Source organism: Agelaius tricolor, unplaced genomic scaffold, assembly GCF_023055355.1.
Source record: "Agelaius tricolor isolate 1412-34295 unplaced genomic scaffold, bAgeTri1.0.p SCAF_2, whole genome shotgun sequence".
NCBI classification, from domain to species: domain Eukaryota; kingdom Metazoa; phylum Chordata; class Aves; order Passeriformes; family Icteridae; genus Agelaius; species Agelaius tricolor.
The window spans coordinates 83633476-83705564 of record NW_027269262.1 but is presented as its reverse complement, the minus strand read 5'-3'; positions in this window follow the sequence as shown (position 1 = coordinate 83705564).

Below are 72089 nucleotides of genomic sequence, written 5' to 3'. Positions count from 1 at the left end.
GAAGTGGTGATACCTTTGACAGAAGGGTAGACTGATGCCAAAATGGTGCTGCTGTGTATTTCTTTTTGATCAACCTTGGTAAAACATGTTTAATGCTAACAGATTTAAGGACCTGACTGAAGCCCAGTTTGTTGGCTAGGTTTGACTGCAGAGTGACAGTCTCAGTGTTTTATTCTTACCAATAGGTTGATATTGACATGGCTTGATAAAGAAGCAACTATAAGAAAAACATCACATGCAGTCTTTTATTCTTTGGTTCAGTCTTTTTCTATGTTGTGTCCTGTGAGTTTGTTTCTCTCATTTTTGTTCCCTTTTGCTGGTAGAAAAGAGAATGGTGATCCTCTGTTCTCAGCAATGTTTTTCTTGTTTGTGTTTCAAGTCTTATGAAGTCTTGAGACATGCCTGGAAACAGAGTACCAGCTGGGGTAAATCAGTAGCAGAAACACTCCAGAGACTTCCCTTTGAGACGTGTCATTGTTGGGTGTTCTCCCTTGATTTGGGTCAAAGTGATCACCAAATAAGAGGGTAAGAACACATTTTCCCTTAGTACTCATTGCCTCCCTTGGCAGTGTGTGGCTTTGGGCCAGCAGTGGCAAGGTGGATCTGAAGTGCTGTTCACACCAGTTCATGGCTATAAACATTTTTTGCATGTTTTTACCTTCTCTCTGCTTTGGGCAGACCCACTGGAGTTCTGAATGGATGGTAACAGATAAACAGCTTTAAAGTAATGCTATTGTATATGTTCTAAATCTTATTAATGTTTGACTAGACTTCTGTGGTGAGATGTGTTATGTGCAGTTACCAATTTATTTTTTTTCCTGAGGCAAATTAATAGTAGCTGGTTTTGCACTGAGATGCAAACATTTCAGTCAGACAACTGCTAAGTATACTTGAGATTGCTATTATATGTATGCATGTGGACACCCCATGTGGAAGAGCAAAAACCACTAATATTTTCTAAAGTTGACAGATACATTTTAATTCTCAAAGAATTAAATGTGAAACATTAAACATTTCCTGGATTGTTTAGCAGCATTCATCAAGATGAAAACATCACTAAAATGCTGGTCAAGGAGATGACTACCTGCATTTAATATGAAGACATAAACAAAGCCCAGGTGAAGGCAACATAGATTTAATCTTGCTTTCAAATTCAAGGTACTTAGAATCATAGAATGACATGGGTTGGAAGGGTCCTTAAAGATCATCTGGTTCCAATCCCCCTGCCATGGACAGGGACATCTTCCATGAGACCAGACTGATCAAAGACCCATCCAGCCCGGCCTTGGACACTTCCAGGGATGGGGCATCCACAGCTTCTCTGGGCAACCTGTGCCACTGCTTCTCCACATTCACAGTAAAGACTTTTTTCATAATATCTAAACTAAGTCTACTCTCTTTCAGTTGGAAACCCCCTTGTCCTGTCACATGCTCTTGTAACTCTTGGACAAGATATCTGGATTTGCCTAGAATGCAAAAGAAACTCTTTTGTACCACATATCAAATGTTTTTTCTAAGTCAGAGAAGATTTATAGCACACAACTGTACAAATAGGTAGCATAAAAGGCCAGAATCTCTGTGAAGAATCTCAGATAAATGTCAAATGTTAGAGAGTACCTTCAATAGTCTGACTCCATGTCATCATCTCAGCAGAGACCAGAGTAATTGAAATAGAGGGAGGAGGAGTTGCCCCATTACTGTATCAGCAGAGGTGGTACTTTTTGCCTGCAGAAGGATAAGAAAGAAGTGGGATTTGGCACCCTTTCAGCTGTGTCATGAGAAAACTCCCTCCTTTTCTTTTAACCTCTCCAGATCCTACTAGCACACCTACAACAGTGAAATCTTCAAAATACCTCTAAGAAATACAAAAGCTGTGTACCAGTAAGGTATTAAAATGTCATCCAACCTTAAAAGGCAGAAGACCCCCTGCTAAGAGGAGTTTTCACACCTACAGCTACACCAAGACAAGGAGAATGCTGCAGACGCCATGATGCACAATAAGAGTGCAGCCTGAAGTTTCATGTGGAAGGTATTTGTGTGACATGGTGATGGGCAACAGTGAGAAACATCTTGGAGACCTGAATAGGCAGTGACTTATAGAGACAGATTACAGCACAGGAGCTACAAAATGCAGCCCAAAATGGATTTATGATGTTTCAACTGAGTGCAGAATTACTGGTGTAACTCATCTGCATCTCCGGACAAACACGTGGAACTGTTGGTGTTGAAAGGGTCTCTGAACTAATAAGCACTTAAAACATTTTTCCAAAATGTTTCTGATATCTGTGAATGACCCTTTCTTGTTCCCTCATGTTATCCCACACCACCGTTAACCCCACGATGGTGCCCAAACATGAGGCATGTCTGGTGGCTCCAGGGGAGCGACTTGCCACCACATTTATCCCCAGACTTTTCCATCTCTCAGGCTTTTGTGATCCTGACAGTTGTTTGGGCTTAGTTTCCACCAGCCGGTTGCGATGAATCTGAGCCTGCCCTTCAGCTGAAAAACCCAGTGGCTGGGTGGGCCGGAGGAATGGCCCTTCTCTCCCCTCCCTGTTTAAGCCTCTTGTGAGTAACTCCCTGCAGCTGTCTGTAAACATCACTTTCTGAATGGAGTGAGAGATGTCTGGGGCAGGCTGGGCTCTCGCTGCTTTTCCAGTGAAAATAAATAGTGCTGTCAGCCAGTGCTGCACAGAGCGCTGCTCCTGCCCCAGGGCTTTTCTGCTTCCAGCATTTACTCTCTGAACCCAAGTGTCCTAGAAAATGATGAATTTACAAGTAAACACACACACCACACAAGACAGGAGAGAGCCAAACCCCATCACCCTTATCACCTCTGGTAAATCACACAATTAATGGCAATTATCAGTTAATGGCTTACTAAAAGTGCAAAGCAGAAGCCTGTGTGTATGTGGGGCAGAAGGTATGTCTTTGCAGCCAGTGTGAATTTTACCTCCTAGCAAACTGCTGTTAACCTGAAGCTGTGCCTAGGCACCCATCCTTCACATACCTTTGCCAGCTGAGGAAGCCACCTCCTCTGACTTCTCTGTCCTGCTGAGGACCGTGTTCTTCCTGGGGCATGGGGGTTGTTTATGTCTCCCAAGTTGCTTCACATTCCCTTGGCCAGGTTTGTCTGAAAAGTTGACAAGCTGCTAATGCACCACCTGCTACCTCTGGGCATGGGGAGATCCAGCCCCTTTTCCTGCCCTGGCCACTGGTGTTCTGTCTCTTCCCTGCCTCCAGTGGTCATTAAATCTCCAGGGCCTTGGTCCCAGAATTCAGCATGTTGTTTCTTCATCCAGTGTGGTCACATAGCCCGATGAATCTAAGGTATATAGATGCTAATCCCTTTTTTACACAGCTTATTTTGACAAAAAAGTCTGGCTTTAGCCTGTTGTCTGTCTCATTCAGAGGATCTGAGGAGGCAGCAGCCTCCCTCAAGGGCTAACAAGATGTCAGGAGTGGGGTGGGAATGGCAGTGTCCTCAGCTGGCACCTCCAGGGCTGGCCAGGCATGTCTAGCCACAGCCATGTTTTTCAGACCCAAATGTAGACTGTTAAAGCAAAGTCCACTTTTTTTTTTTTTAACCACTGTTTTTGCTTTCTTTTTGATCTTTCCAGCTCTGCTCCCTTCTAGTCATTTCAGTTTGCTTGCATTTTTGAAAACAGGATGAACTGGTTTAAGAATTGGAGATTTATTTTTACTTACTTTTTCTCTGTATGAATTCTGTAGAACTGAAACTTCATTCCTATAATTTTAATTTGTTTTTCAATATTCTGGACTGCTGAAAAATTTTCAGAATGGATCTGAGATCTTTATTTGCTATGACACAGGAACATAAACACTGGTCTAGGCACCCAGGGTCTATCAAGCCTGCACTCACTGTCTACAAGCAACCCAATCAATAAAGCAACAACCTGTGTGAAAGTAGGGGATTAAAGTGGGATGGCTTTGTTCAGAATTTACAGGGATTTCAAACTGGGGCAGAAAAATTCAGAAATCTTTCAATTGAATCCTTCCAGGATGCTGTAATTATCTCACCATTTTGAACATTGCTTAATTGTAATTTTGAGAGTGGAGTGTTTGATTTCCTCAGCTCAGTAATGTTATTATCAATATTATTTCCTTTTATTTTGGCCTGCATAACTACCAAAGATTTTTCAGATGTCCAGCTCACAACACCAAACTAAACAACCACAAAACTGTATTGTTTGTCATCATGTGTCACATGGACAGGGTGGGAAAAAGGTTGAAACTGTTGGATCCCAGCCAAAAATGATGCCCAAAAACCTGATACCAGTAACAGACAATGAAAAGACCCTGTAACCTCAAGGTGACTCTGCAGTGTGGGCACCTTCATTATTTGGTATCTATGCCTAAATTCTTGATTCAGCTGCTTGTTCTTGGAAATTATAGGAAATTTTTCCTTGGCTCTTGTATTTATCTAACTTTACTGCAGAGATCTCCAGGAGATTAAACACAGAAACTTTTGTAAATTCTGCTGTTATCATAATCAGAATGTAACAAATATGCTGCATGGGAAAAATAACCGATTTTTGCCAAAGATTTAGCAAAGTATACCTGTCCTTTCCCTTGTCTTTTTGCTGGATGTCAGGGCATATGAAGCTATGATTAGATAGATGACTTTAAGGCTTTGATAATTTCTTGTTTTCGAAAGAGAGCAAAGAATTATCTTTGAATAAAAGCAAGTCAGTGTCCAATGAGCATCTCCTTGTGGCTGTCTTTGTTCTCAGTGTGTGACAATCACTTTGAAGACTCATTTTACTACAAGGGCACTTGTGTGAAGAGTAGCCCACAGGACCCTGCAATGGTGATTAGTCTTTGTAAACTCCCGGATCCTTTGTGCCAGACCTTCAGCATGACAGTTCAAATGGGTTAGGAGTTCACTCTCACTTAATTAATCCCAGATTTTGTTCGTATGGCACACATCGTTGGTGGCAGGATTGCAAGCAGGACTGCATAGGTATGAAATCAGCAAACAATGGCTTCATTTTGCTTTGTGGTTCTCTGTGAAGTAGGCCTCAATCTAGCAAGAAAACCCTAACCAAATGAGCTAAAATAACCCCAAATATACAGATATTGTTTTCCAGAAACACTATCTAGATAAAAGCTTCAAATGTATATTTTAAGTGTTATTTCCAAGACTCAGAGTCACAGATTGTCAGAAAAAAAATCTAAAAGTGTTTGATTTTCCTTTAATATTACAGCCTTTCAGCACAGGATTTTAGGGAATCCACCTCCTTTACTGCAGCAGAAACCTAGAAAAAAAGGGTCACCTTATAGGCCTGCAGCAGTGAAATGTCATTAAGGTCCTGGAGGTGACTCCTTAAGTTATTATGTTTATGAGATGTGGTTGCTGAGACAATGCCCAGAGCTGGCAGAAGGAGCACTGAGAGATGAGTGTTTGAACACCATCCATGTGCAGAGGACACATTATCTTCCTGCAGCTTTTCCACTGGTGTTGTCCAGATCTTGGATAAATCAGTTTTTGGTCAAAGAGAGTTTACCAAGATTTAACCCAAGCCAGCAGTGGGAAGGCAGCTAGGCAAGCAATAATGAAAGATTCTGCAGGTTTAGTACAAAATGCATTTAGATTAAGGATATGGAAAGAAAACTCCTTAATTTAGGGATTAATTTAAGAATTCTCATTTATTTCTTGATGTTGTTAATGCCATACTGCACAGCAGTTTCAGGGTCTGTCTAATTCTGGTGGACAAAGAAGTGACTGAACTTGTACAAGCCTTTGCTGTCTGGCCTATATGTATTATTGCACCCAGAATAGCTGAAAATTAATGTATTAGGACATAGGCAAATTCTGCAAGCTCTGACTATTGGAGGCCATCTCTGTGTGAATGCAGACTTTAATAAAAGAAGTGTCTAAATTACATATCAGCATACCCTAAATATCTATAAAAATTTCAAAGGCACATGGTTGATGACCCTTTTTCTTCAACACAAAGGGTCTTTCTCTCTGTAGTACAATGCCTTACACTCTGGCCTAAGCTAAACTTTTGTCTAAGAGCCAGGAATGAGCCCCTCAAAGAAGGAAAGATCTTCATAGGGCTCACTGCATTTCCTCAATCTGCATTCTGGAAAGGAACAATACACGTGGAAGGGCAATTCTGCCAGGTCTGCTGAAGGCAGAGGCTGCTGTTCTCCTGAAGAATTAATGCAGCTATGGATCATAACATCAGTTGTGCCACTTAACATGCAACTATTGGGTGCTTAGATGCTAAGGCTACCTCTGTAATAAAAATTAAGTGCAGTCAGGACTCTTGTCTGGCACTGAGGACACCTGGTATGGAGCACTGCCAAAATCCATACTGCTAAATGCTATTAAATACTAAATCAGTATATTAAAATCTCTTGCTCTGCAAAACAGGGCAACTGCCTGTTGGGAATTTCTCCTGCCATGCACTAATCTCAGAATCATGCCTGGGAACAATTTGAGAAACTGCTGAAGCAGGCCAAAAATATGCAGAAACTTCTCTGATAATTTAAAACTGCAGAAAATTGACCTGCAGATCCTGGGAATATCCCTGAACCCTGCTAAATTTATAGTGTAAGTGTAGCCTGTAGAGATTAGGGCAGCCTAAGAACCTATTGAAAATAGGGTTTCAGGAAATATGGACCACTTGATACAGTGACTCAATTGACCCAATTGTCTGCAACCCTGCATTAAGTCTATGTCTAATTAAGTGTGTTGCCCTAGAAAACATTTTATATCATGAAGAGTTAATTTCTTATTATTCCACTGTTAATTTTAAAGTATGAATTCATCAGACTTAAGGAGAAGAAATGCAGGTCCAGGGATTGGCAGGTAACACAGAATATATCAAATCATTGGGACCAGGGATTAACTTCACAGAAGCTAGATGCAATTAAAAGGGTTAGGATCAATGAGCTGAGACTTTCTTTCATTTAGGTGTCTGACCTATGTTTGAAAGTTTAGTTTTTCCTTTAAAGTCTTTTAATAAACTTCTTTATAGCAGCCTCAGTTTGTCTGTATAAGTTTTTTAACTGCTCTTTGAGGATGAAGACACACAATAATTAGTATTCTGACAGGCTCATATTTTTATTTAAACTATGCATTATTGAGCATAGCAGGCAGTGTGTGTGCAATGGCATGAAATCATTTGTTCCATCAGGATACCCTTTGCATGACAATATGCACCTTGTTCTCTTTACTATGAGATGTAAAAATTCTTTATGAGCTTACTATATTTAAAGGCAAAAGGAAAAAAGCACTATATCAGGCTAATACTGAATTTCATCTGGCCATGTATTGCAGATTAAAAAACCGAATTGAGTTAAACCCCACAAAGTTAAATCTTTACATGTTCAAAGAAAAATTGAATTTTTCTTCTGAGGCTATTACATCTTTTGCTATGTAATAATATCACTAATAAAGATTGCATGTGAGCAAGAGAAGCCCTGGGTAGGTTCAAGCAATAGACAGTTTTGTGGTTTCTGCTGTTAACAATCTGTCAAAGTCAGGCTTCCAAAACTGTGTAAAGGAAGAAATGGAAAGGGACAGAAAGAGAGAAAGGAAGGAAGAAGAGAAAGAAGGAAGGAAGGCTGGTTGACTTAATGCAGGGGCACAAATTAAAAGCAGGGGAAAAAAGAGTGAAAAGAGAGCAGGGCTCAGGGAGGAGAGATGAAAGTAAAAGAAAAGACAAACATACACAGCTAAGGCCAGAGTGCAAGTCCTTTCAAGTCCTCATTAACCCCACAGTAAAGAGTTTCCTTGTGAACATTTAGCCTTTTCATTGAGCTCTTCTTTTTCATTGTCAAATGTCAGCTGTGAAACGTGTTTGGACGCAGCAGTAACCCTTTAAAAACCTCTTTCACAGAGTGCAAGCCAAATCCACCACTATGTTTTAGCTCCATGAGCAGACACAATGATGTGAATTGTATATTAACCCAATGTGTGGGTATGAAAATCACACCCAGGTCTGTGTGAGCACTGGGAGGCTAAAATTTCCCTGGCTACAACCAGGGCACCAAAGTCACCAGGGCAGCATAATTGTGAGGAAGGGATGAATGCTCACTCATGGCTGATTCCTTCCTTCCCCCCAAGAGACCATGACTGCCTTATTCATCTTTGAGGGCCTCAGGAGCAGCTGCCACAGAGGGATGATGGCATGGGATGGCTCCTTTTTTGCAAAGCACAAGGTCAACATCCAGTCTCTCTCAGTGAGAGCTTAAACATGCACTTAACTCTTCAGTTCAGGAGTAAACCCATTAACTTCAGTGTGGCTTTTCACAGAGGTGAAGCTCAGCTGAGGACTGGGATTTTTTTAAAGCCTTGAAGTACAGATCCTTAACAGAGCCTGAAGTATTTTGAATCTAGAAAGTTCCTTCCCAGGGCAGATTTTCAACAACTCTGTAAATAGGTTTGATATAGGGTGTTATATTATTTAGAAGGGGCCAAACCAGAGTGATATGTACAAAAAACTCATAAGAGATTTTTGTTTACTAGAAGTTCTTTCCTTGCCAAACGTAGTTAGTTTGCTCTTTCTTCATTTATTGATGCCAAGGAGAAAAGGGGGGAAAAAGCCAATTATTTAAGAAGGTCAAATGTGTCCCAGCCTAAATTGTGAATTACTTAAATAACAGGACATGTCACAAAACTGACATCAGTGTTTCTCTTCAGTCCCACCCAATGATAATGAGAGGCCACTTGAAAAATTTCAGCTGAACAAAATAAACAAAGATTTTGTGCAGACCCTGTTAATAGCTTGATCCAACAAACCTGTATCCAGCCAAATAACTCTTTGTAAAACTAGAAATCTCTCTAATATTTCCTTATTCAACAAGTAGGGTATGTTTGGATTACTGCAATAATGAGCATGTACAGGATCAGGTAAAAGAAATTAGTCCATATTTCTCTTCTTTATATCAATTGACATCCCGTAGAAGACAGCTGTCATCTTTAAATCTTATTTTGGAGGGAATGAGATACCACTTATGTGGGAGGGGAGGAGAAAAGGCAAGAATGTAAGAGGGAGAAATTCTGCACAGTTTAGCTACTAAGAATAGTTACCAATTATTTTATTACCAAAGGGTACAGACTGAGAACAACAGGAAACAATGAAAACATTCCTGTGAGAAAGAATAGGAAAATATTATTTGTAATGAGAAAAACGTAGGCAGCACACTTGGAAGAATGTTTTTCAAGGAAACCCCTTTTTACTGAGATGAGAAGCAAATGGAACAAGGCTCTGAAGTGGAAGCTCATGTGCTCACTGAGGGGAGCTGATGTAATTGTTTAAGTGGATCTTGGCCTCCTCCAGAAAAGCACTTCTTTGTGGAGGATGACAGAAGGGTGTGTGGCAGCAAGGGAGGGGGTGACAGGGAGCTCTCCTACAGGTGACATCAGCAGCCTTGCTACTGCTGCCTTTGGAGTCCACACCAACACCTCCCAATACCTTTGTCTGCAAGAACAAGCTGCAGCCTCCTCTCAGCTGTGGGAAATGCTGGTTGTAATTATTCCATGGCTTAACCTAGGTATTTGTCACACTTTGTCACCAGTCTGGCCAGAAACACCTTCAAAATGGCTCGTGGTTGTCTAAGCCCTGAATCCGTAGGGCTGAACCAGGACAAAACCCAGACAAAGAGAGAGTGTCCAGGTGATAGATACAAGGTGGCTTTTGCCTTGGCAACAGCCCCTTGGGGCAAATCTCTTCTTCCAGGTGAGTCAGTTACTGCTCATGCCTGCCTGTACATCTCAGCCCAGGTACCAGGCAGCCCCTTGGAGGGCTCCTGTCCTCAGCTGCTCACACTCAGTAATATCCTTCCACTCTGTACATACAAGGTTTGGTATTGTACAAGTTTCCGGCACGTGAATTTGTCCTTACTACTTATTTTGTTTGGCCTTCCCAGATCTGAACCGTTAAAATAAACAACTTTGCTGTCCTTTAGGCATTCCCTGAGAAGTGTTGGAGTTACAGAGGTTTCCACTGCCATAAAGACAAAAGCAGAGGCTCATGCAATGAAAAGGTTAATTGATGTCAGTATGTTTTGGAGAGGGATGCTAGGAAGGAGGAGTACGCAGTTACAACAATAACCAAGACAAAGGATCCAAGCTCTTTCCCCATCTGGGCAGCAGTCCTCTTGCATGACTTAGGGGGAGCCACTTCTCTCTTCTTCTGATGTTGCTGCTATTTTGCAGTGTATCTCAGGGTGCCCACCTGATTGCAGCCATGAGCAGCAGGAAAGCATGTGAAATTATTGCTCAGTCTGGGTGAGAAGGAAGGAGAAGTGGTGGACACATAAGGCAGAGCAGAAGGACAGAGATATTACTGGGGACCAAATGAGCCAGCAGAGAACACAGATCATCAGCTGCTACCAAGTGTTCCAGCAGAGGTGAATTTTGAAGAGACAGCATTACAGACTTCGGGATGGGGGAGCCCTTCCTGTGCATGGGATGAGCAGGGGATACCACCCAAACTTTTTAACAGAAAATTACGGTAACAGGTAATAAAAAATAGAATAGCAGGCAAGGGAATTAACAGCAGCATGCTAATAATGTCATTGGCATATATACTTTCCAAGTTCCAGATGTAATGGGTGAAGCAGATACATCTTGAAGCATCCCCTCTGCTCCTCACTTCCCACCTAATCCAGGGCATCATCTCCTCTGATACAGGGACTGAATAGCTCTTGGAGTGTCTCCTTCTGTTATTCTAGTCAAAGCAATTTTGCAGAGTAAATGCCTATTATTTAAAACCTACTCTAAATAGGCTGTCTTCATTCAAACAGAATAGAGCATGAAAAAGGAGACAGTTAATTGGTATTTAGGAGAAAGTGTTACTTTTTGCTGATGAGGTAGTTGTGAGTATTTGGAGCTTGTAAACCTTTTCCTTATACACCTAGAGAGCATGGGTTTATGACTTAAGAAGGGGCAGGCAGGTAGGGATATAACATTTATAACCTACAGGAGGTAACCAGGTAAGACAGAAAACATTTAAGTAGTGGCACTAAAATTATTAAGGCTTTATTGTACTTCTCTAGCTAGAAAGCAGTAAATTATGACAAAGCATTATTATCTCATCCTAAGAGCTCACTCAACATATAAGGAAAAATAAATAGCTCACTTTGTACATTTAATTCAGCCATTTGCCTGTTTACATTGAAACTGGCTGCTTTAACTCCCCAAATGTTTAATATCAAGTAGGTTCAAAGAAAAGTATAACTCCTCAGCAATGAATTTCCTGACTTTGCTCTTTCTGTTTAGAAAAGATGATAAAATGGATTGCAATGTTTTACAGAATTTCAGTATTTATTACATATCAAAGCTATTGGCCTAGCATTTTAGAAAGATTTACAGGTTTTTGTCTTCAGATGTCACATAACAACTTTAAGACTAATCTCAACCAAAGATGCTAAATTGCCAAAGTAGTTTCACAACTGTCTGGAGTCTTAAACCTTTCACACCGGAATTTTGCTCTGCAGGATCCATGAAGTATGTGAATAAAGAAAAAAAGGAAATAAGTGAGCCAGCTAAATCATTTGTACAGTGATTAAGTGAAAAGTCTGCAGTGACCCTTAAGCTGATGAAATGAAACCCTGCAGGAAGCAGAAAAGCAATAAACAAAATGGCAGAGGTTGTTGAAGACTATGGACAAGGTGGTGTTACCAAATACCAAGCCCTGGGGCAGACTCTGCCCTGCAGGAGAGGCACTGTTTCCCTCATCCTCCTCTAATGCAGAAACACTATACCCTGCTAGGGTTTCCCAAACATTTACAAAGCATGTTTCCCTTTTGGTTCATCTTCTAGGGAGTGTATCTTTCCCAAATCCACTGCTGCTCCATTCTTTCAGGGTGAGAGAGCAAGAGCGGGGGTTAAATGCTTGTCCTCTCCTCCCTGTTCCTGCCAGGACTAAGTGCTGATAGCAATTAAAGTTGTGTAATTAGCAATTCCCTTGCTATGGCAAGCACTGACAGCCAATACTTCCAGCCTGATTCTCACTTTGCCTCTCTGGAGGAGCTGAGCTGCTGCTGCTTTCTGCTGTCTAAAATTTCATGACCCTTTCGAATGCTCTTGTGACCTTCAAGGGGTTCATGACCCTCACTGAGGAACATTGGGCCATTTCTATAAAACACTACTATTTTTTCATGGGTAAATATTCCTGTGCTCCACATGCACTCACAGCTTGCCATGGGCCCCTGCAGCTGTCAGACACAGGGGACAGACTTGCATGACCCTGGCAGCCCAGACAGCATCATGTGCCACCTCTGGAGCTGCTCATCGCTGGTGCTGTGCAACATCCTGCCTGTCCAAAGGGCAGAGGCAGCCCCAGGCTGAGAGGGGAATGAAGGAGAGTCATGTGCTGTGACCACAGAGCAAGACAGGCAAGTGCACAGAGAACATCATCTCATGTCAGCTGGAAAGCCACAGCCAGGCCCCCAGGCCCTGCTGACACCTGCACACAGTGGACCTGGGTGGCTCCAGGAGCAGCAGCAGGAGTTTTAATCATGATGCAACTGAAACCAGCACTCTGTTGTGTGGTGAATGGCTCCAGTGCTGGTGTGATCCACAGTGGAATGCTCTAGTGTGGTGTTTGGGGAGGTTTCCCAAACTGGAAGGACCTCAGGGGAGCTGAGAGAGCCCCCAAAAGCCTGCAACTCACATGACAGCAGATGTTGGGACCTGGGTGGGGTTGGAAGCCAAGGCAGCCAAATGCCCTCACACCTATAAAAGAACCACTTAGGCAGCCCTGGTGATCCACAGTGATGCCAGCAGGGAGACAATCTGCACAGAAGGTGTGCAGCAAAGGCACTGAAGACCTGACAGCTTGTCCTGGGAACAATAGTAATCCCCCACAGAAAGTCATAGACTTGTTAAACTCTGCACCCTCTGTGAAGCCCATGGGCCCCATCACAAGGTGACTCAGTTTGTGGATAAAGGAAAGGGATGCATGTTGCTTACCTGGACTTCAGTCACCAAAGCCTTTGACATCATTTCCCACAACATTTTCCTGAGAAACTGGCAGCCCTTTTCTTGGATGGATGCACTCTTGACCAGATAAAAAACTGGCTGGATGGCCAGGCCTGGAGAGTGAACAGAGTTAAATCCAGATGGCAGCCAGTCACAAGGGGTGCTCCCCATGGCTCAGCTCTGGGGCCAGCCCCATTTAATATTTCTGTCAGTGATCTGGATGAGGAGATTGAGGGCACCCTCACTAAGTTTGCAGATGATGCCAAGTTGGTTGGGAGTATTGATCTGCTGGAGGGTAGGAGAGCTCTGCAGAAGGATCTGGACAGGCTGGATCAGTGGCCCAAGGCCATTGGTGTGAGGTTCAACAAGGCCAAGTGCTGGGTCACAACAACCCCATGCAGCCCTGCAGGCTGGGAACAGTGGCTGGAGAGCTGCCCTTGGGAAAGGACCTGGGGGTGCTGGTCAGCAGTGACTGAACATGAGCCAGTGTGGGCCCAGGTGGCCAAGAAGGCCAATGGCATCCTGGCCTGGATCAGAAACAGTGTGGCCAGCAGGACCAGGGCAGGGACTGTCCCCTTGTACTTGGCACCCTGAGTGCTGTGTCCATTTCTGGGCCCTCACAGCATAAAGGACCCTGAGGTGGTGATCCAGAGAAGGGCCACAAAGCTGTGCTCAGGGTCTGGAGCACAAGTGTGATGAGAAGCAGCTGAGGCAGCTGGGGGTGCTTAGTCTGGGGAAAAGGAGGCTCAGGGGAGATTTTATCACTCTGCAATTCCCTCAGAGGCAGCTGTAAGTCAGGTGGGGATTGATTCTTCTCTCAGGTAAAAATCAATGGAACAAGAGGAAACAGCCTCAAGTTGCACCAAATTCTGAATACCAGTCCAAAAGCCATGCACATGAAGTTTACTTCTTCCAACATATAGACTCCTAAATTTCTTTATTTATAGAGCAATAGTGAGAAAGCAAGCCAGAGTCTCCTCCAGAGAGCAATTCAGCACAGAAAATGAATGGTAGCAGGAGCAAGCATTCACATGAAAATCTTTGGTTTGATTCATGGATTCCAGCGTAACTGGGGAACCCCTGTACTGCAGTATCAGGCTTTGGAATCAGTTTTGCACCACTCAAGCACGGAACAGTGTTGAGCTCTAGGAATATATTCACACAAGGCAGGCAAGCAGGGTTAGGCAGCCTTGGATTTGGTCCCAGCTTGACCTCCCTGCTTGATTTTAAGCAGCCTGTGAACAAACATTTACTACAGTAGCTGCTAACAAATGAGTCTCTGTAAGGTGTAAAGCTGGGATGCAAATTACAAACATATGTAAATTGAAATAGTTTAAGTTAATTTCTTGGTGCTGAATTCAGTGACTAAGTGCTTATTTCAGAATGCTCATTCCATGCCTTGAGCTAGTGCTTTGTCCATTTCTTCAGTGGCAGAAAGCAATTTAGCATAATCCTTCTACTGTAATGTCCAGTTTTTCCATAAAGATTACAGATGAAACCAAAAGACCTCATTCTAAAGAAGGCTTATTTCTTTGCAAAGCTGGCCACTGTGTGTTTAACAGCACCAGAATGGTCCATTGGAGAACAGAGGGAAATCTCACATTTGGGAGGATGCAATGAAGGAGTCCCAGACAACCTAAACAATCCTTGTTTGCCAAACAATGTGTGTGAGGCTTAAAAAATGATGAATTCGAAACACATTTCCCTGCTTCACAACAACTGGAAAATACCTTTCAATCAAATGAATAATAAAACTCATTGAAACCAGTGAGGCTGATTATCATCTAGCTTTAATCACTGTAATGCTACTGGCATGAATGTGACTGCACCCAGCAGCTGATATCATCTGAGGATCAGCTCCAGGGATCTGTGTAAGAGAGGCTGCAAGATAACGATGGGAGACCTTTCAGTTTTTGGCACACAGGCCTGGCTGTTAATCTCAAAGTCAGTTCCCTTACCTCCCTTATTGGAATACTATGGATTTACTTTTTTCTCACAGTGTTTTTGCGTCTATCTTTGACTTTCTTTGACTTCCAGCTGAAATATGGATGTTAAAGGAAGAACACAATTTATTTTTAAATGTGATTCAGAAATGTTGCTGCATTGTGGGGGATGAAAATTCAAGTAGTTTTTAATCTTACTCCAAATATTCAAACAAAAATTATGACACTCTATGTTTCTTTAGAAAAAATAAAATTCTGAGGTCTGTTTATCTAGAAGGATATTCAACATTATAGACTTGGCTTCATGAGATGTGGTCCATGCAAGTGGGACATTCAGCCTTTTATTGAACTACTCTTGCTAATTATATAAAAGAAGTTTTAATCAAAGATTTCTGGTTTTTTGTAAAAGACTTTAAGTTATTGGAAAGTCAGTCTCAGAAAGTAAGTTAGCAGAGAAGAGGTTGATGTTTACAGTCAAAATTTTAATAAAACATTTTAAAAGTACATGCAAACCATCAAAATAACTTTAAAACCTGAAAAAATTAATACCATTTTTTTGGGGCAGAGTTCAGTCTGTTTCACTGTCCTTTCAATTGTGGATGATGAAATTATTTAAACATCTTTCAATCCCCATTCCCAAAATCTGCAACTTCCTAGCATGAAGATGGAAGAAGTGGATTTACTGTAATGGGGTGAGTTTTTCCCTGGAAAAGCTGAGCTAATTCAGAACCAGTTCCTCTGGCCCTTTGAGCTTGTGCAAGTAGGAAAGGCTGTAATTTAAGTGTAGGGGAAATGGCTCTTTGAAGCATAAGATATATGTACTGCAGACAGGCCACCCAAATCTCTCGGGAGTTCACCACCTCTGTGGTTCCCAGCATACTAGCAAAGGGTTTTTCAGGACTTTTTTTTAAATCATTGCTGCTACCATGTTTGTGCACTTTCCCTGGAGAAGATGTTATGTGATTTAGGCCATTTTAAAAAAAGATCTTACTGGTTTGGCCCTCTCCAGCTGGCTCCAACATTTCACTAGGACTCAATAGAATGCATTTGCATCCAGATGTAAGATCTGACAAGACTGCAAGAATTTAAGTGTTGGGATCAAGTCAAGCTGTTGTGGGGTGAGCTTGGAAAAATGGCTGAGGTTATATTCTGCCTGTACTTTAACTTAGATCCCTAAAAATACAACTTCTGCTTTCACAGCACATTTACCCTAAAGGAAATGTTTAAGGATAGTGACTTACAAGCACAGTAGGATACAGCCCATCCTGCAGGAGCAGGTCTCACTCCCAGCTGTGGCAGCTTCCCCCCTCTCCCACTGCCACTGCAACCTGCAAGCCTGAACTCTACATCAAGCTGCTCCTAAAGGATGTGAGCATGGTGTGCTGGCCCAGCCCACTTGCAGATTCTATTTGACTTTCTAGTTCAGTGAACTACAGGCATTTATTTCTACCTGTGATTTGCCTGCTCTTGCCACAGAAGATGGCAACAGACAAGAGTGAGGCACTCAGGGAGGCTGCTGGAGACTCAACCACCTCCACTACTGGGGTTTCATCTGCAGTGTCTGCATGTCAACACCTGAAACCCAATCTGGGCTCAGCCAGCTCGAGGTAGTGCAGTCCATCCTAAATTTCTAGCTCTGCCTAGCTACTCCTAATGAATGCTGATGGGCAGATTGCAGGGTTTTGCAAGAGAGGAAGGTCCTGCAGCTGAGCCAGCAGCACAGCCAGTGTGTCACCACAGCTGGGCACATTGGCATAATTGTCCCTTGGGTATGTATTAGAGCTGCAGCTCCTGGGTGGGTGAAAGGAAACACCCTTCCTGTCCTTCTGCCTGGTGGCTGTGGGCAGAAAAAAAGAGAAATTGGCAGCAATGGCAAAAATATCTCCTAGCACCCCACTGAATTTACAAAGAACTTGTAATCAATCTTCAGGCACTTCCCCTAACCTAGGCAAAACCTGAGCTGAGTGCATTTTAATGTCCAGCTCTCAGCTGGATTCTCCATGACCTACCACTGTCAGAAAATGTTATTACCATTGCCATTGCTTGATAATTGCATCAACCTTTATTTTTCAAAGATTGGGCACTCAGAATTAGCATGGAGTTTACTCCTAGATTTACTGGCATCATTTTGAAGTCATGTACAGGAGGACCAGGAAAATGAGGCAGCAAAACACCCTCTTGCCTTAACCTGTTAGGACAGTCACAGTCCTGAGACTAAATTTTCTCCTCTTATTTCCTCTCTGATTATGTATTGAATATATGCAATAGAAAAAGAAACAAGAGAATGAAAGTGAAAGAAAGAAAGAAAGAAAGAAAGAAAGAAAGAAAGAAAGAAAGAAAGAAAGAAAGATAAAGAAAGATAAAGAAAGACACTGTCTTTTAGTTCAAAACAAGCAGCTACTTTAATGATAGTGCTTATAAAAACAATATTATGTTAAATTATTTAGTATGTTTTATTTAATAAAAAGGAAAAAGGAAGATGAAATAGGGCATTGAGGAAATTCCTCTGCTTATTTTTGTCTCTGTGGTGGTTCATTTTACCCACCAGTGTTTTTTTCTTCACTGCAAATCCCCCTTCCCTCTTGATTAAAAACAGACTCTCTAATAAAAGTGGTTTAAGATCATACTGATAACTTCAATTCAAGAACATGAATAAAGATCACCCTTGGAGGAAAGACCCCATCTGCTCATATATGATATTAGGAAGGGAGTGCATAATGCAGAGCAGTGATTGCTACCATGTGTAAAATTATTCAGGTCTTCCACGTGCGGCTTCTAACCTATATGGCCACTTAAAAAAAGAGGGATTCAAGTATCCTATAAAACAGGTCCTATGTTTTACATTTGACCTTTTCCTGAATATCAACCTTATTAAAAGCAAATAAAAAAACATCCTGAATGGAAGCTGTAGTTTGATCTGGAGCTTATGGAGGCTGACAGCCGCCCTGCTATTGCTTTGAGCAGGGCAGGAGCTGGCCTCTGCTCCATTCAGAAAGAAACCCATATCAAGCTGCCCTGTGATGATCACTCTACAACTGGTTTTTATTTCATTTTATTCTAATAACCTTACAGAAATACATTTTTCACCAAATTGAAAGCTTGTCTTCCCTGAAGCTATGGAAAGGATTAGATAGCATTACATCAGACATTTCAAACAGTAAATTCTGAACTTGGAAGAAGCACTTCAAAGCAGGGTTATGTGAAGCCTCAAGTGCTCAAGCGGAACAGCAAAGGTGAAACAATCATAATCTCCACCATGGAAAGCAGTGACTGAGTGAGTGTAAGCCATGGATCCCATTATTTTAATCTAAAATATGTATTATCATGAGGTTTGAAATCCATGTTTGATATGCTGTGCTAGTTGCTGTAATAATGGATAATACAGGGCCTGGACTCCAAGACAAAATTTAATCAAGATAAAAGCAGGTTACGAGCAGAGATTGGAAAGACTTTTGCACATCATTTTTTGCAATTTCTAATAAAAATGCAGCAGCTGGAATTGGTGAAGGTACTTTTTTTTTTTTTTTTTTTTTGCCAAAATGGTTAAATAAGAAAAACAACTCAACCAATATAGAAGCAAATGAACATATAAAGAGAAACCTTTTTCATGTAAAGCTTGCTCATCTGAATTTACAATGATACATTAAATTGGAATTACTCTTCTATCTATGTAAAGCCAGAGATAAGGGCTTGCACTGCCTTAATTATACTGGTCTAAGCTGGCTAAGAGCCTCTGCCTATTCACAGAAAACAGGTGCCACTTTACCAGCAATGGAAATGCCTCTTTTGTTCCCCAAACAAGGAATCAGTGAGTTGGTAGCAGTGGCCACATTTCACTGGTGGCCAAGTCATTATTAGGAGGCAGAAATATATGCACTGAAGGAAAAACTTGCTTTGGAGATGGTTTGAAGTGAGAGGAAGAGGCAGCTTATCAGGTTTTAACAAATATTGTTTCAGCAAAATGTCTTGTTAGGAAAAAAAAATATACATTTGGTGGGTTTTTTTTAGTTTTTAAATTTTTTCTTGTGTTTTTTTTTTTTGTGGGGTTTAGGGATTTTTGGGTTTTTTTTGTTCTTCATTGGTTTCGTTTGCTTTTTTACATTAAACACAAATATTTAATTTAATATTTAACTTACTGTGGAGATTGATTTTTGCCAGCTTTTTCAGTACTCTTTGTTCATCATAGAATTCAAACCACAGCTTGTAAGGACACCATCTTTCTGAAGAACAGGAGCTACTCAGTGATCAAGGAGCCCTCTTTTTGTTAAGCAGCAAAAGCACAACCAAGGCATACTGAAAAAGCTGATATGAACTGGACATTTTGGCATTAAGCTGAAAAGAATCAATGAAAGATTCTGCCTTGGACTGAAGCTTGTTTCTAGTCACAGAAAGTCCAGATAGAATCTTTCCTAGATGTTCTGCATCCACAGAAAATAGTTATGACAACTTCTCCTAAAAATACTTTTCTTTATATATCTGGAAATACATGTGTAGTATTTTAGGTTTTTCCCATTGCTATATGCTTAATAACAATCCTGGCTTATGTTCTTTGCTAAACTTGGACCAGAAATGCTACATTGTTTGCCCACAGTCATACCAGAATGTCTGAAAATTACATTTGGATTGTCTCCAAGTTATTGGGATGAATATACTGCTTTGCTACCAAAAAAAAAAAAAAAAAAAAAAAAAAAAAAAAAAAAAAAAAAAAAATCTTCCTTGGCTTTAAAGTTCCCATACTTACCTCTCCTACCCCATACTCCATAGCTGTGTTTCTGCAGCCCTGTGACCCTGGTCTCATAAGCACCTCTGGAAAGGTGTTGCAGGCAGGATATTGAGGGCTGTGAGGAATTAAAGCACTTGCCCCAGATGTGTGCATGGGAGTGACTGTTCTGCTCATGGTGGGAGGCAAAACCTTCATGTCCAGTGCAGCCACAGGCAGCAGCTTTGTCTCAGCAGCTGCTGGGTTGATGTTGCAGCCACTGTGAAAAAGTGATCAGCCCACACACTTAATTGAGTTCAGATGTATGAGGAGCAGATAATCTTACCTGGACTGACACCCTTACACTTCTCACACCTTATAGCTCCTACTTGCCTTCCATCACAGGATATCCACAATAATCCCAATCTTCTCCCGTACCCAGTACTTCAGTCTTACATTCCCTCCTCTTACAATACCCTTTTCCTCTTTCAGGCTTCTGTCTCCTGCAAAACCTGCCTCTCAAATCCAATATTCCCTGAATTTTATGTTGGCCACTCCCACCTCCAGCCTCAAGCCCATATCCCTCTCTGTTGCTTTTTGGCACCTCCTGAGATATCTCAGAAGCATCCAGCCCAACAACCTGGAGCCATCCAGCATCAAAAGCCTGGATGTGAGAGGCAGCAACACGGACAGACCTGCCCCCACAGGGACCCTCAGAACAAGTCAGAGCAAGGGAGCAAGCTTTAACTGGCTCCTGGTGACAGCCAACTATATTGTGTGCTGGAGGAAGCCTAGTGCCTAAGTGCAAAGCAGATTTATTGTGGACAATGCTGCCTCCTTGGATTTGGGCAATTAAATATTGTGTATCTCACACCTCTGTTTATGAAACAACTTGAGGAGCTTACTCAGCATGAAAATGAAGCAATCAGAAGGGCTATGGAAATGCTAAGTTATTGTTACAGCCACTGAGTAGGTGGACCAGAGTTATGTGCTTAAGGCGGTGTATTCACTGATTTATAACTTAGAAACAGGCAGCCTTTTTATTTTCAATTAAATATACATCTGTCCCTTATCTGGCTTCTTTCACAATTAACCTTACTCCTAGCTGTATTGTAAATGCCTTTGGAACAGAAGATGGAGAACACAGGTGGTTTCTAGGATGGGAGGATGAATAAAAGAGACAGATCATGTGAATTATCTCAGCTGAAGCAATAAATGTGAGTGACCTGGGAATGTCCTGTGTGTCTGGTTTTGGACCATAAAGTCTGCCCAGAAAGGATGCCATTTATCTGCATTAGTCCCTGAAGCAGGCTTAGCAGTCTTTTTGCAGGCCTGAAACTGCATCTATCTATCACTGCTACTGTAATCTTGAAAGCAGAAGGCTTAATGGCAAAAGCATCTTAAAGCTACAAACATGGGAGGAAATAAAACACCCCACTTGTACAGAGGGGGAATTCCCAATCAGTAGCTGTGTTGTTGCTACAAAACCATTTCAGTTGTGTTTCCACATTAAATATTCACAGTCCTACACCAGCTCTTTGGCTCACAGTAAGGTCACTTGGGCTGTCTGCAGCTCCCATACATGTAGGTCTGGGCTAAGAGCCCAACTTGTAATTGCTTTAGTACCAAGAGCTCAGCAAAAGCACTGCAGGAAAGGGCCTCTGTCCCTCTCAGCTGTGATTCTCAATGACACCTTTAAAATTCCCTTGCGAATAACTGATTAGATGGATTAACTCTGGCTCTTTGCTCCATATACCCAAAGGCAAATTTATTCCTTTGTAGGCAATAATGTCTTCTAAAATAAATAAACAAAACCACAGATGGTGGTTTACGTGTTCAATTAATATTTTGTTGTTAATTATTTGTAACAAACTCTCAGAACTATTTCTTATTACAATAGATAAAGTCTTACCATGGATCAAGAGCTGATGTTTGCTGTGGGACCAGCGTTTACCAAGGAGAGTATAACAAGTCCAAAAAACAATCACAAAATAGTCACAACATATATGACATAGATTTATAAAGGCTAAAGAGATGAAACTGAGAGGAGTGGATGGAGAAGGAAAATGTAGCCAGTCAAAAATTAATTAAAATCTGTAGGGAAAATGCCATAGATGTTATAAAGCAATTTAAAGCAAGTGAAATGGAAATTATAATTAAGACACTTGTAGAGACACTCCTAAACAAAGCTAAGAAAGAGAAAAGGCTATTATAGAGAAATCTATGCTTGGTAGGATTAGGGACAATAAGTATGTTTAATATGTTGGTAATAAAACAAATCCCTAAGACAACATAAGCCTATTACCACACAGAGATGGTAACTTTATCAATACTGCTGCAGACAAGCTGTGCTCAGTAAATATCTGTGCTGTACCTAGAAAGCATGAGATGAGGAAAAAGATGACAGATTTTCCAGGACATTTGTAGCTGAAGACACATTAGGCAGCATTTTCTAGAGATCAATATCTTAAAGCAGAAGCTGAAATAAGAATCACTCCAGGGTTCCATGAGAACTGACTAAAGTAGTCTCTGCCATGCAAATATTCATTTTTAACACACTTTGGAATACCAGGGAAATACCAGGGAAGACAGCTAATATTGTGTCTGCATGGAAAAAAGGGAGTGGTGTGACAAGAATAGGCTGGTGAGCCCGACATCAACACCAGGCAAAAATATTTATTGCTTTCTCTCCTCCTTTTTCACTCCTGACCTTGTTTCTTTTTGAACACCAGCCCAGTGACCTTGAAGCAACCATCTAGTTGCTTAGTTTTCCTATGCACCAGGAGTTGAGACTGATTCCCACTGAGTTCTCTGCAAGCCTGACTGGAATTCCAGTACCCTCCCTGCTAAATACAACCACACATGGTCCCCAAAAAGGCTTGGGAAGCAGCTGGCCTGTGACAACAGCACACAGGAGCTGGGAATCAGCCAAAGAGTGAGTACCAGCTGATGGATTTAAATAAGGACTGAGCTCCAGGGTTCAGGGAGAAGCAGAGGAGCATTTTGGAGGAGGGGCAGTTCAGAGTGACACAGGCTGCAGGGGCTCTTCCCTGGTTTCTCTCCTGAGAACTAAAGTGGGAATGCCTGACCCATGGAAAATGGTGGGTTTTCTTGTGCCTTTTTCTTTCTGGTTCATTTGTAGAATAGAAGTTTGGGCCAGGCTTCTCTGGTTTTAACAGTGTGTAGCCAGAAACAAGAATTGTCAATAGTCCCTAAACCTCATGTTTTCTGCTATTATTCTATTCCCAATTTTTCTGCCTTTCCTGCTTACTCTTTTTTTACTTAAAATATATATTTTTCCAGATATTCCTGATAATTCACTCAGCCAGACATTTTGCCAAAAACACCACTTGCAAAGTGCCATCCTATAGAAATAATAGGAACGGAACAGGGTTTGCACAGGTAATGGAGGGCATACCATAGAGTCTCAGAAACCTGCTGAGGGGTTTAAGTATATCATGTCTCTGTCACAGAGGAGAGACTTGTGGAAAGATTCACTGACCTCTGCTTGCACATATCCCAGGAACTTGGGCTTAGGTACTGTTTGTTGCACAGGCCAGCCTGAGGGAAGTGTTTGATGGTACAAAGGTCTGGGGTGTGCCATTTCTGGTTTTCACCCAAAAGTAACGAAAACCTGCAGGGACATTTAGGGAGCTGAGAACAAACACAAAAGGTAGTATAACATCTGGAATTCACAGTTTTTCTTCCTTTACTAATCTTATTTTGCAAGAATTTTGCATTAGACATGAGAATTGAGGGGCAAAAAACTGAGAGCACTGTTCCAAGACAAGTTAACTGGAAGAACAAGTTGAACCAGAGACTATCCTCAACAAAGAATACTTCAGTAAAAGAAAGAAAGTATAAAACTGGAGACAAGAAAGGATAATACCACATTGTATACAACACCATCTTATTTTCCTAGGCACAAAAATAGGATTACTTATTATTCCTATACTCATAAAAGTTGGATATTCTGCAGTCAGTAAAGCAAGGTATGACCACTACAATCACCAATTTCCAAGGTCTGAGATGGCTGTAGGATACTTCTGAAGCTTTTATTGTTATTATTTTAATAATCCTGGATACAGATTCCAGAGGATAAACAGGATGTTATTTTTCATGAAAGGGGCCAAGGAGAAGGAACAATAACTTCATTTGCTTCAAAAAGTGAAGGGAAACTCCCTGCCCTGATTACAGCTATATAAGGGTTAAGAGAGGAGCAAAGGCAAGTAGTATCAGCCAATGTCATTGCACATGTGTCCCACCATAGATCAAAAGATGCAAAAGGACAGAGAAAAGGACCTTCTACCACCTCCTCCCAGGAGCTATCAGTGGGACCATGTGCATCATCTAGTTGAGACAATGTGGGTGCCTGAGTGAGAGTTCTGACCGGTCTTTTCAAGGCAAAGGGATCCTGATCTGCTGGCCAATATAAAAGATGGAAACCAGTCCAGTATCACAAACACTTTTCACCCTTACATGGAAAAAGTCATCAATGCCTCTCTTATTGTTTCTCTTGGAGGATCAGTGATGATGCTGTGAACTTGAAAGTAGCATCACTTAAACAAGTAATTTGTCCAAGTAAAATTCATTAGAGAGGTAATGTCCTCATACTTTTAGTCATAAATAGCTGCTCAGCAGTGCAGAGGCATTTAAAAAAACTTTATGAAATAACACATTTCCTGGTTTATTGCCTGAGGACATGTTAGCTAGACAGGCTTCCTTGTCTAAATAAAATCAATTGATGTCAGCTAGACAAGCTTTCTCATCTTAGTGGATGCAATTGTTGTTAGCTAGACATACTCCTAACTTTAATAATAGGAGTTGCGGTTGTTGACTATTGTTTGTGGCAGGCTTGTCAACAAATGTCTGTTCAATTTATGAAAGAGAATTGTGTCAACAATGGGAATTTATTGTTTTCTACATTTCATGCCTTCTGGAGTCCTTGGTATATGACATGTTATGGGAAAGGACTTGTGCAAAATGCAAAGCTCTGAGTGAATGTGGGGTCACACATTTGCAACCACAAGCATTAAATGTCTTGAGCTGCAATACCCCTGGAGATGTTCAAGAGCTGGATGGGGCTCTGAACATCCCAGTCTAGTGGAAGGTGTCCCTCCCCATGGCAGGGGGTTTGGAACTAGATGACCTTTAAGGTCCCTTCTCACCCAAAGCATTCTGTGACTCTGTGAATTCAAAAGGCTCCTTGCAAGGCATTAGGTAGTGCTCTTCCTTGCTCACTTTTTTTTTAATTGAGTTATAATGTGGGTATTGAACGCAAACATTTTTCTTTGAGCATTCCAGGATCACTATAAAAGAGCTGAAAGTTGCAGCATTTCACTCAGAAAATACTATTAGAAAACTACATTTTTCCCTATGTTGTCTTGCTGAATTCACAAATAATTTCAGGAACCCTAAAACTGCATCTCTCAATTAAATTGCTGATGGCTGAAGGTATTTTTAGTAAATTCTTCATAGGCTGAGTCTTTCAGCTCACTACTCAGGCTGTGATCACACTTCTTTGTTTCTGCTGGAGCTCTCTGGCATTTTGTCCCCTGATTGCCCAAATGTGGCAAAGGAAGCATTGCATAAAGCATAAAGCAGAAAATAAGGAACAAGAATAAAAGTGTGTCTCCTAATCTTTTCCTGTTTGTCAGTAATCTATCCTGGACCTAAAAAGATGGAAGTGTTCTGGAGTTTTGTGGTCTAGATAAATAATCTGTGTCTAATTCCAGCTCTGTCTCAAAGGAAAAATCTATCTCTAACTTAAATTTTCATGAGGAAACATCTCTAAATGTGACACACCCTGTTTTCTTATGAGACAGCCTGTATAGAAATGTCCCTGCTGGGCTACTCAACTCTGCAAAAATCATTACTAATTCCAAAATGTAGGTCATTAACGTGACAGAATCTTCTACTGAATAGATGTTTCTCTGCAGAATTTCATTACTTCTCTTTTGGCTATGAAAAATAACTCCTTTTAAAATCGAGATATAATGATAGGTATTAAAGGAGAGGACCAGTTATGGTAATTTTGATAAGTAATAAAATATCATACCTTGTGTATATATATATTGATTAGCTTTCCTCTGTTGTGGTACATATAGATCATGTCCAATATGTCCTGTAAGACTCCTAACAAAGCAACAGATGAATGTTTTAAATCCTCTAATACATTGAACTTCACAGCCACTTGACAGGTAGGGAAATATTGTAGTGCCTAAGACCTATGTAGCTCTTCCTACCTGGCTGAAACAGCTGCATAAATCCAGCCACCTTAGGCTCCTCACCTGGCCAGTGAAACACAGGCATTGTTGGAGTCAAAGTCACCCTGCACCCTGAGTGAGTTCTTAATTTCCCAGTCAGGCCACCTCATCAGGTACTGAAGAAGGATAGTGATGGTCACCATTTAAAGGACAAGACCTTACAATTCACAGTAGGTGCAATGAATTTGGGCCTGACCTCATGAGCATGGAGAGGTTGAAAAGAAAGTCTCTGCCATGCTGTCCTTGCAAAGTCATTGTGATGCCAAGATGTGCTGACTGCACAGACATTCAGCCTACTTCCCACCCACAGGCTTACCACCTTGTCAAAAAATCCCTCTGAAGTCTGAGACTAACAGAGACAGGCCCTGAAAGCAGACCTAGCTTCCAGCAATCCATCACCATCCAAGTCAGAGTTGTTGGCTCCTCTGGAAGGGGTTAGTGTTTGTGTTTTGCATCCCCATGTTACAACTGGTAGCAAATGCTGACTAGAGCTGGTCTGTAGCACCAGGAAGGGAACAGTTCTTAGTGAAAACAATGGGTTTGTCATGGCAACCTATGACAGGAAAAAATCCAGGATTGTTTTTCAAGAAACATTTCTTGAGAAAATTTATTTTATTTTAAAATATGTTTGTGAGTGTTGAAGGGAGTTCTGGTTCTTTTCAAGGATTGTCTGATACAGTAGAAATTTACAGAAAGAGAGAGGCAAGGAAAAAAAGTCACACAGAAAGGGATAGATAGACACAGTTGTAAGTAGTAATGTGATAATATTCTTGTATATGGCACAATCATTTCTCACAGCAAGACTGTCTGACCAGATGTGGGTGGAAACAGAAGGAAGGAGGCAGAGAACATGTGGTGGGTGAGGGAATCCAGGTCTTTGAGGACAGTCTGTTAAGTGCTGGTACATGTATTTCTGCGGGAGTGGGAGGAGCTCCTATTATATTTCAAGCTGAGAAAAGAAACCTTATACCAAATTATCACTTGCAGTAAGTGCAAGTTCAGCCACTTCTGAGAAGGCAGTAAAACATTCCCAGGGAAAGATTCTTTGCACTCCTGCTTGATTTCAAGAGCTTTCTGAAATTTTGAAAATTATTAATAGTGTCAGGCATAACTAGGTGCCTGGGAAGAAAAAGAGTTTTCCAAGGAAAATATATGTAAAAATGATCCAACCTCCTTTTTGCGGTTTTGCCCAGACAAGGAGAAGACCCCATTTCTACAGGCAGGAGTGGAAGGAGGGTTTCCCTGCACAGCATCTGTTTCAGGCTGCATTTTCATGCCGGTATTGTTTTCTCTTCTGGCAGTAAACCACTCAGCTCAAATGATCATACACCCCTGTTCTGAGGGACTTGAATGAATAAGAAGAAAAAAGCTCTTCATGAAGCTTTGAAATGGCAAGAGGGATCAAATGAATGTTTTCATTGGCATCAGCTGGTCCCCCTTTGTTCAGAGCAGGAGCTTTGAGAGTCCAGTGCCTGGAGCATCACAAAGTCATAGACCAGCACTTGGAGATCACCAAGGTGAGGGAGAATATTGGAGAATATTCCCTCTTTGCATTCCCAGGCACTCTTTTAAAGAAATAAGGAATATAAACCACAATATTTTTTAATACAAAAAGCTGCCCCATTCAAAGGCTTAAGGCAGATAAAGCCCCTCACCTGATGGGAATAGTTTGTACAAATCCAATCTTTGAAACTAAGAATCATTTTGAACAAAATTCTTGTTAGGAAACATGTAACAACACCACAGCTGAGTCCCTTGCAGAGTGAGAGCTGAAGTCTTTGGATCTCTTCCTCTGCCCACCAAACCCCATGTGAAAAGTGAGATGAGGTTCCCACAAGCAACTCCAATTTCAATCCTTTTCAGACTTTATTTCTTCTATTCTGTGGCCTCCTGTGGTAGCAAACTATGCAGGCTGGCTAGCAGCTGTGTGAAGGCCTGATTGTTATACATTTTAAATTTACCTGCTGGCAGCTACATTTACACTCAAGTGCCAGGAGAATGGAAAAAATAATGTAATGCATCTCAGTTGTTACACAGAGTTGCTATGGAGACTGGATGGGCCTGGAAAAGAGTATCAGAGAAGGGTCCTGCTAAAAACCAGTATCATGTCTCAGGAAGGCTCCCCAGGGGAGTGTTTAAATCTCAGTCTGGGAATCTCTCAGTGTGGAAGTGGAGCAGGAAAGGAGCAGATGGATCTGCAAGGATCCAGAAAGGAATGGTCTGACTCTCACCTGCCCCTGCCATGCAGGATGCAGGGGAAGAGCAGAAGGACTGAAGGAGCAAAGAGACAGTTGGATGTGGGTAGCTGTGGAAAAAGGAGTCTAGGAGCTTTTCACCAGTTTCACTAGCTCATGCTTCTGAGGAGTTTAGTACTAAGCACTTTAGGTTTCACTCAAAGCCTGCTAAGTCAATGGGAATCACTCAGGTTTTCTCTGTGTTTTGGACTGAGTCCTTTCAAAACAAGCAGTGAATAGAAACATAGGCTTTCTTCTTCCCTGTGGCCAGGATTTTCAGCATACCTCAACTTTTAGGATCATGAGTGAGTTTTCCAAAACAATTTCCCTGGGAATGAAGAAATGATCACAAATGACTGAAATACCCAGGCTCTCTTCAGGTGGTTCCCTGGCCAAGCCAGAGAGACTCCCTGCAGCCTCACACTTTGCCTGGAGATCATGAGACAGGAGCAGACAGGCTGGCAGCCAGCACTGTGCTTCTCCAGCACTACCAGGAGCACGCACAGCATTACAGGAGCTGAACTTTGCTCACCCACTGGCAGCTGCCTGACAGTGCACTTCACCTGCATTTAGGAAGCTCAATAAATTTCTGAGAATCTGGACTTACCCAGCTTGTTTTTTTTGTTTGTAATTATGTCCAGGTTCTCCCAGGTTGTAATTATGTCCAGTAAGAGCTCTAGGTAGCTGAATTCCTTCAAAGGTCTTGCCCTGGTTGTGAGTACTCTGAATTTTGCCAGCTCTGCCCCAGTACCTGGGCAGCATTGCCTATTTTCTGTAGTAGCAGAACACTAAAGGGTTGAGATTTTCACCACAGGCTGGAGCTGGAGCCCTGAGCACGTAAGCTGGCCAGAAGTGGTGTTGATCCTACTGAACTTATACGTGTGCAGTTGTCTTTTAAATAAATTATTTACTTATTAAAATTTAAGATGAGATTTATTACACAGGACATTAGTCAGAAAAGGTCCTGAAAAAAAAAGGTTTTTTTGCTTTCACTAAATCTTGGACTGTTGAGGTCTTCTTGTGTGTGGTATCTCAAAAACAGCTTGGTTAGCTTTTGATTTTAAAATAAATACATTTAGAGAGGCAGAAAGTGTTGCAAATGTTTATATTTTGCTTGCCTTTTATTTGAGTTCCTCTAATTCTGAAACAGGAAATAACTTTTTGTCCTTAAGTGAAACAAGTCTTTTTATGGCATTTGTGTTTTCTAAGAGCTAATTTTCTATTACATGTTATCAGTTATATTTTCCAGCTCACAAAGTGTATATAATTCATTTCCCTTTTCCAAAGGACCGCCATAGGTGTTTTAACATCTGCAGGAAAATAGGCCCAATCATTTCTGCATCATGGGGAATAAGGTAAAATAAAAGAGTATCCAGTCTGCTTGGAACCTCTTATATAAAACATTTTTGCAATGAAAATTGACAAATTGTCAAAAACATTTGTGGAGGGGACCATTAGGTTCTTTTAATTACTTGAATTTTTTTATTCATTAAAAATAAAATTTGATTTTATTTTCCGCAGTCAAATTTTAAGCTGAGTTTCCAGCTGAAAATGATTTTTGCAAAACTTATAATGGAAGATAATTAGAAAAATAACAGTCAGATAAAAACAATATATCCCAAAGGCATTTAAACAAAGCATAGGGATTGTCACAACTTCTATTTTGCTTATCCCTTTGTAACAAACAAGTTGTCAGAATGTCTTTGCATTATGACACAGGATGAGAAAAAAATGTCAAAAATCGCGCAAATTTTTCTGAGATGGAGGAATTGTCCCCACCTGACCAAACCTTCCACCCAAGACTTGCAAATCACATCCCTTCCTCTGACCTCCACATTCCATTGGCACAGGGTGTGCTTCTCTCCCTGATTCTGCACCACAAAACCCAAAAAAGCCACACCCACATGGGGAAGGACCCTCAGCTTGGTGAGAGCTGCAGGGGCACAGCTTAGGAACTGCTGTACAGAGGGAAAAGGCTGCCAGGCTGCAGCTCTGACCAGCATCAGTGACTAAACCTACAAAAAGAGGCTCTTTCCCACACCAGCCAGCCCAAGTGGCCACCCTAACAATGAAAATGTTTTTTCTAATATCTGATCTGCATCTGCCCTATCTCAGCTTAAGGCCATCTCCTCTTGTCCTCTCCCTGCAGGCACAGAAGAAGAGACCAGCCCCAGCTCACTACACCCTCCTTTCGGGCAGCTGTGGAGAGTGATGGGGTCCCCCCCAAGCCTCCTCTTCTCAAGACTGAACAAATGTAGCTCCTTCAGTTGTTCCTCGTGTTTTCTAGTCCTTTTGTGAGACTTGTTACCCTTCACTGGATGTGCTGCAGCACCTCAAAGTCTTTTTTGAAGTGAAGGCTCCAGAACTGAACACAGCACTCCAGGCACAGCCTCCACAGTATCAAGTGAAGGGGGACAATCACCACCCTGGTTCTGCTGGTCACACTATTCCTGGTACAGCACCAGATGCTTTGGCCTTCTTGTCTACCTGGGCACGTGCTGGCTCATGTCCAGCTACCATCAACCAGCACCTCCCAGTCCCCTTCTGCCAAACAGCTCTTGAACCAGTGCCCCCCAGGCATGTAGAGCTCCATGGGTTTGTGGTAACTCAGTGCAGGACCCGGCATTTGGCCTTATTAAACCATGAGCAAGGCTGCTCTGCCTGTCCATCTTCAAGATTTTGTTCTCTACTGCTGTGGTTTAACCCCATCCAGCAACTATGTACCACACAGCACTCACTCACTCACTCACTCACTCACTCACTCACTCTCACTCCCACACTCATGTGGGATGAGGAAATCAGAAAAAAAAAATAAAACCCATGAGTTGAGATAAGAACAGTGTAATAATTGAAATATACTACCACTACTACTACTACTACTACTACTACTACTACTACTAATAATAATAATAATAATGTAAGGAAAGGAGAGAGAAATGGATTAAAATGCAAGAGAAATAAGTGATTCCCAGTACAAGAGCTCATCACTGTCCCCCATCAGTGGTCAGCCCCTTGGCCAACTCTCCTCAGTTTATATATCAGGGCTGATGCTCCATGGAATATCCCTCTGGCTAGCTCAGGTCAGCAGTCCCAGTCATGCTCCCTCCCATCTTCTTGTGCACCTCCTCAAAGGCAGAGCATGAGACACTGAAATGTCCTTGACCCAGGGTAAGCACTACTTAGCAACAACCAAAACATCAGTGTGTTGTCAACATCATCCTGCAGAATCCAAAACACAGCCCTGCACCAGTGCAGTGTGAAAAAATGAATTCTGCTCCAGCTGGGACCAGGACACCCATGTTAATGGCTGAGGATTCCACAAGAACATTGGGGTCTGTTTTGATTTCCTCAAATGGGAAATAAAGAGATTTCACATTCAGACTTTTGAGTTTGCAGAGGCAGAAGAGGCAGATTCAACCCCCCTTTACCAAAGGTGTACTAGTGCAGCAATAGAGGTGAGAATTTTAAGAACTACGTGAGCATTTGTTAGGACTGCTCACCCAAAGGAGACAGGAACTCTTCACAGGGAGCTGATAGAGCCTCACCCAGTTCTCAGGTCCAGCCACAACAGGGTGAGCACAATGGGTGGGTTGCAGGGAAATGGAACTGTTTATCTGAAAGAAAGGGATGCAGAGGACAGCTCAACCATAGCTTTCTTGTGAAACCCTGTATCCTTCTTGGGAGATGTTGAAAAGCAAACTGAACAGGGCCCTGAGGAAGCTACCAGAGCTGCCATGCTCTTAACACAGTCAGTCAGTCAGTCAGTCAGTCAGAGGCTGGACCTCCAAATATCTCTTTCAATCTGATTTTTTGTCTGATTCTGTGCAGGTACTCAACACCAGACACAGGTGTCACACCAGACACAAAGAAATAGTGGAAGTCAGGAGCACTGAGAAAGAAAAGAATGACCTATGGAAGTCATGTATCCAGTCATATTCTTAAGCATCATAGCATGGCCTGTGTGACCAATGATAATTCTGAATACTTATAGATAAGCCCAGACAAACAATAGTTCACAATACAGGACAATTTTTTTAGTTAAAAAAAATGAAACCAAAACAAAAAAAGCCCCTGAAGCTTGATCCAATCTCCTGGAAACGGAATTTGCTTCCTTGACTTCACTGGTTGTCTGCAAGATTTTGAATCTCCCATCAAACTGACAACCTGAGAGACATATTCATATATTTCAGGACCTAAAGAAACTGCAATGATCAAATTTGGCTCCTTTTTAACATATGCTATAACACTGCCCTTCAATCACTTTTGTAGTGACAAAGGTGTATCTTCTGGAAAAAGCTCTGAGATTTAATGGAAGGAACACAAAATGTTCCTTAGAGCAGAGGTAACTGAGACAACTGAAGTCCCTGCCAAAGGTACCAATCATTACAGCAGTGGCTGAGAGCAGCTAAGCTACACAGGATGAAAGGATTTCTGTTGGACCAACCACGACTCTGGAAGCAGAGGGCTGTGAGAGAGAAGGCCAGAAAAAAGCCAGAGATGCAAAATACTGAATTTTGAAAAAATCAGGCAAAAAGCTTCTGGCACATTTGGATTTCTCAGCAAGGAAACCACCTCCTGCTTGCTTGTATTTTTTAGTTATTTTGTGAAGCAAGGAGACCTGGCTCACATTTCTGGCAAATAAATCAGATTGCACAAAGACTCTGCATGACTCTATCAGCTCCTCCTCCCAAAAGAAACATGACACAGAAAAACCCTGAATAGCTGCTAAACATTCAAGCCAAAGGAGCATGGGATTTCCTGCAGGAGAATTTTATGGTTTCTTTGCAGCATTGAGACAATACTTGGTGTGAGCTGTTCTGCCAGAGGGGCCCATGTGACACAGAACTGCGCCTCAGAGCACACAGAAATTATAGAGAACACGACTTTCTGCCTGTAGGTAGCTATGGTCACAGTGAAGAACACAAGCTAGGCACATGGAACTACCACATGTGCCACCACCAGTGAGTTGAGGCTGCTGGTAAGTGGCACTGTCAGTGTGCAACAGGGATGAGAAAGCAGTGCAGGAGCTTGCAAAGAAATTACCTACAATCCTTAATGCTTGATTTATTATTAACATGTTCAGGAAATATGGGGATGAGCTTCAGATGCTTTATGACTAATGTCCCATGTAGTGGCTCCTTCACAGTGCTGGGAAGAGAGAGAGACAAGTGAGCAACTGGGCCCAGGGTGAACAGGGATATTAATTAAGGAGATTGTGCCAGTCCCTTGAGCCCTGTAGATCCCACCCTGGCAAGTGGTTCAGAGTTAAAAAAATTCACATACTGCTCTTGGTTTATGTCAATAATGTAAAGTGTGTAATGTAACATCATATTCTCCATAACATGCATCTAGCAGAAAGACAAGAGAGCAGCTGGAGCAGGAGGTGCCTGGAGTACCTCACCAGAATTTCCCCAGCTACTTACAGAAAACATCTCTCTTGAGAAAGAAGGTATCATTTATTCATAATTACAGTAGGATATCTTATAGCACTTAAGTCTACCACATTTCATCTCTTTTAGCTATTCACATCCTTACTACTTTTTTGCATTGCATTGATATCTGACAGGGACAGGGAGGTTCTAGAGAGACAACATCCTAACTGTTCAGCAGGCCCTGTAAATTTGATGGATGGACATCAACACCATGGGCTCTGGTTCCAAGCCAAATTCAACTACATCACACAGCTGGTTCGGATTGGTTAAGTGCAGTTAAAATTCAGATGCTTGCCATACATCTACAGGTCATGGCTGAGAGTGAGATCTATAATAAAAACCAGGAGATCCAAGTCACTAAAGTACTGAAACAAGTCTACTGATTTCAATGGGACCTAAATAAAGTACCTAAATATTTCTGCTTCTAAGCCTTCCTCCCTTTGTTCATCCCTGTCCCACCACAGATAGTCAAAAAAACAGAAACAGAACCTACATCCATTTCATTGTGCAGTCTCTAGTTCCACTGATCACTTTGTCTCCTAAGCTGCCTGCAGTCACCTGTAACCTACTGCATCTGCATGTCTGTGGTGCCTTGGGCCTCCAAGGAAGAGGAGGAATCATTCCAGAATATTTTTAGTTCCAAGCAGATGTTTGCTTAGACAGTTTTAAACCCAGAATGGAGGAATTCAGTTGGCTAAAGATACATACAGTGTCATCCAAGGGCTTGGCATATCAAGGCAAATGTGACAAAAACCCATGGGAAACTTGCACCCTCACAGGACAGCCTCTGGTTGGGGAAAAGTCATGAATTCACTAAAATGGTACCTGGTGCCTATATTCAGGCCATTGAGCCAGGCTCTAAATGTCATCTTCAGAAGTAAAGGTTAGTCCAGACAAAGGCATTTGTCTGGAAATGTTAGATAACTTCCATCTTTACATTATGAGGTTATCAAGACACCATAAATTTTGAAGATGAAGGCAAAAGACCTTTCTTAAACTATATCCAAGCTTCAGGTGCATATTCTATGATTCAAGACTCACCAAGCAATTTAGTCACAAGTGCTGGAGGCAGTGTGGAGCTGGGCCAAGCAGTGGGGCCCTGTGGGGCAGCAGGATGCCTGGGGGCTCAGCAGCAGCAGGGGACTGTGTTGTAGGTGCAGGCAGTACCTGCAGCAATCCCTCCTGAGGCTCCCTGGCACACTCCATTGATGAAGGCTGTGTTCAAGGGACACATGGGCCAGAAAATTGCACTGGTTATCTGAAGGTCCATCAGCAGGGCTCCCTGATGGAGACATCATCCTGCAGTTATGTGGGAGCACACATCTGGCTGCAGGAGGAGTGGAAGGGGTAGCCATTTGGGAGTGTATTTTTTAACAAAAGAAACTCGAAAATTTTTGCGTCTGGAGAAATCAGTCATCTGTCAGATATTGGGCCATTTTCTTCAGAAATGAGCCTCCTCCCAGACAGGGGAAGGAGAGAGATGTTCCCTGTGTCATGAGCAGGGTGGGGACTCACAGCTCATTGGTGTTTGTCCTAGTTTCCCTAACACATCTGAGTCAGGGAAGATCTGCTGTCAGAGAAAGTGCTGGCTGTAAGGTGAAAAGTCCTCTGCTTGCATCATTGCAATTTATTTCCTCATTTCTAGCAAATAAAAGCTGTTATGAAATTCTGTTTTTCCTTTCACCATCTGATGAGTTAATAGGGAGCCCAATTAAATGCAGCACAAGACAAACCAGTTAATGCATTTCCCACTGTCTGACTCCCTTTCAGGGCTCTTACATCACTTTGAAGTCATTTCCTCCCCCAGATGAGGCAGCTTCACTTACACCAAAGAGCTTGTTCAAACAGTCATACAATAAACCAGACAGTCTCATTTTTGATATCATTGGCCTTTAGCATCAGAGGGACTTCTTACAAAATGTCAAAAAATTTTCATAATCAAAACCTCAGGTGACAACTTGGGGCTAAGTACCATGAGCTTTGTGATCATATTTTAAATTACAGAGAATTTTATTTGCTGTAGCAGTGCCCAGGGTGGCAGATGGAAAGAAAAAAGAAAGTATTTCAATAACCATGTCACAACAGATTCTAAGTACTCTCAACTTGATGATTTAGCCGTTGGATTTCTCCATAAACTGCCAATCTGTGGTATGATGAAGCAGAAGTTGTGGGTTTATGGAGGAAAGCATAAGTGCCTCGCATATTATACTGCAACAGTGAATAATGAACATGTGACTCTACTCAGATATTATTCAGGAAGGAAATTTTCAGCAATTGCAGCCCAGGTATAATGGATATAAAACATCCATTGTTTTATATCTCAGACAGGGTGGACAACATGAGATGGCTTTACTTTGAGCAGAGGAGTGACTTAGAAGAAGCAAATGTAATTCTCCTTACTTTCTTTATGAAGCTTTATATATTACAGGAATCAATAAACCCACAAAAGTAAAAACTGCTATCATAGAAAAATTTAGCTGTTTTTTTATCTGTTGTCTTGAAAGGAGTTGAAAATAACCCAAAGGAAAACCTGGATCAGGAACTGTATCTTAGCAAGGTATATCTTCCCCTGATTGTATCCCTGGAACACAGTAATCTGTATTAGCAACTCTTATCAGAGCCATTATGTAGCCTTCCACACCAATTCATGACCTAAGCCTCAGACAGCTCTGTGAAAAATCTTGCTCCTTTAAGAGAGTTATCCCTTGGTTTCTTTCAAGACAATGCCAGAACTCATGGATTTATTCTGTATAAATGAGAAAGTCCACCCCTCATTAAACAGACATGGTCTGTAGAAGATAATTAACCACTTCTTACAGTTTATCCAACCCACAAAATTTGGGTCAGATATTGCTCGCCACCCACATTAATTACCCAGGACAGACTGACTGGTTTTGGACCAAATAGTGTCTCACAAGCACTTAATATCCCTGGCAGGGCATAAAAGAAAACAGAAACCTGAGAAGAAGAGAAAATTAGAAGAGTGGGAAGAAAAACAGTTTTTAAACTGTGCAATGGACTTGGTCTGTCTAATGAATCCCCTTTGAAAACCATCCATAGAAATAAATTAGGATGTAATATATTGCAGATGGGTCAACAGGGGCACACACATAGTCTTAAGTATCTGCCACAGGTGTTTGATTTTACATTTGACAGAAGGTCAAGGAGTGAACATGCAAGGACAATTGTGCTATAGCTTGCACAGCTAAAAACTTCTAGATTGGAAGGAAAACTAAGCTTCTTGGTCCTTCTGTGGAGTAGAATCAGTTGATATAATTGGCTTTTGATTGAAAACATTATTAAAAATTTAGATCTGGACTGGTTTTCTGCATATCATATTTAGAAGACTTCTTCTAAATAGAAACATAATTGTGATTCAGTAACTTTAACATAATGTTTTACTTTCACAGAACAACCCATGCTGACAATATTACATTAAAAATATGTCTGGACCTGACCAGCTTCTGTGAGGTCCTTCATGCATAGTCTGTTCCATTGGCTTAAATGTTGGATGGTCTCTAGAAACAAACCTCAGATCATACAGTCTTTAATTGCATGAAACTTTCGGGGGTCTTCACCAGAAATTGTGAAGGTCTACTCAGTATTTTTTTCACACGTAGATCAACCAAACCAAACAAAAAAGTATACACCGGAAAATATCCTGTTCTTCCAAAATATATTAAAAATCTACACAGAAATAAAGAAAGAAACCACAACCCACATGTAAGGATGTTAGAGACATTTTCATTGAACCTTCTACCATTTGTCTAGATTCCTGCTGTTGTCAGTGTTCCAGTTTTCTACAGCCTCTCAAAGAAGTCTGGAATGATTAGCCATTTCCTGAGTTCCAGTCATGCTTCCTATCCATGTAAACAGTAAACTTCCTATCCATGTCTCAAGTAATTTAGCTTTATTGTTTCTCTCATCCATGTTTCTGTTTCTCAAAAAAAAACCCAGGCAAAGAAGAAAACCCCAAAGCCAACTGCAGTACTTTTGGGAATCTCCCAGTTCTTGCCTATAAATGATGTAGCAAAGGATATCTGTGCACCAGTCACCCCAGGGCAGGGTACACTGAAACAGAAAGGCAGCCCCTGGAACCTGAATGGTTTAAACTCCAATGTGTTATGCAATGTAAAAGGGTTTATTTACCCTCTAGTCCAAACAGCTGCTAAGAGCCACCATTGGAGCTGGGGCTCTTACCCAGCTGGACCTGTGGTTTGACTTTTTCATTCTTAGTGCTTATTCCTGAGTTTCTCTAGATGCTATTTACTGTGATCTTGGAGTAAAAAATGTGCAGGACAGTCTTTGCTTGGCACCAGATATGAGTCTTATTTATTTAAATTATTCCCTCCTAGTTTGCAGCTGATGCTGCAGGTAGGGTCACACTGGAGCTGTTGTGGTCTCTAACATTTTGCTGTGTCTGGGACAGGTATTCTGCAGACAGAATACTGTGGAATATCAGTGCACTTCTGTTACTGACTCTGGTCAAATGTCATATTTTTAATTGAATTTCAACAGCTGTGGTCTTGTGACAAATGTCTATGGTCTGCTTTAGGCCTGCTCATGACCTAAAACTGTGAGAGCTACAGCAGAATCTCTGCTAATAATAAACAGTATTAAATGTCAGCCAGACAAAACTGAAGATCGGAAAAAAGAATAGTACAATGCAGGGAGGTTCTCTTTCCACTTACTTTTATTTTTACTGTATTCAGAGGACTTTCACAGTTTCTCTGCCTTGAGTAATACTTTTGAACATAGAAATTCACTTCAATGGAGTGAAGTTCACAAGTCTTGCTACTGACTTGAGGAGAAGTAGGATCAGGACCAATGATTTAGTTTCTCCTCCTTACCAACTTTCCCTGCCTTTGTAGTGTTCTTCTGCTCAGACATGTTTCTATTTTTGAGTCTTTTCTTCTCCACAGATCCCCACAACATGCTGAGGATAGTCTTCAACTGCATCCAACATTTTGCCATGAGAGGCGATTTGTTCTGCAAGCAAGGAAGAATTATGAAGAATTATGTTTTATTGTTCTGGAACTTTGTCTCTTTGGATATGGTTTAGAAATCAAATAATATGTTGAAAACATGCTTCAACAGAAACAAAGCCCAAGAATCCTCATTTTTGTTTATTTTATTCAGTTATTGTGAGACTTCTAGCAAAGCTAACACCTCATAGCTTTAATGGAAGAACTTAGATAAAAATGAAGATAGACAAAGAGTATCCAGGACTGTCACTACAGGCCAGAGCTTGTCGTAAGAATCAGCTTGTACTGATTCTGTGGAGGACTTTCACTCTTTTAACTCTTTCTGTCCTTTGAAATGACAAAACAGTCTTTGGTATTTCTATGCTAAAAGTTAAGACCCATGAAAATCAGAAACTGGCTCAGTAGGTATAAGTAGTTATGAAAGCAGCTTACCTCCAACAATTTTGCTCCAGTTGCCCATGGCTAACAAAATTGCTGTCAAAAGTTACACCCCCAAACTCTGCCCTTTTTTCATGGTATGGAACAGAAAAATAGAATCTGCCCCTCAAAGCTGTAGGTTAGTAGTTCCCAGAAAGTCTGTGGGGTTTTTGTAAAAGGGCAAAAGTAAAAAAGATAAAAATTTCTACGAGTGAAGAACATTGTAAACTGCTGTTAATTTCAAACTTCAATTTTTGAAGCTATTTAACCCTACTGTAACTATTTTAGAGAAGGTTAACAGCTCTTTCTGGTATTTTTCTGGCTATTTCTGGAAATAAACTGTCTGGCTGCTCTGTCAACATGGGCCTCATTTTCACAGATACCAAATTGAGGCAATTATTTTTGTGTGTTCAAAATAATCGAGAGGATTACACTGACAGCTAACATCACCTCAGAATCCACAGGATCCATCATCATGAACTTTATAATTAAAGCCTTGTCTAAATGGAAAGAACGTCCTCTGCAAAACCTTTCTTAGCTCACATAATTTTAGGAAAATAAATGTACTAAAATACCCAGATTTTGTGTAAGGACATCTTGAAAAGTAAATGGAACTGGAAAATTAATTCCAAGACTTGAGCACAAAAATTCTCAAGAAACACTTTCTGGTGTTAGGATGACTATCATTAATTCAAGTCACAAAAACATTAGTGTATCAACAACTGCACAAAGATGAGGTCTATCATTACTGGAGACAAAATAACCCCTTGATTTTTGCATTCCTCAGTTCCTTCCCATGCACACAGGGCAAAATTAATTACAGGTAAAATGACATGCAGTGGTGACCTTAGTGACAGTTTCCACAGAAATATTGCCTGGTTTCTTCCTTCACAGATTTCTTACCATTATTCTTTCAGATAACATGCTATAAAATCATAGGTAGTTGGAGGAAATAAAGAACACAATCTTCCATAACTAGAAGAAAAAAAGGATAGCTTGGAGTTTTTAACAGTCTGAATGGACAAAAGTTTTAATGAGGATGCAGAATGGGAACCAAAATAAAGCCAGTTCTGCTGTTTTACCTGTAAGGAGAGGGAACAGTTAGAAATAAAGTCACAGCCAAAAGAAGGTCAAGAAACCAAATGTGAAATGCTACCGGTCAGCAACACTTACCATCCATGATTTTCGGTTTTACAGGTTAAAAATCTGACTTAGTGAAATCAATGGCAAAATTTCTGCGGCTGTAGAGCAAGAGTTCATACAAAACTCTGAAGATCATGAGTATATGTCAACAGGCAAATCGCATTTTCATATTCTAAACTCAGATTAAAAAATTGATGCCAGCAAGTGATAGCTGCTTTCTTGAGTGATGCATTAACTGAACTGTTGGTGTTCACATCACACTTTATATAATAACCTGTGTTTGTGAGAGATGGCAGATAGAAAAAACACTTTCTCTTTCTATAGAAGGCCATTGTCTGGTTTAGAAAACTCTAAAGTTGGATACAAGTCAAAACTTGTGGTTTCAGTCCATCTCTGCTGTATTTTGCCCTACCATTTCAATTCCCTTTCAGCTAAGTACCTTATATACAAGGAAACACTGTCTAAATCCAGAAGCCTATTTTGGAGGAGTTATTCAACTCAAACCTTCTACAAAGTGAAATTCATGGCACTAAGCCAAATGGTGGTTTATTCATGCCTTTCTATCAGCAATCTATTTGAACTGCTTGAGACTGCCTGAATAAATTGTTGGCCCCTGCTGTTTGCCAGGGATCTCAGCCTTCCCTGCTGGCAGCACTCAGGAGAACCCCGCGGTGTTTGCTCCTGTGCCCGCCGAGCTCTTCCTGTGCTGCGGTCACACCTGGAGCTCCTGGCCCCTCTGCACTCCACCTATGAGCTATGTGCCCTCCTTGAACTGCTGTCCTGTACCTTGACCTGTGCTGCTGGGGCACCTGGCTTCATTCACCTACCAAACTTTGTGATTACCCCACAAAAAATATCACATTCTTCCTCAAAATGTGACAGTGCTGCACCATTTTTAGCCATAAGCACTGAGGAGAAAAATACTTGGTAATTCAACAGGCAAAATGTCTCAGACCTTCCCAGATTCTGGGACTACCACCTCATCACAACTCAGTAAATTCTTCTCACTCTCCTTATCTTTATTTTATTCACCTTTTGTAGGCTATTTCTGATTTACTTCTCTGGTGATTGCTTGTTCCATACAATTTTCCAGTGGCCACTTGGCTCCAAGCACACCATCGCTTTCTCAGACCAACCCTGGCTAATAAAAATATATGTTTGTATTCTATAACATCATATTATGTTTAAAGTATCCATTTCAAATATCTTTAAATAATGTGTAGATTTCAGACCATTGTATTTACTCTCCATTTTATTTCTTCCACTCTCTAGGCAGTTAGAGTCTTGCTGGTTCTGTCTTTTTATCAGTAGAGTTACTGCTGGTATTTGTTGCAACTCTACTTATTAACTTTGGAAAAAACCCACTCAGTTTAAGTGCTTTTGCAAGACTTGCCTGTTCTACACCAACAGTTGAGGTTGCCAGGTGCTTTTGTTTATTTAATTCCCTCCTCCTTTCTGTTTTCCCAACAGAAACTGTGGTGATTCAGGCTTTTAGAAAATACTTGGAAACATGATATTTTGCATTAAAAAACTAGGCCATGCTCATATTGCCAGCAATGCATGTTTGAAGTATTAACAAAAAACACCTAAAAAAAGCATAATATTAATAAAAACCTCTGCATTAAAACACTCTTTCAAGACAAGCCAACTGTCTTTCTTATCCTGAAAAAAAGCCAGGGAACCCAGATGTGTAGCTAATCAAATTGTTCATTATAAATGAGCTACCTGGCAATATTAGCTATTTTTTCCCCTAATGATTCAGAAAAAAACCCATGTTTTTTACGTATTTATTTATTATTTGAGTTCATCCAATACCTTGTACAGGCAACTGCTTTGATTCATTGTCTAGGCATTAGTCATTAGCGGTCTGACTTAACAGAGCAATGTCAGGACTGAGAAGCTGTTGTAATACAGGATTTTCCACTGTGCTTCTCTGTTATCTGAAGACAGATAAGAGGCAGATTATCATTTAGGAAAAGCTTTTCCATGGGGAAATTTACTCATGTGGCCAGTAGCTCCTCATTTCTTTGGTACCTTGCAGCAGGTACCTAGCACAAGATGGCTGCTGAAGCTGGGAGAAGGAGCAATGCTCCCAGCTGCCAGGGCTGACTGGCCGTACCCTGGCTCCCCAGATACTCAGTGAACATACACAGAACTTACTTTTTCTTTAATCTGCCTGATTTGCACATACAACATTTTCACTGCATTCCTTGAGAGGAAAAGACCCGTGGCCATTGTGTTCTCCATTGTGGAGACCAATCTGCCAAACCACTCCTATGAGTCTTGCCCATCAAAATGATACCCAAGGCATGAATACAGCTTAATAACTTCAGGATCATAATGGTCAATTATTAGTCAATCAATTAATTGACAGCTGAAACTAATATTTTGCAGCTCATTCTAAAGACTTGAGGGTAATCCTGAGACCATCTCCATCTACCATACCTAGGAGGGAGAGGGAATATCAGGTGGCTCAGGGCATTAGGGGGACAGAAACCACTCTGAGGAGACAGACAGAGTATCTCACTAAACATGGAGTTTTTGAAGCGTGAAAGCAAAGGTCTGGAAATGTCATTTGCAGATACCATTGTTTCTTTTCCTGCCCATGTTTATTGCACTGTACTTTAGCTTCATCACAGCTGTACCACACTTATTTCATGGCTACACTATTCTTACATTCAAAAGAGTGCTACAAAAAAAAGGCAGTCTTATTACACATGAGTGTTGCACACACGTTTGGTCTGACAAGGTATCCAGCATGAGGATAATTCTATTTAAGCCATGTATATGGCCACAACTGAAGATTCAGCTGGGACTAGGCTGAGCTGCTGCCTGAAAAGTTCTAACATGAAAACTGAAGGTAATTTTTTTTCTTCTGAGTGCTGTCAGCTCCTCCAGTGCTTTTTTATTTTTAAAGCACTGGCCACTTTACCACTTATGGCTAAAGTATAACCAGTCCTATTGTTGGCAGAAACACCATGCCTGGAGGTGTTTAAGGGGTGTCTGGATTTGGTGCTGGGTGATGTGGTTTAATGGATGAGGTTTAATGGTTACAGCGGTAGTGCTGGGCTGATGGTTGGACTGACTGATCTTAAAGCTCTCCCAACCTTGATGATTCTATGAAACATGAGTAATTTAACTGTGTTTTTGACAATACTTTTACAGACCAGGAACTCTGCAATAGGTAAAATCCCTTTCCATTTAAGGCCAATTTTTTAAATGCTCTAAAATTCACTGGTTTCTCATTTCCTAGAAACTACCTGGTATTTCATTAACAGAGAGCAACACTAACCTACCTGGAGTCATTTGAACATAGAAATCATGTGACACAGTTTCTTTTACCTTCTCTTTCCCCTCTATCTTTACCCCTTGCCAGAGTTGGGAATTAATCTATCTCATCTATCTCTCTCTCTCTCTCTCGCTCAGATTTTCCTCACAGTTGACCAGCCAGGCTACTCGTGGCTTCCACTGTTCCAGGCTACTGTGTGTTCCAGCCACTGTCCCAGGCTACTCGTGGCTTCCACTGCTTCCACTGTTTCACACAGAAGGAAAGGAAGCACAGTAGTAACAATAAAACAATGAGCTGGCAATTGTAAGTAGATGTGAACCACATTCACAATCCAAAAGTCATATTGTGTGTGAACAGTGGGAATGCATGAGGGTCTGTAGATTGGCAGCTTTCACTGTAATTGGAGCATTTCTGAGGATATCCAATATTCAGCCAACATCCTTTCAAATCCAAGTAGGACAGACAGGAAGGGAGCAAAGTGTCTTGCTAAAGTCTGCCTCTATCACAACACTTTTAATTGGAGTGGGGGAGTAATTTGAAAACAGCCTGAAAGTGGAAAACAATCAGAATTTCCAAAAGGAAAACAAACTTCACATGTGAATACTTATAGGCCTGGGATCATGGAAAAGGGAGAAGGTTTGAAGCCTTGGTGACTAGAATACAGGAGTGAGTGGAGAGGGAAGGTGATGTTGGAAGAGGCTGAGGAATGGAGATTCGAATGCACCAAGCATAAGAGCAGAAAATGGTCACTGACTGCTGTGAGCAGATAATGGTCACACTGCCAGCTCCTGAAGGGCAAAACTCAGCAGCCACTCACTACAATTACTCCTTCCAAGGATCTTTTTTTTTTTCTTTGGATACTTGAACTCTGATGAATAGGCTCTGTTCCAAAGGCAGAGAATAACCTGAGCTCTGCATTAATCAGGATCATCAGGGAAATTTTGGAAGGATTTTTTTGCTTGGAAGAAATATTGCCATTTATTCAGATTTTTTTTTCCTACTGAGTTCAATCGAGAAGTTCTTATATACACTAGAGACAGGCCTGATATCACTTGCTGAGGATCTACCTCAGATGTAGTCTCTTAGATGGCATCTATCTACCTTGCAAAACAGAATGGCAGTCTCTGGCAAGGTTCCTAAATAAAATTTTAGGATAGCTGTGTGATGCCCAAAATGATTTTTCCTTTTGCTATCTGAATAATCCAAGTTCAACCACTGGCTGGTCTCCTTCTAGACAACCAGCCAGAAACAGCCCAAGCTTCTTATGTGTCATCATGAATGAGGAAAAAAAAAACCAGCAGCAGGCTAGGAAGTTATTCACAAACCTTGAGTGCTGGTCTCTTCCTCTCTGCTAAACCAGAGAATTATGAACTCAGGGACCTTCTGCTTACTGAGGATTGTACAGGGAATGCTGGTATGCTGTGTCTGGCTTGGTGGGATCCTTTGGAGAGCAGACACTGTGGATTTAAGAAGAATATTTGATTCACACTTCACTGGTGGTCACAAGTCAGTCTCCTAACTTGATATAAATGGTCTCTATAATTCCAGGTTATTAAGCCTATCAGGAAATAATGTTTTTTGGTTGGTTTCTTTTGTGTATGTGGTTTGGGTTTTTTTAAAGGATTTGCTTTGATCATTAACCAGATGCTGGAACGTATTTGATTTAAAGTCTTCGTGATAGCAAGGATTGATAATCTGAGCTTTCTTGCTTCTGTCAAGAATATTTCCAAGTCAGCAAGTTGTGTCTGCAAGCTGTTACCAGCTGGTGATAGCTCTCAGTTTGCTATGTGAGGAACAGGACTTTGGCAGGCTTCCTCACAACATGGAAATGTAGTTATGTGGCAACAAGGATATCAAGTAGTGTCTGCCCCTCTGCACTCGGTGTTGAGGACATCAGCCACTGTGGAGAGGAAGTGGAGTGGCAGGAAGAGCCAGGAACCCTGGGGAAAGGGGAGAGGAGACTGGGGATGGGATGAGAAGGGAAATCAGGGAGGATGAGGAGGATTCAAGTGCAGAGATAAATAGGAACTGATCATGGGAGAGGGTCAGGGTGGCAGGAAGAAAGGAGAGCTCATTACCAGGATGGCAGAGGAGTTTGCCATCCTGCAGGTTCCATGAAGGGCTGAGTCTCAGCTGAAGAGCACCTCCTAGAAAAGGAACAGATCCTCTGCTCTTACCTTCTGACATGAATAGGGTTCCCAAAAGTCCACAGGTTATTTTCATTACTGGTGAAATAATGAGGCCAGATTCTGGCTCTGACTCCTCCACACAGCAACACAGAGAGCTGGCTCCAGGCCACCCACAAAGCTACATCAATGGTGAGCCATGAAATTATGGCAACTCAAGAGGCAGGCTCCACATCTCCCTCTCAAGGTGATACACCATTGTGAACATTTGCAAAAAAATTATTTGGTGGCTGCAGAATTAGCTGTGCATGCTGAGATCACACACACTGGTCACTGAGGTAAAAGTAGTGGAAGGAACAATGAGAAGCCATGATTTCTTTGAGTCTATTGTGCAGAATGAATGTCCCTCAACATCAAGAAAGAAGCAATACAAATTCTTCAGTTTTAAGTGGGGAACCCTAATATTTCATAGCAGCAGCTTTTCTTTGGTGCAACAATAGTAAAATGTTGTAAGAGAGTCAATACCCCTGGCAGTTAAAAAAAAAAAAAAAGGATCTCTTAATAGAAGTTTTCTTTGGTGACTCTGAATGATGTTATAGCTCTGGCCTCACTGTCAGTGGCAAAACACCTTCCCAGTGCTCTGTAAAGGGCAGATCTTTATTAGTAGTAAACTATTTAATAGTATCCAAAAGGATGCTATTGGATAATACTGGATACTATTAGAGAACAGATTTACCTTTTCCTAAATTGCAGATTTGTCTGGGCAGCTTTGCCCATGTTTTCCAAACCAATTCCAATCTAATCCTCCCTTGTTGATATTTCATAAAACTCTTAGTCTGATCATGCCCTACTATCCAATTCACTTTGGGAGATGATGATTTTCAGACTTCCCCTACATTACAAAATGTTTTAAACATTATGTTTGGAAAACATTTCTGCTCTCCTACCAAATAACTTCATAATTAATTCAGTTTTTGTTTTCTTTGAAATCAACAATATGGTTTCTGCAGGTAAAATACCACTGGTGGAATGAAAAACATCTCATGCTACAGGCAGAGAAAATTTTAAGAATAATTTATTACTTGGTGCACTTGTGTGGTGCACAGAAGATAAAGACAAGAAAACCCCCAAACTTGCTGTTTTAGGTTTAATCTGGTATGTGACCACAGTTATCTAAGGGGGAAGAGTAAGGAGCTGTAGAAAGAATGAATGGAAGTGGAGAAAAAAGGAGAAAAGGAGCTATAAAACCTTTTGCAATCTACAGAAAGAAATGCTGGCTAAAAGCATACAGGAGGCCTTTCAGGCCAGCTCCCAAATTCCTCCTCCTTTGAACACTTTGTAAACAGATGTGGAATCTTCATCACAGCACGGGGTGATGGATGAGAAGCACTGAAGACCATAAGTGGTTCAGGAGCCAACAGGCCTTTTAAAGAAGGGATCTAGGCATCCAGAAGATGGCAAGACTGAAATTTTAACAGATTTAGATATCACCTGGTAGAACACAACAATGTATGAACCCCATGAGCCAATGCCTAGGGGAATTCCCAGTGCTGTGTGCCCTGGCTCCACTCTATCTGACTCTCTGGGGAGTGCACAGGGAGAGTTATATACCTGTAGAGGGATCTGTTGGGGCCTGGCCAGCTGTGCTGGGAACTCCTGAACTATCCACAAGCTAAACATGGTGAGCCAAGGGCTTCATTTTACACCCAGCCCAAAGCGCTACTGAGGGAGCCTGGGTGGAAGCTGCAGCAGCCAGCCCGGGGTCCTTTTGTAGCCTGATGCCTACAAACCTGTGTATGCCACTGTCATCCCTCCCCTTGCTGCCAGCTTGTCTCTCCAACTCCTCAGGAATATGTCAGGGCTTCAGGAAGTCACAGAAATACTGAGGCAGGCTCATTCACTGCATGTCAGAAATCCAGGCCACAAATATCTTATGCTTAAGATGCCTGTTATTTCTGTTTCTTTGACATCCTCTAGTTATTCCAGACATTTGACCAGTCAAGCACATGAAAACAAACAAAAAATAATCAAAGCAACCCAAAGACCTGTTCAAAGTAGTTTGCAGGCGAAGGTTTGGGTAAAACAGTTGCTGTTGCTAATTCTTTATTTTCCCCTCATCAAAAGCAACAGCATGTTCTTTATCTTCCCAATGCCATCAAAGCAACTGAGATAAGAAGGAAGAGCCACTCCTTGCCTTCATACACATCACACTGAGCTCACAGCATTGCTTACAGTCTGTGGAGTAAAGGGATCTATGAAAAAAGATCTCTACCCCAAGCAGGTCTCAACAGAGAGTTTAGACTTGCCAGGCATGGAGATTTTGGGGTAGGAGGAGAGAATATTATTCACTTTGGAACTCCATTAAATTTGAAAACATTTATATTATACCAGCATGCCTAAATCTGTTAGAAAGAGGACTTGAGGCCAAGGAATATACATGGATAAAATCCTTGCTTAGAGTAATATGTTGACAGAAACTGACGGAAAACTTCATCATTTTGGTATAGCTCATTTTGTTCTGTAATATGCTAGGCCAATATAAACAATTTGCCACCAGTATAATTGCCTGTTCCCTTGAGGATTTTCTGTGTTGCTGTTTCAATTATACCACTGTAGTTAAAGTGGCAAAATTATCAAAGACAGACAAGCCTTTTTAGAGGGAACTCGAACTGCCTGCCAAATAGGGATTTGTATTGCTCAAATAAACTCCACACAAACAAAATATTCAAAGGCTTCCAGTCAATAAACGTCAATGATATTAGTTCATAGACTGCCAGCCAGTGTAGGCCAGCTGTGCAGGGGCAGTCAGGGGCTCAAATAAGGACTCCAGCAAGTGGAGTCTGCAAAACTGCCTAACCAGTGCAGGAGGCAAAGTGCCACCAGATTTCCCCAAGTGGGTGTTGTTACACACCTGACTACCTTGGTACCCCTGCCCTTAGAGCATGAATTTCAACAACAGACTATGCTAATGCTCTGGTAAAAGCAATTTGCCCACCTAATCCTCACAACTGAAAATATTCTGAAGTAAAATACAAACATCCTTTGAAGGTATCTGAGGCTATCCATTTAAAATTCCTTTCCATTTAAAATTTCTATCCATTTAAATTTACTCATCCATTTAAAATTTCCCATCAACAAAAATGTTTGGATATCAATGGAAGGTCTGTACCCAGCCAGGGAACTTAGGTCAGGTCACAGGGATACACTGGAGACTGTCCTGCCCAGCTGCCACCCACTGCTCCCATCTCCAGCCCTTGCATGTCTTCCTCTCTTCCACACTGAACTGCCTGCAAGGCAACTCTGAGGAGGCAGCCTTGGAGTCCTTGTCAGGACACAGAATCCGTGCCACCACCTCAGCTGCAGGTTGGGAAGGGCTGAGTAAAACAAAGAGTGAGCTTTCATCAGCAGGAGTAGGAGCCAGGCTTAAATGAACACAGAGCTGCAGCCTGCTTTCCTGCGGCAAAGGCTGCACAGAAGGGCATGTCCTGGTGTTTGAAACAGCTGAAGTGAATGAAGCAATAAAGCATTAGGTTTTGTGTGGGAAAGAAAGAGAGGTATGGACGAGGTATGGACTAGGTATCTATGGAATATTAATCCCAATATTTCCAGGTGGGATGTGCCTGGCCTCGTCTGGCCCTCGCTGCTGGGCCAAAGGCGGCAGCTGTGGTGTTTCACCTCAGAGATACCTTTGGCCGGCTGGGTGCTGCAGCTGGGCACTCAGAACAAATCCAGGCAAAGTAGAAACTCAGTTTACCTCTGGTGGAAAAGGTTCAGGCGATGGTGAAGAGAAAAGGAGAGGATTCTATTGTAGAGTTTTAATCCAGAGTTTTATTCCAGGATGACAGACCTCTGAATCTTGTAACAGCTCCCAACAGAATCTCGACTGCATGGTCCTGTCTCCTTTTAAGCCTGGGGACAGGGGGAGGGGAAGGGACAGGTGAGCCACCAACCAGGTGGGAGAAGGGGAAGGCTCAAGGGACAAAGACACTTGGACAGGCCAATGAGCCCGGACCTGAGGGGCATCTTTTGAACTTCTGCCAACCACACGACGACCCTGCTGGAATGTTAAGATTGATGGACAGCTCTTAGCAGGAGGGCAAAAGGGAAAGGAGAGGTTGGCACACCTGAGGGGTTGGGATAGGTGAAACAGGAAATGGCATCACACTGCAACATCTCCCCCTAGTTTTGTTTAAAAAGAAGAGGACTGGGTTTGTGGTGCAGAGTGCTTGCCAAACCATGGTTGGTAAATCGGCATCACACTGCAACAGGTATCCTCTCAGGGTCCCTTCCAAGCCTGCTCAAGGATTCTCCACTGTGAGAAGTAAATGCTGGCACACACGAGAACAAACCTTGTGCTGCATTTGCTGGCAGAGTTTGAACAACCCTGTTCCCTTCTCTGTAACAGCTCATGTAGTACTGACAGCAGGGCTGTGGTTCTCATGTCCCAGCTGTATCCCAGCATTAGAGGTCACAGTAAGCTTTAAACATTGAAGGATAAAAACAAAACCTTGACTTGAGGTTTATTGGTTTTTAAGAGGTGTTCTCACTGGAGAGGTGAATCCCAAGGGCAATGCTTTCTCATCTATTACATTGTGCATTTTCTTGGGGAAGGGGACACAGACTAAGATGGTTCCAAAAAGAAGCTCTCATTTTTATCCTCATGTGATGTTTTTTATTTACAAATTCCCCAGAAAATTCTGTGGTCTGAGGAAAATCCCATCCTCTCTTAAGTAATGGATTTGGAATTACTGAAGATCCACTGGGAGATTTTCGAAGTACACTGATTTAAGTGTTCTTTGTGGTAATGGTTTAGCAAGAGTGCAGCTTTACCATTGCTGCATAGCTCTGAAATAGAACAGACTCATTCTTCTGCTACAATATCCTCATAAAGCTGGCATCAGGCTCTTGAGATAAAACACAGAAATTTCCTTTTCATAAAATCATTCTAGGTTGCAGGCCTGCATGTCACATTAGTCACATTAATATTTCACGTTGTAACAGATTTATACATTTGATGCAAATCTCATCATTGCCTTGTACAGCAACCTCAGGTGGAGTGACCCAAATTCTGTTCACTTAGGGCTGGGCTGGAAGGAATTGTTCTGGAATGATCTGCTCTGCTCGATCTGTGTGCTGTACAGACAAACTATAGCCAATGTTAAAAAACTTTCCTAAATGCAACCAAATGGAGATATCAGACCCTCAACACCACCTATTTCACCCTGTTTCACCCATTTCTGTTCCAAGTGGACTCCATGCTAAAATGGACATTGCACTTCTGGGGCTCCACTGTGTCTCTCCTCCTTTTCCCACTCTTTCCATTTCTGTTTGTCATACTCTCTTTACCCATCATTCATTTAGAAACCTGTCAAACAGATTTGACTTAAGCAAGCTTTGTGGGGTGATAATTACCCAACATTTTCTCTGTGGGTTTTTTGGTGCTAATATTTAGTATTTTGCTTTGCTTTAAAATATATTTTTCATATTATTACTTTTTCATCTTTTCACTATACTTTTTAGGCACATATTTGTGTCTGAATAACTCCAAGTCTTCTACTAACATAATTGCACATCTGGTTTTAAATAATTTGCAGTATTCAGCAGCTAAGGACATCAGTTATATGGGAAAGGGAGATACTCAGGGGACTCAAATGACATTTCTTGAAAGAAGATTTGGGGCTAAATTAGAACACTTCTGCATCCCACATATCAGTCATATTTGATGACCCACAATTTTAATCAGGTTAGGGAGAACATGGGGTTTATCTATGTGTGACAGAGAATATTGTCCTCAGACACACCAGTGACAAATTTTAGACTATACTCAGTAACACAGAAGACCTTTTAATACATAATTTTAAGTGGAGATTTCACCTTATTTACCCTTTGGCAATTAAATTAGGAGTTTGAGAATTCTATGGAGAAAAGGAAGCCATGTCTCCAGGCAGCACTTTTGCCATTTAAATACCAAATCACCCACTGGAGGTGCTCATATTTCTTAGTGGGACACTCTGCTGCTTACAATGGCCTGTCCACTTGGAAATAAGCACTGAATGATAGACTTGCATCAACAAGATTTTAAATAGCTTTCTGTTTTGATACAACATTCTCCTCTTTTTGTACAGTAGTAAGGACAAGAAAGTAATTTTGTCATATATGTATTGTGTTTGCTTCAGGCTTGAGAATGCATATTATCAAAACAAATATTTGTGAGAGCTTTAGAAGTTTGGGGTTCTTTTTCTTCAGGGATTTCCAGGGATTTCTCAATGAAATTTTTACATTAATTACTTCTAAACAGAAGTCAATGCTGTACCTTTGGGAATGTTCTTCATGACAGAATGGGAAAATACCTAATAAAAAGATATAGCCTTCTGGAAACACCATGGTACTAATGGAAAAGTGCTTTCATCCAGGAAGTCAGAGTCTGGTGTGCCAGGGTTCTGTTCCCCAGTCTACCAGAAAAACTTGTGTGACCATCTGTGCTTAATATATTCAATCTTTGAAACACACAGATAACTGACCGTTACTGAAGGCTTTGACTCGAACCTATGATGCTTCCACTACGCTTGTGTAAAGTGTAAGTAACAAAGCTTCTCTACATCTGAAGGGTGATTTAAGTAGTTCCATTCCTAAGGAGAAAGGGCAGTAATACTTAAGTCAAGGAATCACTCATTGCATTGTGATTGTGATATTATGACTCCATAGCTGACAGACATAATAAAGATCTGCAAGAAACTTGACTGTGCCTGCCAACATTCATTCGAGTTGAAAGTGAGTTGCAGTAGCATTATCTGAAAAATCAAATACTTATTCTTTGGCATTAAAACCCACTGTGATTTAAAAATATATGTTTTTCCCAAGACCACCAAGACAGCAGGATCTGCATGGGGGCTAATTACTGATCTCTGACATACACGATTGTGCAACAGCATCTCGGCAAGGTTAGCCAAACCTCATGCTTTTATATATTTCAAACAGTGCCAGAGATTCCTCTTCCAAGTCCAAGTTTGGCCTCCTCTTTATTTTACAATAATTCTGTGCTTGGGAATCTGAACAAAGGCCACCAGAAACTTGAAATCCAGAAATGAAGTCCAGAGTAAACAACAGACCAGAGTCAAGCTCACTCACACTGGCCTGTTGCTGGCACAGATGCGTCACAGCATTTGCAAGAGTCCAGACCCCTGCAGATGCTCTTACTTTATCTCAGTTGTTAGATAAAGGTATGCCTTTCAGGATTGTTTTAGAGCCAAGATCATACTCATGATTATTGAAGGAGTTTCTAAGACATTGCAAATTGAACATTTTCTCCCCATAGATAAGACTTGTTTTCTGTGAAATGCAACCTGCAGAAAAGCTGTCTTATGATATTACAAAAGTCAGTGTAATGTCCTCTGTCCATTATCAGAGTCTCTACCTACCTACTCCCTTTCCTTTTCTTTATCCTCTCTCAAAAATTACATCATTTAAATTACTGATCCTTTCTGGAAAGTGTCAAAATTTTTTGTCAGATAAGTCAGGCATTCATATCACTACAGACTGACACCGAGGGATCCTCTGCTTTACAAATGAACCAAGACAATTCTGTGCAAGATCTTGTCAGGGCAAAGTATGTTATACTTGCATTGAACACTCCTCCTCACAGGCACTTCCAATTCTCCCACCATTCCCATCACACCAGGTACATTTAGCATCTCCTCCCTAGAAGCTATTTGCTGAAAAAATACGTATTTTCATTTTTTTCCAGACTGTTTTAAATGGCCTTGTCCTGCTCCATGCATAGCAATGGTCACACTACTAGAAGAATAAAAGTTACTTCATTTTGCACTTCAACATCTCATAGCTTATGATCTTATGATCTGATGATGAGAAGGGCATCTCTTTCCTCTGCCTGAGGCAGCCATGGGATTTATTTTCAGCCTACAAACAGAAATGGCTGTAAGGAGCTTGACATGGCCATGAGGTTATTTGCATCTGGGTTTTTTGCTGCTTGTTTGTACAGGGTGAGCATGTGAATCTACCACCTTTGTGTCACAAATCCTGAAAGAACATTTCCCTTCACCTTTCTCTTCTTTCTCAAAGGAAAAAGTGGTTGTAACAATTAACTTATGTAAAATAATGACTGTATTTTTAGACAGATCACATTTTCATCAATGCAAAGTGCTTTGAGGTTGACATGAGAAGGCCCTAACTGAATGCACAACACTATTGCTGTGTATTAATACATCACCTTTGCTGAGTAAAACTTTTATTCCTGGCCTGCACCAATGCTACCAGCAAGGAAACAAACTGAATGGCATATGTTTTCCAGCACCAGTTCCAAGGTAATATGCATCCACCTATCTTTGCAGAACATTTTGGGCAACTCAATATAGTGGCAGTAGAAGAAAAAACACCAACATGTTACTGATAGGCCGAGCTGAGACTGAGAAAGAAAAACTCCAAACTCTGCCAAAGGCAGAGCATAAAGGCTGCAGTTCACAAAATATTGCCAGTTGTTCTACAACTATTGCATTTTGACACAACTGAAAAATATCATGGAGTTGAACTCAAATTAGGACTGGTATTCCTTTGTGTTTGCTCAAGGAATAAAAATGGAAACTGTTCAAAACATTTGTGTCAAATCAGCGTGCCAGAAAATTGAGTTTGGCTAAGAGAAATGGCCACAAATGTCATTGCTGACAGCAGATACTTTTGTACTTTTCTATATACTTTTTTTCAAACTGTGCTCCTAAAGAGTGGACATTTTTCTATTTGTCTGAAAAATCCCTTCCTTTTGGTTAAATATCCCAGCAAATTAAGATACACCATTATTGCATCAGCTCATTGCATCAGCTTCCACCTACTTCTCTTACTAACTATCATCAGGGTGTTCTTTGTAGAAACATTAATGCACTTTCTACCTCTGATACTCCTCCCACTGTAGTGAGCTGAACTGATTCTGTACACATTTGGCTCTCACTAAAGTTTGGTGGGGTTTAGCAGCCAATTAGTACCAGTTAGCCCCAACCTGAATTCTGAAACGCTCATCCACAACCTCCAAGTACCTCTATAAGGAGATGCCAGGTCTTTCTTTGGTTGTTCTTCCCCATCAGGGGCCCTTTGCTTTCTCAGTCGGGTCCAGGAACCACATGCTTGGGTGATGTCTGCACATTTTTGGACAACCTTAGCACTAAGTCTGGCATTCTCTCAGGACACCTGGACAATACCTGGACTGGCTGCCCAGAAACTTCTGATTTCACAGTGTTTCACATAATCTGGCAGGACTCTCTATAGATGTAGGAGTCTGTCCTAAAACTATCATGATGATTAACAGAGAATATGAGAAAGAAGTCTCATCTTTCAACTTTGTAAATACTTTTGTAACTACTAAGAGGAGCTTCAAATGTAGAAGCTGCTCTGCCTTCAGCTCTGCCAGGGCAGTGTAACACTGCTGTCACTGTTTCCTAGCACAACTCAGGTGCTGCAGCACTGCACCAGTGAACCAGACACCTCGAATACAGTACCCAGAAACAAATTGAGGGAAAACAGGGTAGACCACCAGTGGCAGCCACTGCAAATGTACCATTGTGTTGTCAAGATTTACCTGGGTCAGGTGAGCACTGGGCTGCTTGATTGCATGCCACTGGAAGGGATGGGAAACCTGAGGTGGGGAAAAGCTGGTACAGGTGCAGCATCAGGCTGCTCTCCCAAAGACTCTGGAGAGCAGCACTACAAATGGTGGTGAATATATGACTAGTTACTTACTGAAGCTATGGGAAATACTTTCCAGGCTGGTCCTACAAAAACAGATGGGAATATACCATGATGGGAAAGATACTAATTTCATTGGGTTCATTTATTTCACTGAAACAGAAAGATCCCATGAGGAAAGATTGCAGAAGCAGCTTGTGCCATCCTGCAGGCTCCTTAGCACAGGTCCACAATCGGTGGTTGAACTCTAGAACTCTTCTCTCTATGCAGTAAATGAAGCTCATCAAAAGATGAAAGCATCCAGAGGTCTGTGACAAGGACAGAGCTGAAAAGAGGCCACACTAGGTTCATGAACCCTGTTTGTGTCTGCATGGTAGCATAAAGAGGAAATCATCTGTGTCACATTGAGACAAATAAAAACCCTTATTTCACTCTGGCTTTCCATTTCTACAACATGGGTAGTACTGTCCATAACAACTCTCCCTTAGCTTTGCCCTGGATTAAGCCAGACAGCTGCATACATTACATCACTATCCACTGAGAAGCAAGATTCTCCATGTTCTAATAATATATTTTTAATAAATCCACCAATCCCTCACCAAAGGACCTAAGCAAAGATCTGACGAGTAAGACTTATTTCCACAAGACTGACTCACATGGTGTTATGCCTCTTCAGAGAGGGCAAAATGTTCAGACATGAACTAATCAAGCAATTCCTGAAATTAGTGGGACATGCCTACGTGGTCCTGGGTTCCTGAGGACACTGGATATGGGTGGAGATCAGCAACAAATCAGGGCTGAAGGGACAGGAGAAGGTGGGTAAAGGAGAAATGTCTCCATGGCAAGGCAGGAGATGGGACTCTGTTGCAGAAAGACAAAAGAAGGAGCAGGGCCCTTGAGAGGGGTAGAGGCTGTGAAGAGGGGACAACCAATGAGCTGGATCAAAAATGGCAAAGAGCCTTGCCTCTCCATTTCATCATGCTTCCTACATTTCTGATATTTAGCACTGAAATATCTGGCTGACATTATGCCAGGAAAATCCATCCAGTTAACTCATGGTTGTCTGTGACTTATCACCCAAGGGTTATGTCTACACTTTTAGAAGGTATCACTTTAGTTCCTGATGCCAAGCCCCAGAGCCTCTGCCAGCATCTTCAACACCTCCAAGTAGATGGGGGCTATAAAAGCTGCTGCTTGGGAGCTCAGCTGAGTGTGCCTGGCGAGGTGAAACCTGCAAGGTTCAGGAACAGTAGGGATCTTGCTTTATCCCAGCTGTACCTGGTTGGAGAAAATGTATCTCTTTCCTTTGTGGTTCTATAAAACACATGTGGACAACTGGACACACTCTCTAATTTTCCCCTCTCATGTCCAAATTCAGATTCACCCCACTTCACAGCTTGGGGCTGAAAAACCTCAGGGTTTTTCTCACTACTAATCAGCCCCAGAAATGGCACAAACTGTCTCGAGGAAGATCCCACATATATTTCCTGCACAGCTGGTCAGTTAAGCCAGAACAGTTCCGCAAATGTATCAACAGATGTGTCCTTGCAGGTGTACACATAACATCTTGGACATAACTGTTTTGTCTTCAAGGAAGTAAATCTTCTTTTAACAGTTTTAAGTTGGATAAAAATGACTTTAAACTGGACTAAAATGTATTTTCCCTAGAAGTCATTCTCATCAGAGCTGTAAGCAGTTAACTCATTCACTTCTGTGATGCCTTTTGGGCTAAGGTTTGTTATTTCTGTGCTGTTAATTAGCTGATAACAGTGGCAAGGAGTTGTGGGTGCCTAGGACTGCATTTCTCACGTGTTTGTGAGAGATAAACTTTGCACAGCTCTGCTGAGGCAGAACAATAGAGCGAGCCCCTGAGCAATTAAGGAAATCCGATCAGTCCCACAAATATAAGGTGCAAGACCTCCTTTTGTCCAGGGATCTGGTAAGGGTTTCATGCCTTTATTCAAGAGAATCCAATGGGGAAGCTGTCTGCCTCAAGAAAATGTTTATTGTTGAGCTACTGAAGTTATGCCTGAGTAAGATCCCTACTATTCTCCCCCAAAGCCAAGGGGAGCTCATAACACCCTTTGCTGAGTTAGATCTCCTGACTGGACTGCCAGCTCCTGGCAAGCACTGGGCAGCACCCGGGTTCCTCAGGCAGCACAGACTGGCTGCTTGCACGAGTTGCAAGGCTGTTTCCATGAGCTGAGAAAGGCGAGCTTCACTTTTCCCAATATCATAATCATATTTAAACAAATGCCTTGGGAGTGTTGAGATTCTAGCAGCTGCTGTCTTCTCCCTTTCTGTTACAAAATGTCTCAAGCTCTCAGGACAGAGTTCAACACCTTCCCGCAATCCACTCCTGGAAACCACCAGCCTGTGGAATATCAAAAGGCGGTAGCCCAAAGTTTATTTGATCTCATCCAGTTCTTCAGGTGAAGGACTCATACTTCACAGCCACTTTCTTGTGGTATTTAGTCATTAAAAGCAGAAAATCTTAAAATCTTAGAGGATTTCCTCTTAAGTGTCTCCAATTCCCTCAGCAAGTTATCTCTGACGTTCAAATTTGAAAACTTAGACAACTGTCTCACTCACTCTAGTTCTTGGAAGTAAACCCTTGTGCATCACAGCTTTTGTGCAATATATACATGCTAAAGTAAAATTAATATCCTCTGTTTAGTCTGAATTCATTGGCTCAATGCCTAGAGTGACTAAGGAAAGAGACTAGCATTTATAGAACAAGGCTGGAATTAATTCTGCAAGGGAAATGGACTGTTGAGCAAAAGACTGTGAGAGGTGGAAAACAATGGGACTCTCACTATCCAGAAGTCAAGAGCTGTCACATATGAACTGGAGTCTGGGAAGAAGAGACAATATTACATGCAATAGCTCAGAGAATAAAGGATCTGATCCAAACTCCTTGGCTGTCCCTGAAGTTTACATGCTTCTGAGAGTGAGGCTCAGATGACATCTGTATACATTGAATTTTTTATAGTTACAGGGCCAAATTCCATTTCCATTCATCCTGGTACTCAAACAGAATTAATCCATCAGAATACAGAGAGATGCACACTTCTTACCATGGGGCAGTCAAAGAGTGGCTCCCCTGTAATCTGTGTAGCTGTTCATACCTGAAGAGGATGTTCCACCCCACCCATTCAGAGCAACAGAGAAGGAAAAATTGCTTGGCTTATCCATTAAGCCCCCAGTATAAATTTATTAAACATTTTGGTCATGATTTTGAAGCATATGAATGTAGTTTGGGGATTTTCATGGCAGACATTGCAATTCTGTAGTGAAGATGTCTCACTGTAAACTAGGTCCATGCTGGTGAATAGCTTTTTGCTATAACTTCAGCAGCATAAAAAATTCACATTCCCAGAACTGGAAAAAGGCTTGAAAGAGATGGACTAATTAAGTGCTGCTAATAGGTAAGCAGTTTAGGGTTGAAATACTTTTGGGGTTTAATAATGAAAGAGAATAATGAATATTCTGATTGAACTTAGAAACAGTTTATCTTGAAGGAAAATGGTGTAGATTAGAGGGTGCTTATACCTGTCTTGGAACCCAAACTTAATCACTGTTCCTATAATAAATATTTCCATGAGCTAATCACTTCAAAGTGGTGAGCTGTGCTTCTTTTGAGTAAAAGAATGGTATATGAAAACAGCAACAATACAGAACAGCCCACCTACTGAGGGCAAATTGTTTTACACACTACAGGCTACAAGATGATCTGTGTTGATGTTTGCATTTAGACAGATTGACTCAAGAGAATGTCATAATTATTTATTAACAAACTCCAGAGAATAAAGGGCTTTCTGCAGGAATTAATATAACTCACATAGTTAACTCACTGACAAAAATGGACTGCTTGATTGCTCTTTTTTATTTGGTGAAGTTATCCACTAATCAAACATGTTTAAATGTTACTTTCTTGTGTGGTCATATCTTGTTGGAATCAGTGCTTTTAAGATAAATAACAGTCAGCAATGATAGCATGGGAATTTATAATTAAAAGAGTTAAGAAATCTCATGAAAATCGGTTAAACACATCCCTCAACTCTTGACAGAGTTGACAAACAAGACCACAGGTAATTTTATGGCTCAAAAAGGAAAGCAAAATTTGAAGGAAAGGTTTAACCATTCATAACCAGATTGAGAAGCCATAAAATTTCACCCATCATTAAGCTTTGATACTGCAATTTACAAAACTGTTTGGCACCAGATCTCAGTGTCAGTAAAACACTCTATGGATGCTGTTATTGGAAAACTGTTTATAGATCCTAAAATTATGATTTTCAGGTACTTTGCTGTTTGCTAATCAGTAGTTTAAAATTATATTTTATTATATTTGATAATATGTGAGGCCTAATTCTTTTCAACACTATTTCACAAGTCTGTAATTACTGATTTATGTATTTGTTTCCTCCTTCTTCCCCCCAAAAAAAGTGCTGGTATTAAATATTAATAAGCATTAATAAATCTAATTGCATTCATTTTCAGTTATCAATATAGTGTTAACACTGATGAAACAAAGCTCTGTATAAAGGTAGATTTCCTTGGCAATTCAATACATCCCATTATTTTTTTAATGCCTTGGGAGGAGGCTTTAAGAGAAAAAATACTGGTATATGAGGCATATGACCCCAAGGGAAAACTGAAAGATGAAAGGTGGTAACTCAACAGCATCACTGAGCCTGCTGTACCCCTGGGAGGTAACTGCCAGGCCACCATCAGGTGTCTTCTAGGTGGCAATGAGCACATTTGTGGATGTTTGCTACTTTTGCTTACCTGGCATGCATTACACAATACTTTGTACTCCTGAATTGTGTAGATGCTGCTTGCAGAGTCTCTTGACACAGAGTGAAAGTGGTTTGGACAGACATGACCCAACAAGCAGAGAGAGATGCCTTCTCCATACCCTGAAGTAAGTTTACTCAGTTAACAGAATATTATGGGCATGATGTGGTTTTTCTCTTTATTCACATGCATATGACTTGCTTCCTTGCATTTTACCAAACAATTTACTATTGACTGGCAACTTTGGGCAATTAATTTTTTTTAAGAAACAGTATGGGTAGTTTTGCCAGCCTCCTGACATCCTTCTTCTAATGCCTTATGCTATAAAGCAATATATTTCTCATTTACTTGCTGAGCTTGTTCTAAAATGCAGTCAGTCTGTCTTCTCATGAGTGGTTTGCTACCTTACCTGTTTCTGTTCTGCTGCATTCATCTTGGCATAGCTTGTTTCTTCAGTCTTTGCTTTCAGCACAAAAACCTGCTTGCATGTGAGGCTCATGGTCATTATTGTCATAGTGTTAACTTTTGCCTTGAGCTCCTGCACAAAGTCTGAGATCCATTTTCCTTTGCTTTCCTTGTACTGCTTTGATAGAACAGTCTGTTTATTGCCATAACTGCAGTTTGCATAGGGAATTCACTCCTAAAAGATTTACTATAATCTCCAGATATACTTTATGCACTTGTTTTAAATATAAATTGAGTTTACATGAGTAAAGTCTGTCCAATCCATTTCTTGAAACTACCTAGTTTCATTTAGCACCTTCAGACAGTCACACTCTATTGATTTAGATTTTTCTTCAAGAACGACTGTAGAACTGTCATTTTTTTCAGACATATTTTTTATTATGATGGTCATTATTATATGAATTGGTGAGAGTGTTTAGCAACCACAGTCTCACTTCAAATCCATTTTGTTCATCTCTATGAAAGAATAAAAAAGAAAAAGTTATAATAATAGCAGAAGCTAGATTAACTGAAAGGATTTTTGATCCAGCCATGACAGTTTAAGATATTGTGTGCATCATCAGAGCAATGGGAACTGCCCGTGTGTGGATTGAGTTACAGCAAAAGAAAGGTGAATTAGGAACGAATTATCATTTGTTCATGGGAATGAATAACATTAGCACATTGCTGTCAGCCCACTGTGTCTTAGCTACAAGTGTGTGCACAAACATTTACTGCCAATAAGCTCATCTGCAGGAACCCATTAAACTGATATAACAAGATGTCTCAGGCTCATCTGCCTGCTCTGATGTGACATATCAATCTTGAGATAAGTCTCAGTACTAAATATCATCATTTGTAAGTATTCAAATGCATTGCAGAGATCATCAGCATATAAATGGAGCTCAGAAGAATTCTTTACTAGCTCTCGGAGTCAAATAAAGTTTTGAGTTAATGGAGTTTGCAATTTGAGCACACAACATATATCCAACATTTTTTATATCCACATTAAAATATTAAAAGGAAATGCTGTGATGTGAACATGCACACAAATCTCAAGGGCCATATTTTACCAGTGGTGTCATTTCAGTGGTGTCTGAAGCATTTAGAAATGCTTCCCAGACTGAGCCAATTTTTAAAGTAGGCCCAAAACCAAGAAGGAGACTGCCTGCCCTAACTCAAGAAAGGAGAAGTAGGGCTGTATTTGCTAATTAAAGATGACAGCCATAGGTGGATACTAGAGATAACTGTGACCTTAATGAGGGTCACTAACAGCCAGGGCACCCAACCTCCTTGTATGGGACTGAAAAGGAAAATTCGGAGGCAAAACTGGGAAAAGGGAGTCAGAGTAGGGTTGCACTGCCTGCACAAGCAGTCTGAACTTGAGATGGGAGACAAGGGTAAGGTAACAGCAGTCCTGGGTTTTGTTATGGCCCAAAACCAAAAAAGCAGACTTCTGCAGGAAGTGGCAAGGTTTGGGGAGCAAGGACATAACCTTTCTAACAGAGATGTGTTTAGACTTGGAGGTGGTCCTAATGCTGCTTTTGGAGTCATTTTGGTCAAGCAGTTTGTTTTTCCCAGGCCTCCCTCTTTCTCTGGACTGGTTTTTTAGAAGACAATGCAAAGCAAAAACTGCAATTAAGTTCAGGTAACACTAAATGTCTGACCTGAATCCACAAACACAAGGGGTCTTTCAAGCTGAAGCTGGAAACCTCATCCCTATGTCAATGGTCTCAGTATTACTTCAAATGCCAGCTGAGATCATCTGACAAACTGAGACCACAGGTAATTGTGTAAAGAAAACAAGGTACTCTCAGGATGGAGTCAGACTTTAACTCTGTGTGGTCTGGTTTCTGTTGGCTTACAACAATCCAGTGTTTCCTATGCCTATTGCAGGGCCCTGAAAGGATGGGTTATAACACAATCCTTTCCTAGTTAGACAAACAAACTGTAATACCCAGCTTTGAAAACTGAAAAACCTCCACCTTCAGGTGTTAACAGTTCAAACAAAAAGTTAGACCTTAAAAGGTGAGTTTATACTGCTCTATTTGCTGTAATTTGCATAGATACAATGCAGGGGAGACTTTTCTTTATGCTACAGGAAACAAGGAGTTTGCATCAAAGAGCACTGAAAGGTGTTCTGTAAGTTCACAGAGCAAGAAACCCCTTTGGTCTACATATCTGGATGGAAATCTCATGAAAACAGACTATTCCATAGCATTTCCAGTCATTTCTAATCCTAGCTGTCTCAGAAACAGAGTGATAACATTTCTCAAGTTATTTCAGTAGCCCTGGTTTTGGTCAGGCACGGGAAGCATGTAAACCTCACAAACAAACACAAGTCTGACAGACAGAGGAAGCCTCAGAAGAAAGGCTTACTTCAGATTTGCTTCATCTATGGGTAATTTTTTTATAATATTAATAAAGATGCTTTGTACTTTCATCCCAGAATCATGGGATACCCCAAGGCCTAGTCTGTGCTTCAATTTTTAAACTATTCTTTCTGTAAACCCAGAGCTCATTACTGCCATGGCTAAATTTACTTCTTCAGCTGTTCTACCTATGTGAGACATTTTGTACTAACATAGATTATCTTGTTTTACTGAACTAAATTAAAACTCTATCTGGGCTAGTCTGCTGTAGCTGGAGGAGAGAAATATTTCAACATACACAAAATAGAATGAAAATAATGAAAAGAAATAGCATGTGCTCCTCTCGTCCTGGGTGGCTGCGTATTTATTTTATTTATTTTATTTTATTTTATTTTATTTTATTTTATTTTATTTCATTTCATTTCATTTCATTTCATTTTTTCTGTGATCCTTTCTCTTCAGCAGTGCTATGGGAGGTGGTGATGCTTTGCATGCCCATCTCTCCTCTTTGCACATACTCTTTCAATAACAGACCCCAAAGACTTCAGCTCTGCTTATTGTTGTTAGATTTCATACCTTTTGAATGCTAAATTTGGAGTTTAGAATGCAGTTCTCTTTTTGTTATTTCCTAACTTACTTTTACTCATTTTAAACTTTTGAATATTTGCAATCAATCCAGTTGCTTCACAGTGGAGCCCATGAAGCCCTAAGACCTGAAAACACTGGCACAGTACTAAATGATCAATGAATTATCTTTTCCAGAGAGTGGAGGTCAATATGGCAGATGCTGTGACATTCAGTAGCAGTCACATTGAAACATTAATAAAACCTTTTCTGCATTTTTCCCCACCAGTTTGTGATTTCATTTAGCAATTACAAAGGAAAACTGCGTCCAGCCCACATCAGTCCAGTCAAGATAGAAGATAATTGATTATACCAAATAATCTTGACAGCTTGTGCTTCATAGCAGTTTTCCTGAACATTTTAAGAGAACAAATAGCAGTCTGCAGCTCAGCATTGAATTTGCCAATAATATTAGCAGTCTAAAGAAAGCTGTTTGCCACTGCTCAGCAGTACTGCTTGCCTGGCTCCTGGGCTTGTTCAGTCTTAAATAAATGCAAGGAAACATTGCCAGAAGGAAGAATGCCATGCAGGCCTTCAGACACCAAGATTCCAAAACCAAGGAGGTTTGTTTGAAGTCCCTTTTTGGAAATATAGAGAGACAGTGCTACAAAAGAGAAATGCTGCTGGTTGTGAGCAGAGACTGGGCCTATGACTGAAGAAAAACTTCTCCTGAAAAATCCCTTTGATTCCTCTTGGCTCCAGCAGAAATGGATGGATCTGATCTCTCAGCAGGGCACTGCCTTCCAGCCCATCATGTCGCTTCTCAATCTTTCATTCTCCAAGATCATCAAATACATTTACACTTTTACAAGTTATATACTTGGTACAAGAATATTCCCCACTTTCATGAGTGAAAACATTTTTTTTTTAGTTTTGGGCTTATTTCCTATTTAAGATTGCATCAGAGTCATTTGACTCTTGAATGGCTAAGGATTCCTCATAAGGAAGAAAGAGAAGCCAGATTTTGGGAACTACCAGCTGTAGGTAAACCAAGTGCAAATAAAGGGATCTGAACCTATTAACAGTAAATAAATTTCCAGCATAGTTTGCTGTTAAAGTACAAACCATGAGCCTAGTAGTGCTTCTACAGCAGACACTTCAGCTCCAGGCATACTATCCACCTAGAAAATGCAAGCAAGAGAAGGAAACATGATCCCATTCCCCCTTGAGGTACCTGCTCACTCCAGAGAGGCCAAAAGAGACCTCTGAAAGATCAGTGCATTAGTGTCAGCCACAGATATCCTCTTCTTGTTGCATCTCACTCCAGTTTCGATCCAGACTCAGGCAGATTTCAGTAGCAGGATGGTCATTCTCAGCAGAATCATGCCTGAGCTCTACCCATGAGGCGGAGGCAGCCCTGGGCATTGCCAGCAGCCAGTGCTCCTGCTCTCAGAGCTTGCAGCCAGGCACAGCCCCATGTGCAAGCAGCCCTTCCCTCGCTGTCCCTGCTGGAGGTGCCTGCTGCTGGCCCTGTTTGTGCTGGCTCTTCCCCCTGGCCAGGGCTGGTGCTGGCTGCCCTGCTAATTGCTCTTAGCTAGTTGTTCCAACAAGGTTTGTTCCCAAGTAATCTTTCCCATCACCTATTTGCTGCTTTCCTTGTTGATTTCCTGGCTGCTGCCCTGCTTTGCAGAGAGGCTCTCACAACAACCCCTGCAGTGATGCAACATGCAAAACCTATGGACTCCTCACTTCAAAACCAGAGGAAAACCCTTCAGGCTTTCATGCTCTGAAACTTAAACACTGTCCAGCACCTTCTTTCCCCAGTGTGAAAAATAGTACCATGTTTTCTATCTCTTTAAAATCTGATCGTTCAGAAAAGAAATGGTCCCTAATACAGAAAAAAAAAAAATCAAATTATATTCTCACTTCATCCTACTCCATTAACCTCTTCCAGACACATTCCTTTAACTTTTGAACACATACAAGCCAAGAGTACCTCTCTCATGGTAATCAGGGTGTCTCCTCTACAATCAAATCAGCAAATTTATACTGACAGTGTCATTGCTAGCATTACTCTTGGTGACTTAGCTTTGATCAGTATTTTTATATTGTTATGCTCTTCTCCTAATGATGTAATATTTTTCAGCACTGCAACATCCTTAAATAAAGACCATTATATGTGTGCAAACATTACCAGAATGACACATCTCTCATTCAGGTAACAGTTGAAGACTTTCTTCTAAGTGAGAGCTAAATTTCTTTTGCAGATCCAAAACCAGAGGCTTCCAATGTGTAACTAAACCTTTCTTTTCCTTTCAAAGTTTTCAACTTTTTTCCAAAGTACAAGTCACTAGACAGTAGACTCTCCAGCTACTTCAGCTGAGTACCAAAACTTGTAATGAGAATGTCTTCTTTTATCTGTTAGAGAAAGAGGAAAATGGGCAGAATTCTACATGGAATTTCACAATAGGTCTTAAAAAGCTAAACTTTATGTCCAGACCACAAAAGGCAACAGAATGAATTACAGCAAAACCCTGGTAAGAGGCTAACAGTTTGCAGAAAACATGTACATCACTAAACACTAACTAATCTGTCAGGCGTATCAAGGAAAATCAAAGCTTATTACAACATGTGCAAATAAGGAGTTGATAAAAGTGTTGAACAGTGTTAGACACAGAACAGCCCACTGGGGAATTTCCATGAGAAACACATCCATTTGGTAACAATTCCCCATCAACAAATACTTTTTGAAATCTGCCAGCTGGCCAGCTCTTAATCCATTTAGTGTGTGCTATACTCAAGTTAACTGCCATGGTGCTAAACCAAGTGACTTTGCAGGAATATACCTATGCTAAATCAGAATGTTTATTAACCTATATGTGATTTCCTGAAAAACAGTAGAAAATCTTTTTTCCACAAAATCATTTATGGTGTGTTGACCCAGACCGGATGCCACATGCCCACCAAAGCTGCTTCACTCCCCTGCACAAGCAAACAGGAGAAAATACAACAAATTTTACTGAGTTGAGATAAGGACCAGGAGAGATCACTCACCAAATACCATCACAGACAAAACAGACCTGAATGGGGGAAAAAAGCTGAATTTATTGCTAATCAAAATCAAAGCAGAATAATGAGAAATAAAACAAATCTTGAAAAAGATCTTCCCCCCATCCCTCCCTCCTTCTAAGCTCTACCTCCTCCCCTCAGAGGTGCAGGGAGACAGAGAATGAGGGTTACACAGTTCATCACAGGTTGTTTCTGCTGCTGCTCAGGGACAGGAGTCCTTCCCCTGCTATGGAGAGGAGATTCTCCTGCGGGAGACAATTCTTCATGAGCTTCTCCAATGTGAGTCCATCCCATGGGCTGCAGATCTTCATGAAAGGGAGCTCCAGTGTGGCTCCCTTTCCCCAGGATGCAGTCCTTCAGGAGCAGGCTGTTCCTGCATGGATCCCCCACGGGGTCACAAGTCCTGGCACCAAACCTGCTCCAGCCTGGACCCTTCTCTCCAAGGGCTCCTGTCAGGAGCCTTTTTCCCACAGGTTCACAACCTTCTATCAGGCATCCCCCTCTTCTGGCATGGATGGATCCTCCATGGGCTGCAGGTGGATCTCTGCATCCCTGAGATCCTCCATGGGCTGCAGGTGGATCTCTGCATCCCTGTGATCCTCCATGGGCTGCAGGGGCACAGCTGCCTCCCCATGGGCTGCTCCATGGGCTGCAGGGAAATCTCTGCTACAGCCCCTGGAGCACCTCCTGTCCCTCCTTCTCACTGACCTGGGTGTCTGCAGGGCTGTTTCTCTCACATATTCTCACTCCAATCTTTGGTTGCAATGACTTCTGTACAATAAGTTAATTTGCCTTCTAAAATAGGTTATCACAGAGGCAGTGCTACCACAGCTGATGGGCTCAGCCTTGGCCAGCAGCAGATCCATCCTGGAGCTGGCTGGGATCAGCTCTGCTGGACATTGGGGAAGCTTCTGGCAGCTTCTTAGAAAAACCAGCCCATGGAGACCCAGCTACCAAACCCAGCCATGCAAAAGCAATACACATGTTGATTGGCATCAGTGTATTGCATAATTCTTCACTTATTGATCCTGTTTCTGCTTTATTTTTGTTTTGCTTGGCAGTGGAAGTTTCCTGGGTTAAATTTCAAACGGAAACACCAGAAGAAAATAAAAACTCTTTTAAAAATGACAGAGCAGAAAAAAAGCATTTGGCAGAATCTGTATATTAATCTTTACAGAGGGTGCTTAATACCAACACCACTCTCTGTTCAAGATGGTTTAACAGTAAGAAAATTAAGTAATACTGCAGTCAGAGGGCAAATTTTTTCACAGAAAGGGCAGGACAATCACGTGTCATCAGAGAAGTAATTTGTGTTACTCTTTTGCTGGAGACAGTTCCATCATTCATTATCTGGCTGGGGTTTTTTTTAATATAAATTGAACCTTTTTATAATATGATTCTGATTTTTAGATGTAAATTAAGATTGTTTTTAACCTGTCCAAAAAGGTCAATTTTTCCATATGTAAAGCAAACATCTTTAGCACTGACTGAGCATTAATTGTGAGATTCTGAGGGTATGAAAAGAGTTTATTTATCACAAAACCATTGAATGTCCTGGGTTGAAAGGAACCTTAGAGACCAGCAAGTTCCATCCCCTCTGCCATGGGCAGGGATGCCAACTACTAGGTCAGGTTGCTCAGGGCCCCATTCAAACTTGTCTTGAACACTTCCAGATATGGGATAATCCCAGCTTCTGTGGGCAACTTGTTCCAGTGCTTCATCACCCTATGAGGAAATGATTTCTTCCTAATACTTAATTTAACCCTGCTCTCTCTGTTTAAAATAATTGCCTCTTGTCCTGTCACTGTCTTCCCCAAAAAAAAAAAAAAAAAACCAAAAAAACTCCTCTCGCTTCTTTTTCTAAGTCCCCTTTAGGTCCTGCAATGAGGTGTCCCCAAAGCCTTCTTTTCTTCAGGCTGAAAAATCCCAGCCCCCTCAGCCTATCCCCCTCCTATTTGTAGGAGAGGAGCTCCATTTCTCCCATACTGAGATCCTGGGAAGTGCTGGTGTTGCTCTGGGAACAGTTTCTAAGGAGTTTGATGCAATACAAAGCCAGAAAGGTGTAAATATTGATGTAGACATTTTCCTGTGCAACATTCAATATTTAATTGAATTGAATTTCAATATTTGGCTTGAATATTAAATATTTAAATTAAGCAATTAAATAGTCACTCTAGATTTCAAGTATTGTGGCCTTGACTTAGTGACTTCTATGGGAAAAATCAACATTAAAATTATTTACAGCTTTTTACAAAGTTACAGAAAAAAAGAGTGGTAGAGACAACACTAGAAACTTTGTTATGTACAATCCCAAAAGATTTTGACTGAAAATTTGAGCAGTTCAGATCATAATTCCTGCCTGTATCATTATTTGCCTTTTCTCCCCAGGATATGATAGCATTCTTACAACCAAATAAGAAACTGCATAATGAAGCAAGAGTTAATTGTGTTCTTACACAAATTTAGAAAATAAATATATTGTCTCTTTATATCATTTTGGGAGGGAGGGACATTTGTTGTTTGTTTTGGTTTCTTTTCTCAGGGCTCTTCAGTTACTGGATGTCTTGTGTCCAGTTCCCATTTCTGTTTTGGCAATCTCCCAGAAGGGCAAAAAAGAGATGCTGGTATATTCAAGCAGACCACAGCCATTCCAGGTGAGCAGTTAGTGCAGAAAGGTGAAGTGTCTTTTCCAAGGGCAAAACAGAATTCAGCTCTTGTCTGTTGTATGGTTGTGATCACCAAAGATACTTTACCCATCAAGCAAAAATGAGAAGTACTGGACAGATAGTTGTGGATCACTGATAAAATTAATAAAAATTTAGGTCTATGGATAATATAATATAAATCAAATAGATTCCTTACTACATGTAGGAACATAGACAAACTTTCCTTAAAAGGAAAGCCTTTTAAAGCAAACTATTTTTTCCTTTCTGGATATGACACTGATGCTGCTATTATGAACAATTAACATGAGATATTTGAAAAGCAAAGATTTCTAAAAATGTGGTAGGAGTGGGAAACCTAAAAGCCCTTAGAGTCCATGTGATTTGATGTCTGAGTAGTGAGTATATATTTCTAGTGCTAGAGGATTATCAAGGGAAAATAGCCTGGCTTGTTAACACCTGATCAGAGGGATTCACATCAGACTGATAAAATAAAAAAGGGGGATCTTGTTAAAGTGCTGGAAGTTGATGGAGTGTTTTGTTACTGATTGTCTCATTCTCAGCAAGACTAACAGTGTTTGTGCATATAATTATAGGGGAAATTGGATACAAAATGCTATCGTATCCTTAATGGGGGACTCAGGATGAGTTAGTGGAAGTTTAAGCAGGCAGGGCAGGAAAATGTTGATTAGTAGCACTCAAGTGACTTGGAAGGTTTGAGTTCTAACATTCAGGAAATAAAAACTTTAAAAATAGTTTTACAAAGGTGTGGGGCTCACTGGAGCTGTTATTGCTCCCTTTTCTCACAGAAAGTACTTAGAGGAGCACTGAGCGAGAATGAGCAAAGGAAGAGGAGTGAGCAGACCCAGGGAGCAGCCCAAAGCATTGCCAGCTCTGCCTCCCACCCAGACCTTGGAAAGACACCATGCCTGCCTTGCTCTTGGAGCCTCACTGGGACCCCAGGAACCATCCTGGATGTCAGAGTTGGGAAGCTCAGTGGTGATAATGATCACTCCCATAATGAACACCCAGCTAAAGAACAGCACCCACAGAAACCCAGACACTTGGTGATACCTCAGCCACCTGGGCGGTTCAAGGAGTCATGTTTGATGATGATGGTGATACTTCACTAAGAGGAAGGGAAAACCAGACAAAAAAGCCTGCTCAAACTCCAAGTGGTACTGCCTCATTTATAGCACTGTGTCCTTTCTGGGAGCTTCTGTGTCCCCTCCACCTGGGGCACACTGAACACCTGCACAGTTGGTGCAGGTGTTGGTCAGGGTGTGTGGGATCTGGGAGTAGGATGGAGTGCCATACTGATGCCAGGGGGAGTGAGCCCTCCTTGGAGGGAGAGCTGCCTGCATGCTGCCCAGGCCTGACCTTGTCACAAACTTCAGAGATTTCCCACAGTCAAGCAGAGGAATCCTTGTAATCTGGACAGCAGAAATCTGAGAGGTGTGAGGAAGAACAGAAGATCCAGCACTGGGCTTGGAAGGTAACTTTGGGGGCTCCACATTCTCCTGGAAAATGCTGTCTCTGCACCAGAGAGGGGCAGGGCTGCCTCCTCTTGTCTCTGGTGGTGTGGTTCATGAATTCCACACATCTGGACCCATCTCATGAGCCCCATCCAGCCAGGGAGAACCTTTCAATGTTCCAGTGCAGCAGACTTCTAGGTCTGGCCAGTCTGCTTGACATCTGGATCCATGGCAATGGACTCTGCATGTTTCACTGGGCAAACTCTCCTCTAGGTGTGTTTAATCAGCCCCTCAGTCATCCTGCAGCAGGGATGATAATGTTATTGTTGACTCACCACAGGAACTGTAATTGCTGTGTCAATCTAACACTTTGTAGATAAGATCAAGATAAGATCAAGATATTAAAATCACTTGAGGTTGTGGAAGGGTATATATATATATATTTATATATTTATATATTTTTATATATTTATATTTATATATATCCTTCCATAAATATACATATATTTATATTTATATTTATATTTATATTTATATTTATATTTATATTTATATTTATATTTATATTTATATTTATATTTATATGTATATATAGAGAGAGAGATAGAGAGAGAGAGAGAGAGATGTATGTTGATTTCAAAGACAATCTAAATCAGTGGGGAGTTTCCTATTTATCACCATTAGTTTTAGTTTAAACCCTGTGGGACTGACATTTCAGGGAGCAAGCAACTGGGCAGGGACTCCAGAGGCCCATTGACCAGTTTGCACAACAGTTTTTCCATTTGCTTCTTAATGACCTCAGACACCTCTCCCTATGACTCAGTTTCCCCATCTGCAAAGGGGGTAAAACCTGACCTTCCTGGGAGAAGAATGAAAATCTACAGGCAGAAAAGGTGAGATGAGCTGGGTATTCTTATTTTGCACATAGTAATAAGAGAAGAAATTAAAAATAAAATATGAGAAACTTAATCCATTTGAGTAAATGTGTTTCCTTTTGGTGAGGAAGCTGACCAGAAGATTTCTCAGCAGCAGCTGCAGAGATTAGTAATCTGCAGCTACCCAGAACTCAAATCTATACTGTCTGTATTCAGTGTGCCACTATCAAATTCCTGTTAATCACTCAGTTGGTGCAATGGTGGTAGCTAAGGCTGATTCCCAGCCTCAGACCCTGCCCTTGGTGAACATAAAAAGCAAAACTCTCTTTGCCACTCCTTCAGGAAACAGATTGAGACAGGGCTCAGCTAGAAATCAAGCTGGAAAAAGAAGTCTGGGCTCTAATCTAATCAATGGAAACTCTCCTCACCTCTACAAAGCCAGGGCTTAGCCCTGTATCCAAAAATAAATATCAAGGATTTTCCAGTGGATATCTGTGACTTTTTAAGCAGGAGCCTGGATGGGCTCTCTCCAAGCAGCAGCAGCAGCAGCAGCAGCCTCGGCAGCGGCGTTCCTGAGCCTTGCACGAAATGTGCTCACCCAGGCCTGCAGCAATCGCACTCCCCAGTCCTATCACAGAG